Genomic DNA, 72,089 nt, shown 5'->3' with positions numbered 1-72,089 from the left:
TACCCATCTCACTTTCTTTAAAGCATCAAAACAATTGCCTTCCTTGCCCCAATCAGACCTCTGCAGAAACTGTGCCTCATCCCCGAGCCCAAATTTGCCTTTCCCATTTTTTCAACAAAACCCTAAAAAGACAAAATCAAGTCCCTGCACTTAATACGTAGCCTAAGATCAGTTTCAAATTTATTTATCTCGAGCCTCATTGATTACCTTTTGTCAAGATTGACCAGGAGAGAGCCCTCTCCTGTCCTCGTAGGGCTAGCTACGAGGCTGAGCGTGGTTTGATGTGGACCTAGAACGTTGTCTTTTCAGCCTGAGACAAATCTAGGTGCTAACATAGTGGCGACCGTACTGGGGAAGCAAATGGTTTGCTTGTTGATGTCATTTGTTTTATAAGCTACAGACAGAGCCTGAAGCTATGCCAGGTAGCCTTCGAAACGCTTTTGCTTTGCATTAGCGCAAGTAGATAAACACTGCTTCAGTCAATCTCTAGTCTAGCTTGTAAACGTGACATCTAACTTGTTAATTGCCACAGTGCATGTATCAAGTTGTTCATATCTGATTGTTGATGGTGGACAACGATCAGGCATAAGAAGGCTGAAATCATTCACCTGGCGACTTCATTCACTGAAAAAACCAGAGATCAATGCTTCATGGTGACTCCACTGCAGAAAGATTAGTAGCTTTGAGCTTTTCAAGATGGATCGGGTTGCAAGAAGATATGATCCCATGAGTCGAGATCACATTCCAGGCTTTTCAAATAAAATTCCAAAGGTAGATTGGTCTAGGAATTTGCCTACATTTAAAGATGATGGTAGGAAAGATGTTGCTCTACATCTGGTTAGATTTCACATGCATATTCGCAAGTTGAAAGTTGATTTTCCTGAAGATTGCTTGATGAAGATATTCTTGGCCACTCTGGAAGGTAAAGCCCAATCTTGGTATGAAAGTTTGCCGCCTTCTTGTATTTACTATTTAAAGGACTTTCATGCCATGTTCATTTAAAGATATAAGGACTCTTATCCATCATTAAATTTAGTTCAAGATTGTTGCAAGCATGCTTATAGTTTTATTGAAAGCCTTGAGAAGTATTATGAAGATGATAATTTCATGGATGAAGAGATCATTGAAGCCCTGTATGAAAATCTGTTTCAGCAGCACACAGAAATCTTAGAGGATACTTGTCAAGATCAGTAGGCTAAAGATTTCCATATGGTTGAAAGTGATGTTCCAATCTCAAAAAGTGATGATGCTAAATCAGATCGAGAGATAAATTGTGATGAGGAAAAACATGTTGTTTCGGATCTCATAAAAGAGAGTTGTATTGTCGTGGGTGCCTCAAATGAAGAAAATAGAGTTGCAAACCTAATTACTCTCATCTCACCAGCATTAAATCTTCATGAGGAGGTAGTTCATGTCCTCTATGAAAAACAAGACAAGATCTTCGTTCAAGTAAGTGAAAAGGTTTCTTTGGATGAATCTATGGTAGCTGATAGAAATGTTAGTGTTGGGTTTCAAAAAACATCTGAAATTTCTTTTCTCATGATTGATGAATGTAATGAGAATTTGGCTGTCATATCATATGAGGATGAACTACTATATATTCAGACTACAAAAGATCAGACCATTCAGGATTCCATTTCAGATTCTTCCTCATATGTCTCATGTTTTGAAATGTTTTTGAAAAGGAAATCTTCTCATCTACTTGTTCAGAATTTTTTGAGGACCAGGAACACACTTTTACTGAAGTACATAGGAAGATCAGAATCAAGGGAGAAAGACACCTTTATCTTTCCGCAGGAGGAAAGACTTCATGCTTTTCAGGATCCAATGGCAGATCTGTTGCAGTCAGCAGTGAAGGTGATTATTGCAGTATTCAGTGATGAAGGAGATTATGGTCGACTATATTTTTGGATGCCGAGTTACAAGTATCAATTGTTGACTAGAAGATTTGATCAGAAGAATCAGTCAAGAAGCCATATGCTTGATTGGTTGCATTGGCATTCTAATATAGTTTGATGGTATATTGTCTTGTAAGAAACATGGGTGGTCATGTACTGCCCTCAAGCTTTAAGTTTTAAGTTCAGGTCTTAGTATTTTGAGTTATTTTGTTAGAGTCAAGTTTTTTAGTCATTTCAGTATTGCATCGAGTTAGTTTGAGTCAGGTTTCAGTCAATAAATGAGCCAAAGCCTTGTGTTGTTTGTCTAGATAATGACTCCATAACCCAATGGACGAAGGCATTGGTCTGCTCTCCCAAAGATCTACCATTCTTGGCACCTCCAAGGAGCTACCATCCCCATTGGAGCCAATGTTAGTGTCAGTATTTGCAGCCTTCCTCCAATGATCAAATATGCTCTTACAAAGTGAGTTTAAGGTGTCAAGGTCAAATTTTGTCATTTCAGTGAGTCTTCAAGCAAAATTTGGTCACTAGGCATTAGGTCTAGGGTTTGCTCTTACTTTTATCAAAGTTTTCCAAATTTCGATTCATGTCACCACTTAGATGAGTGTGCAATCATTAAAAGGGTTGTCATCATCATGTCAGGTTCCAATGGATCATTTTACACCTTCTTCATGCTTCAGTTGCGCCTAGGTAAGGTCATTTCCCTCTCCTAGGGTTTTGACAGCAATTTCTCTTGGATGGTCAAATCAGTGGCAAAACTTGTATCCTGATGTTCATACACCTCCCCTATCCTTAATGTACCTTATTAAACACTTCCCATCACTAAAATCCATCAAATTCCTCATTTTCATACAAACCCTAGTTTCTTGATACAACTTGACAATTTCCTAGGTTCGGCCTGTGTTTCTCCCTTTTGGACCCCTTCCCCTCACTCAATTTCAGCGATTATAGTTTCCCCTACTTCCTAACATCCCTCCATACTTCCCAAAATTTCCTCAAGAATTTAGAAGCTCCCTATCCCCTTCATTTCACTTCATTTCGACAAATCCCTTGTTCCACACATCGGGGTAGGTTTTACTCAAATGATGTTTCTGAGAAATAAAAGATGAATTTGGAAAAACTGAGAGATGTTTTTGTCCAAAATGGGCCAAATAAGAAAAACCTCCTTCACTTTTTACACAAGTGTCATGGTTTTATAAAAATGTCAAAACTACAATTGCCTCGGGAGAATTGATGCACCTCTAAAGTGACCTTGGAAAAATCAAGTTTTCTCCTAGTTTGGATGGCCAAATGACTTTTCTGATGAGTCAAATGATATCTAGACACAAATATCTTTCCAATGAGCTATCATGAGCTCAATTTTGATTTGAGGAAGGCATTCAAAAGTTGACTGTAATAGCACTCTGCCTTGAGGAAACCTCATTTGGCACATTTTGACCAGTCTTGGGCGATTTGTTTTTTGATAAGGAAAATGAACTCAAAATTGAAAAATTATAGTTGGGTTGGAAATTAGACTCAAATACCTTTCCAACGATCTATCCTGCACCCAATTTGGACACCGAGAAGGCCTCCAAAAGTCACCTGGAGAAAGGCGTGGCGCACTCGGAGAAAATTTCTAGTGTAAATTTACACTGGCGCGACACACTGGGAAGGCGCGACACATAGAGCCGCAAAGGCTGATTTTTTTTTTAAATTTGCTCCAATATTGTCCCAAAATGCATGGATTGCCATTGCTACAAGTAGGATGAACTTCTCTCCTGGTTTTTCATCCAAGATTGATGGTTGTTGATGGTGTTTGATGAATGGTGAAGTGTGTTAAGGAAAGGAAACCCTATCTCTTCAAAATTTTCCAAGGAGATTGCTGCTAGGGTTTTGTGTTGTAAATAAGTATCCCCTCACCTCATCACTCCCTAATTCCATACTCTCCTTACTTCCCTTACTCCCCAAGTTAACATACCCCCAAAATTCACTAAGCCCATCCTCCCAATTCCCAAATCACTTATTCCTAAGTTCTATTATCCCTATCTCCTTCTATCATTTCACTTGTAAAATCCTCAAACCCCAATTCCCAAACATAGTCAAATGACTGTCCTCACCTTCACTTGATTGAACCACATTTTTCCCACACTCCACTATACCCACTGTCCCTATTCATCACAGTCCCTTCCTACTTGGCACATATTTGGAATTGAAATAACGAGTACCAAATTCTCTTTTTCAACAAGTTGCTAAACATACACCTTGCATGGAAATTATGGAGACAGATACTGAAACATCATATGAACAACACAGTGATTTCCACCACTGAACAGCATGCACCAAGAAGGCATCAAAAAGGCAAAAGAGGCAAAGGGAGCTTGATCGTCTTTAGATATTGGTCAAAGCCTCTTTAGCCCAACATAACACTTAATAAGGAAGCTCCAGCCGAAATTTTAATAAATTTTGGGCATTTTTGGTATTTTTGGAAAATTTTGTGCAAAAAACAGGGTTTTTCTCCCTGTGCGTCATGCCACGTGGCTCGCGCTTATGATTGGAGGCTCCAAATGAAAAAACCTTTATGGTTTTGGATTTTTCATGAAAAATCACGACTGTTGGTGTGTGGCCAAGAATTTTGGGCAAGTTTTGAGTCCTCGGGAGGTCAAAAACACCCTAAAAATGACCTCTTTGCCCCTAATTTCACACACAGGAAGCAGTCTTGGGAGATTGAGGTTTTGGAGGGGCAAATCATCACCAAATTCAGAAATTCTACTTGGGTTGGAAATTAGACAAGTAGGGCTTTCAAAAAAGCACACTTGGACTCAATTTGAACTTCAGAAAGTGCCTCAGAATCAGCATCAATGTGCCGTGACGTATACAGAAATTGGCGCGGCGCACAGAGGTTTTTTGACCAATTTTTCACCTTCTAGCTCAGAAATTCAGCCAGTTTGACTAGTTTTTCTTTGTGATGTTATTTTTGGTATATCTTGATGTAATTTTGTAAACATGATGTAATTTTGGCACTTAGTTACTTGTTCTATAGGATTCATTCACCAAAAATTGAAAATTTAATGAATGAATCAATTTCCTACCTTATAGAGGCAAGTTGTTTTGATTGCCTCGATTTTAGTGCTTTGTTTAGAATTGGTTGAAACAGCTCCTAGAATGAAGAGCTTAACCCCTAGAGGCAAGGGAATGGGTTGGGCTAGTCTATATTATGTATTTTCTAAGTCATTTTCAGGGTTGGACTCTTGGGAAAAGCTTGGCACTCTATTGTACATTCTATCTCTGCATTTTTTGCTAAGGAAAGACCAGGGTTTTGCAGCACTGTTTGGGATCCATGTGGCTTTATGTTTTGATGTTGTACTTCTCTGAGTAATTCTAAGTTTATCTAGTGTTATGTGTATCATTTTCATGCTTTTTCTTCTGAATTTGAAAAAATGAGTGATTAAGGTGGAATCCATAACTGTTATGCTCTGCCTTTGAATTTGTTTAAATTTTCATGTTTTCTTTAGTTTAAGGAGAATTATTGAGACTCTCTTGCTCTCCTTAGCCTCTCACCTACCTGATCTACCCATCTCGCTTGCTTTAAAGCATCAAAATGATTGCCTTCCTTGCCCCAATCACACCTCTGCAGAAACTGTACCTCATCCCAGAGCCCAAATTTGCCTTTCCCATTTTTTCAACAAAACCCTAAAAAAACGAAATCAAACCCCCGCACTTAATACCTAGCCTAATATTAGTTGCAAATTTAGTTATCTCGAGCCTCATTGATTACCTTTTGCCGAGATTGACCCGGAGAGAGCCCTCTCCTGTCCTCGTAGGTCTTGCTATGAGGCTGAGCGTGGTTTGATGTGGACCTAGAACCTTTTCTTTTCAGCTTGAGACAAATCTAGGCTCTAACAGCTAGGACTAAAACCATTAGAATATTTTCAACATTTTCTTGTTTTTGAAATTTTAAAGTCTATCAAATGGATGTCAAATCAAGTTATAGACTATAATGAGTTTCTATTTGCACACTTCTGAGATTGCTGCCTCATTAAGGTTGTGGCTTACTACAACTATCAGCTTGCATATTTTTAGGGTTGGTACCTCTAGTAGCTAAGTGCCTAAAAATATATGTCATGAATTGAGGAAGAAGAATTGTGATTTTCTCCTGTATGGGTTTACACATTCTGTCTCTTTTTTTTATATGGTGCATTATTATTGATGTGATGATAACTTGATGATACATTAAATTGTTTGTTGATATGTTGCAAATAGTTATGATTCATTGGTACATAATTGTTCGTTGATGAAACATTGTGGAATAGTTAAATTTCTATCATATTATTTCACCCCTATCCCCTAAGAGTGATCCATGGTCGAACAAGTGGTAGAAAGAGTAGGTCATATTCAGGAACAATTAGCTACTAGAATGTGCCTCCAAGGAATCATGGAAACATGGATTGAGAGGAAAACTCTATTATGGTATTGAAACATGAGTTTGAAGAGTCTAAAAGAAAATGTGAAACACTGACAAAAAAATTAATTAATTTAATAAGAATTTTGGTGAAACAGAAAAATAGCTAAAAGAGAGGAATGACATAACCACCCATATTAAAGAACAATATTTGAGACAAACCAATCAACCAAGGTAATTTAGGAATATTTGAGAGCCAAGATAAGTAGCAAGAAGCAATACCCTAGGTACTACACACCCTTTTATTGTTTTGTATGTCATACACTTTTTCATAAGGAAATTACTTGTAATCATTCTCTATGGCATTATTTTAAGCGCAAGGTCATGAATGGTAAAGTCACTCAAGAAGAGGAGAGTTGTCCATCTAAGATATGGAAAGAGAAAGAAGAAAATTGTGGCCTCATATTGTATGCTCAAAAGAAAAAACATAAGTGGTATATTGATAGTGGCTACTCAAGGCAGATGTAAAGGGATCAACGCAAGTATATAAGCATCAAATAGATATATGGAGGTAAAGTAAATTTTGGAAAAAGTGGAATTTTCAATAATCATTAGAAAAGTCACTATTAGCAATAAAAATGGAAGAACTAAATCCCATGATGTCTTGTATATAGAAGGATTAAATTAAAAAAAAAATGAGTGCTAGTCTAATATGTTATTAAGGTTTTGATGTCATATTCAACTCCAAATGGTGTGAGATCTGAAATTTAGATATAGGTAAATTGGTATAAAAAACTCTCAAGACTGATAAGACACACACACACCACACATATGTATATACATACTTGATGAAAAAAATGGAAAGAAGTTGCAATGGAAAGATGAAAGGAGTTAATATTATCTCTCACTTTTTTGAAGTGGGCAATACCACTATGGGTACTAATGAAGAAGAAGCCAATTTGTCTGAAACTTAAAAAAGGAATCAACAAGTTCAGAGGTAAGATTCCTTTCAAGTTCTTTGAATATGGAAGGATAGGTCGTTATGCATCTAGATGTCCTTATGCTAAGATTAATGATAGTGATGATGAGTTGAGATTAAAGTCCACAAATAAAAGTAAGAAGCAAGATACTAAGAAGAAGAACTTATATCCAAGAGAAAAGTGACAGTGAAATTAATGAAAGATTGATCGATGAATAATGGGATGGAATATTATTGATTTTTAAGACTGAAGAACCTGAAGTAGAAATAGACTATTAGGGATAACTTAGAAGGGTATTAAAAGAAATAAAGATCCATATAAGGAGGGAAAGTAAACTAATGCTGCAGCTTCAAGAAAAGAACCTAAATGAAGGCATTATTATTTCCCTCAAAGTTGAACTGGAAGAAATAAAATGTGTGAAGGAATTTATGTTCTAACAACTAATTGAGAAGGAAGAAATTTGTGAAAGACTAGAGGAAGAGATTCTCCTCTTAAGAGAATAATGGGATAAGCTCGAATAAATGTTTAATAAATGGACTAAATATCTTGATCACATTCTCAACACACAGAGGTTTCTTCTCATTAAAACAGGTCTCGAAAATTTTGAGGCACCCAAGAACAATGGTCCCTAAAGATCATCAAATGATGATCACTCCATGAGGACTGATCATAGATTCATAAAATCTAGACACAAATCTCTTGCATATGCAAAGCAAGTGATGAACCAGGGAAAACATACCCATTTCGATGAATCTCATGATATGTCTAGGAAGGAGCAGAGTACAAGAAATCATAACAAAGAGAAATAGTATCTCATGACAAGGAGTATCCACAAAGGATCCACAAGCATAAATGAAGCAGGTGTCGAAAATAAACAAATGAATATGACTCCTCACAAAGCATCCAAAACAAACATTGAAACAAGTATTGGAAATCAAAAAATGAATATTTCTCCTCCAAGGAATGACTTTAGAAGGTCAATATTCCTCTCTACAGCAAGGCACCAAAATAGATTTTTTGGTTATTGTTTCTCATGAACAAATTTTGGCCACAAATCACATAATTGCAAGGCCTATGGTGTTGTTATATACATAGGAATTGATCAAGTATGTTTATGGAGGCATGTGGATCAAGTCAGGAGATTACCTCATCGATTGCTGCAAATATTGAAGTGAAATTTTGAATGCTATATATGTCACAACAAATATCATATAGCATGATATTGTAGGCTCAAGATGGTATTATAGAGGGAATTCCTATGAACACAATATGGAGAAGAGGTCAAGAAATACATCACTTAAATCAGTCTCCTTATATCTAAATCCTTGGTGAAAGCTTCTTTAACACTATCATTTGAATCAAAACTTGAAGAAGAAACTATATGCAAGTGGAAGGAGAACTTTGAGAAAAACATATGAACAAGTAATAAGAAAACATCTGGTGAAAAGTAAGGTTGATAATAGGCAGGTTCTAAACAGGTCGATATTTCATCACATCCACAAGTCCACCTATAGACAACACTGACAAGAACATATGAATGAAGGAAATTTGAGGTCCATAGGACAATTTAGGGTCAATTACAGAATGCATATATGACAATTTCCTATTGATCAAGGAAGCATGGTCTTAGGGGGAGACTTTGAAGGTGTAGTAATAGTTATGAGTAGCATTGGTAGTCAGAGACTTAAATCACGTCAACAATAAATCATATCATCTTAGGGGGAGACCCTATCCACATGGTAGTGTGATTATGTGGTAGAAAAAGGAAACACCGTTCTTACAGGTCCAAAAGATCATACAAGAACATGAAAATTTCAAAAAGATTTGGCAACATGCTTATAGAGACCTTATTCCATACATGGATAGTTTTTGGATTTTTGATAAATACTTAGAAGACGTAGACATTATGGCAGAAAGTGGGCCACCATAAGATAAAGTTTGCAGATGAATATGGTATACATTAACAGTCCTTTTCCACTCATGTCAAAGGGGGAGAGATTGTAGACATTGATACCAACATTAACTTTGAGAACATGAAGACTAGAGAAAGAATGCATGCATTGATAAAAGAAGAATATTTACAAGAGGATATTTTAGCACTATGTTAAGGGGAATTTTGGTGGATATCTAGGTTTTATTGACATCAATGGCCATCAATTTCTGATGGTGTTTCCATCAAGGAAAAAGCATGAGATGGGTGCACATTGTGTTTTCATTGATGAAAAAAACTATCATTGAGGTCAAAGGGAATGTATGAGACAAAAGATATATCACTTATGAGGTAAACTAAGTAGTCTATCACATGGATACGTTATGTACCTTAATTAAATGATTAAAAGGAGTTTTAATTTTATTGAGTTTTCGACAACTTTATTGTGTCCTAATGATTATATAAATAACATGGTTACATAGGTCTCATACATACATTTATGACGATATATCCCACTCTAAGAAAATCTTCCTGGATTAGAATTTATGCCCATTTGATGTTCAACAATCATTAAGGACCTAAAGACTATATAACAAAACCAAAAACATTAATAAATTAATTTGTGTGCACATTTTGATAGAACTATGGTTTAGTGGCCCAAATAAACGATGAAAATTAGGAATATATGCATAATTTTTAATAGCGTTAAACAACGTGAAACATTTTATTGATCGAATGCATACAACAAGTATACAATGGATTGATTGGTATTAAGTCTGACAATCTACATGATAATTAACAATCTCCATCCTACCATAGTGGCCCCATGGATTGACACATGGCAAGCATGAAGTGGCTCATGTTGGTGACTGAAAAGACACATGGTAAGAATCGAGTGACTCGTTTTGGTGATAGGGTAGACACATGGTGAGACCATTTTGGCTTATCTTTAAGATTAGGCAGACATGTGGCAGACTTGAAATGGCTCATTTTTGTGACTTGGAAAATTGACATGTAGTACATGCTGATTGGATTGACGTGATGATTTCGAAGCCCAAACACATGGAAAAATATTATGGGTTACCTATACATGTGGTATGACACATCATATGACGACATCATTAAGTTGACATGGCATCACCAGGAGTTTCCATATGGCAGGGATAAATGACACATTTTGGTTGGCGGAAATTTAAAAAATTAGTGACACATGGCACCCCTCATGGGATTTGAGAGGGCATGGTGATGTCATGCTGACATCATCATGTGGATGACTAGGGATCTCTAGGGACCTGGTCATAGAGCTTGGTCACACGGAACCAAACTGCTAAGTTTAAGGAGCAAAGTTGAGTGTTAGGAAGAGTATGGTCACATGGTAAGGGACAACCCATAGTTATATGGTTAGAGAAAGAAATTAAATAAAATTAATATCACATGGAAAAGAACAACCCTCGAGTATACAACAAAAGTAAGAAATTAAATAAACTTATATTCACATGATATGACCTAGTTCTTGGTCACATGGCATAATTATTGATGTGACTTGGATCTATTTCATAAGAAATATTTATGGGTCTATGTTTGGTCCTCCATAAGCTCATGACTATAGACCATTATAAATACATTCCCAGCTACTTAATTTGAAGGAAAGTGATTAAGCAAAGCATTTGTATCTCAAGCCAAGTCTTAGTCTCGGTGGAGAGAATTGGTTTCTTCTAATGATAACAATGGTGATGATTCTGCGATGAGACACGGATTGGAGCTTTGTATGGTTGTGGAATACAATGAAAAAATTTGTTGATCCTATTTCTTGTTGTATAGTATTAAGTGGTTTTGAATATGGTGTGATCTCATACCTTTGACCCTATTTCAATATGAAACTGTGATATGGCCAAGGTGTAATATATATCAAAGTTTGATCAATGTTAATTTCCATGAAGGATTTCATGTTGTCGTCCTTCAATAGACCTCTATGGTATGTGGTGGAATGAAACCCCCAACACGTCAAACCTAAGGACTAACACGTTTTAAAATTATTTCCATGCAACGTGGGTCCATACCTTCACTGAAATTATGAGTCACATTCGTCACAATGTCATATGTATTAGTTTATAAGGATCTTATGTAGTTCATTTGATTGGGTGCTAATAGTGGATTGGAAAATACCCTGGCTCCAAGTGTTAATCAGGTCATATTTTTATTTATTTATTGAGAATAATTAAGTCAAATGTTTAACCAATCAGTTACACATGTTTTGTAGTGTCAATGCTGAATTATTACCAATTTGTCTAATGCACCTAGAAAAGTGAATGTTATATAATAGTTAATTAATTATATAGTTTTTAAATGGTTATTTTGAGTTTTTGATATCATTATTTAGCGAAATTGAAATCCGAAAGTTGAAAAGTGATCAATGTTTAGAGGTGAATGCATCCAAAGGGCTTGTTGACATGTATTTGAAATTTAGAATCTGCATTTCATGTTTTGGGGTTTTATAGGCATGATAAAGTGGTTTTGGATATATGGAAATAATATTTTCATAGATGATTCATATGTCATGAGGTTGATGAAAAAAATGAAGCAGATCCATGAAAGGGTATGGTCAAGTGAGGAAGGTAGTGTGATAACTAGTGACATTGGTTTATGTCACAGTTTGTGGTAGTGGTTTTACATTGTGACATTGAATTGTAATGACAGTGGTTTTAGGTATTATAGCCATAGAGATTACATATTGTAACAATTTTTATAGTGAAAAAGCTTAAATATTCTGATTGCATATTATGCCATTGCTTATGATTTAGAGATTGATGATGACAATGGAACTAGTTTGAAACATTTTGAAAAGAGATCCACAATGATTTGAAGGAGGTGAGCACCCCCACTAGGATTGGAGTCTTAATTAGGTTGGAGTGTAGAATAGGTTAGAGCTTGCTCATCATCGAGGTTGGTTACTCAATTAGAATGGAGCCTAGAGTAGGTTGGATATTTCACACTATCGAGGCTGGTGCCTGAATCAATTTGTCGACTATAGTGATTTGTTTCTTGCACACTTTCGAGGTTGTTGTTTTAATTGGGTTAGCTTACCGCATGTAGCAACATGCATATTTTGGGGGTGGGTGCCTCTAGTAGGTTGGTGCTTGCAAATCCATGTAATTAATTGAAGAATAAGAATAAGAAGAATGTATGGTTTTGTCCTACATGGTTTTCCAAATAAAAGCTTGTGTCTCTTTCTACTTATGTGATGGATTCTTACTAATGTGATGATAATGTCATGATGCATTTCTTTTTTTATTGATACTTTTAAAATGGTTATGAAGCATTTGTAAATAATTGTTCATTGATGAAAGGTTGTGAAATGGTTAATTTCTCTCACATTGATTCACCCCCCTCTCAATGTGATCTATGGTCCAACAAAAGAAACCTCTGAGGGCTTTGTACTCAAGACTTGACAATTATTTACAACATCAATGATTCAAAAGAGGAAAAACAAATAACAATATTTATATCAATATAGATAATGAAAAATTATTATTTATTTTGGTATATGTAGATAATATCATCTTTTGAAGTGATGTTGATCTAAGGAGTCCAAAGTTTTCAACATAAATGAAAAAGTATATTGACATGTCCATGCTAGGATAATTCCAATTTTTCCTAGCATTGTAGGTTACTCAATCTAAGAAAGGTATATTAATTTATCAAATAACGTATTTAACGCAAATGATAAATAAATTCGGCATGGAAACTTTTTCACCCATCAACACTTCTATGGCCATAAGATGCAAGTTGAGAAAAGATAATTAATCCCATGATGCAAATAAAATTTTGTGTAGGTCAATGATTACAAGCTTATTATATTTGAAAACATCGAGACCAGATATTATGTAAGACAAAGGATTGGTTGTAGGATTTCAAAGTGCACCAAAGGAGACTCACATGCAAGTAGTTAATAGAATATTGATATATTTGAAGGGCACTCTAGAATTTGTCCTATGGTATTCATGAAGAAATACTTACTTTAACAATGTATATAGATGAAAATTGGGCAGTTAGTGTAAATGATAGAAAAGGTATAAGTGGAGGAGCATTCTATTTGGTAAATTATCAAATGTCATGGTTAAGTAAGAAAGAAACCTAAATATCCCTATCCACAAGCAAAGTTGAATACATTGCAACAACAACATGTACTCAACTTATTTGGATGAAGCATAATTTGAAGGATATCATAGTAGAATATGATTAGAAGATATCAATTTTCTATGATAATACATGTGTAGTAAACATTTCAAAAAATGATGTGATGCATTTAATGGAAAAACAAATTGCCATAAAGTATCAATTTTTGAGAGAGTAGGTAGTTGAATAAAATGTTAAGCTACAATACAATGCTACTGAAGAGCATGTTGCAAGTATATTTACCAAACCTCTATTGATGGAAGCTTTTGAATATATAATAAAAAACTTGGGAGTAATATATCTCTCATCTCATTATTAACAAATAATTAAGAGACTATAATACCTCAGGCCACATTAAGAATATGATAAATTTTAAGAGTGAGATGTAGGAGAAGAATGGTGAAATGGAAATGTTGTAGGAGAAGCATTAGTTGAGGGGGAGCATCCCTTTGTAGGAAAATAGGAAAGTTGCAGCCAAAAGAATTATATTGTATAAAAAAGGATGCATATGCCTAGGGGGATTAGTCCAAAGGAAAATGTACAGGAAAGGGGTATAAAAAGAATATTTATAGATAAGGATAAGCACAATCTCTGGCGGGAAAATGTGTTCCATTGATGTCAAAGGGGGAGAATTTGTAGGCACGAGGAGAATTGTAGACAACATAAGTTCTTTAGTATTATTGTAGAATTGTCTAAGGGTTGATATCAATGAAAAAAGGGGAGGTTGTTCGAAATAATTTTTTCATTGATAAAAAATATAGTGGATACTACATATGTTGAAGATAAATATTCAAGTATGAAAATGTTGGAGATAACGTTTTTGGACTTTCAATGCACCATTTAGATACCCTATATTTGGAGGAATTTTTTCTCTAATTTCATAGCTCAAATTGGAGCATAGGATATATCCTCAAAAAATGTTACCTTGATACCTTTCCAATGTATACGGTACTCCCACAAACTCCATAGGAATGAGGGGATATGGAAATTTTTATTAATATGACACAACCAAAGTACAAGGCCAACCTAACTAGTCCTACAATTTGGCCCTATAAGTGAATGTAGAAACACTAATAATAAATGATATGCGACTTCATTTAATGTGTATCCAAGAAATAAGTGATTAGAGGTGCACAAGAGGAGTTGAGGAATATTTTCCAGGTGATTTTTGGAGTTTAAAGTTGGAAGAACAAATTTGATTTATAGGGTGAACACATCATCTTTGATTTTCACTATTAATTTTTCTTTTGGGATTTTTTATACTATAAAACTTGTAGGATATATAAATACTATCTTCATGTACATGTGGTTAAAATTTATTCCAAACATATGCTCTCAAGAAGTTAGACTTCTTCAAACAGGCCAGCTCAGTATTTTTTCTATGAATTTATTTCTATGGTATTCTAGTAGGTTGAATATGGAGGGGATAGAGAATATATTTTTAGGTACATATGGTATAAGTTTCACACATTTTTTCACTATAGATTTGGATATATACTCTAAGGAAGTTAGGATTCAAGAATTCTCCTTAAACATGCTTCAAACATGGTAGCTTGGAATTTTTGTTATAACCTCCTTTCTGAGTCTTTTCAAACTATTAAACACAAAGGAGATAAGAGAGATGACAAGGTACCTATCTTGTAACTTTCTCAATGTAATTTTGGATATATGATCTAAGGAAGTTATTGTTCCTAAATGCTTCCGAAACATGCTTTAAATAGGTTAGCATGGTATTTTCTCTATGAATTTATTTATGTGGTATTTTAGTTTTCAAAATAAAGGGGAGATAGAGAATACATATCAAGGTATATGCAATCAAAATTTTAGTGCTTTTTTCACTATAATTTTGAAGATATGCAATAAGGAATTTAGGATTCCTAAATTCTCTTGAAATTTGCTTCAAACAAGCGAGCTTGGAATTTTTTCTATACATTTCCTTTTGAGATATTTCAAACTGTGAAATATAGAGAAAAAAAAAAGAATATATGTCAAGGTACTTGTGGTAGAAATTTCGTATCTTGCTTTAGTTTAATTTTAAAGATAGTGTCTGAACAAGTGTTCTTGAATGATATAGAAGCATGCTTCAAACATGTCAACTTGGTATTTTTCCTATATCTTTCTTTCAATGATATATTAGACTTTGAAATTTGGAGAAGGAAAGAAGAGATATGAAGGTACCTATGATAGAAATTTCAAATATTTTTTCACTACAATTTCAATGACAGGAATTGAGGAAAATAGGGTTCCTGAATACTCCTAAAGCATGTCTCAAACATGTCAAATTAGTATTTCCACTATAAATTAATTCTATTATATATTATACTATGAAATGGGGAGGATACAAAGAAGAGATATCTAGGTATTTGTTGTATAAATTTCAAAACTGTATTTGAAAAATTCAATTTGTGCCATTTTTACAAGTTTTTTCTTGGAAGAAGCCAAAAGAAACAAGTTTTTGGAGAAGTTGACCTGGTGAAGGAAGAAGTCACAAGTTCAGCTAGTGGAGGTAGAAGAAGCTAAAAGTTTTCATGGAGGAAGAAAAAAAAGGAAGACTTGGTGAAAGGAGAAGCAGTAAAAGGGATTGGTGTCTATGTTTGTTCCTATAAAGAAATAAAGCGGAGTTGTGCCACCAATACTTTGGTGCCTACAAAGTATGAAAGGGGAATTATATCTTGTATCAGTTGATGCCTACAAAGTAGTAGAGGGGATTGGTGTCTCCTTTAGGTTGATGCCTAAAATATATTTCATATAAATAAGTAAAAATTTTCATTATATTGGTTCACGCCCATTTTAGTACAATTATGAATCTAACATGGGATTATGCCAACATGAAGGTAATACAGATTGATTTATGCACATATTTCATACATATGTATACATGTGTTTTGAATCCTCCTTCTTATATATATATATATGTGTGTGTGTGTGTGTGTGTGTGTGAAGGAGGATTCCTAACCTTTTTTCCATCCTTAGTGAATAAAGAATCTAGAATTCAAGGAGATAGTTAAGGAAAAAATGTAGTAATTTCTATTTATAACCTTTATTAGTCCCATTTCCTATAGATAATTGGTCTCCCCTCTCATCATTGTCCGTAAGAAAAATGGTAAATGGATAATATATATTTAATATAGAGAACTTAACAATGAAAATTATATATTCCACTTCCTTTTACCTTTTATTAACTAAGTCTTATAATACATTAGTGGGATAGAAATAATTTTCCATACTTGATGGATTCAATGGCTATAATTAAATTCATATTTCTCCTAAGGACCAAGAAAAAAACACCTTTTCCATCCCATGGTGGACATTTTCATATTAGGTGTTACCACTTAGAATTTACAATACCTTAGACATTTTTTACTAACAAAATTCCTAGCGTAGTTTTTTATATGATTAATGACTATTTAAAAGTATATATATATATATATATATATATATATATATATATATATATATATATATATATATATATATATATATATATATATATATATATATATATATATATATATATATATATATATATATATATATATATATATATATATATGCATATACATATACATACACACACACACAACAACTGGATCGCCTAGAGAAAGTACTCAAAAGATGTGAGGAATCCAATATAGCTCTTAGTAATGAAAAGTGTGCCATTATGCTAATGGTAGTTATTTTCATAGGGAACCATATATTTCCTATAGGTATACAGGTTGATTAAACAAAAATAGAGGTAATAGTCACAACCCCAAAAAAATGTAGAAAGAGGTAAAAATGTTTCAAGGGAAGGATAGATATTAAAGGTGTTTCATTGAAAAATTTACAAATATTTCACGTCCATTATTTTTATTACTCAGAAAGAATGTGGAATTTATTTGGAATGATAGGTGCAAACTCACTTGTGAAGAACCAAGAAAGAAATTAACCATATAACCTATCTTGACGGGACGAGACTAGTCCCTACCAATTCACATATCTAGACATTCCTTAGACACCACCACTAGGGAAATACTTAGAAGACAAGAAGAATATAATCATTATGTTATATATTTCATCAATACTAATATCGCCCCTACTAAGTTAAACTATGCTATAATTGAAAATAAGTTTCTCATTTTCCATGCCACAAACAAATTCCAACATTACACAACTAGGTATTATGTAATTATACATACTAATCACTTCTCCATGTGATATTTAATGAATAATACTATTAATGATGGTAGGTAAACCAAATTCTTAATTTTGTTACAATATTTTAGCATCAACATCATTTAAAAATCTCAGAGATATAGCAGCATTGTTGATATTTTCTTAGTATCTACAAACACACCCTTTTGTATATATATCAACAACTATTTTCTATAAGGGAGATTCCAACACATTTCTCACCCAAATAATGGCACAATATCATCAGGAAAAGTAAAAAGTATTCTTCGATTGAGAGTTATCATTTATAGATAGGGCCAAGCCTCCTTATTTGGTTCATTGTTAGAGAGGAAAATATCAATGACATTCTAAAGGCTTGTGATGATGTACCATGCGGTGAAACCTATTCCAATAGAAGAAATACCTATAAAGTACTCCATCTTGGATATTATTTGCCTACCATATTTCATGATGCCCACAAATATGTGAATATATGTGATAGTTGTTAGAGATTGGGATGCCTACTTATATTTAATGAGATGCTTCTACAAATATAAATTTTGGTGGATCCAACATGAACACAGGCACTTGATTTTGTGGGGTTGACTCATCCTCCATCTTAATAGAACTATTACATCCTTATCTATGCTAACTATGTCACCAGGTAGGTAGAATAAAAATATCTTTTGGTACATACAACAAGAATGGTTGTAAATTTTATCTGTAAATAAATTTTCATATGATATTCTTGTAAATTCGATGTGAAACCACCTTGCAAACTTGTTCTATATATGTCTAATAGACTTGCTATGGGAACCATCCCATATACTTGAGGTAGAGCCATATTTTAGATTTTATGAGGGATAAAATGTAGATTTCTTATAGGATCTCACTTAGGCTGGATGTATCACAATAAAATTATAGATATAGGACCTCAAGAATTAGGCCACAATTTCTCTCTATTTGGCCCTACCCCCTATATTTTCCCTTCAAGCATGTGATATTTTGGGATGAAGGAATTATTTATTCCAATTTTTCTTATGAATCAAGGTTTTAGTGGTTCCCAAGAAATAGATAAGGCCTTGTAATAAGGAATAGAATTATTTCAACACTCTTGCTTCATTAGTTTTGGGGGATTTTAGCGACTTAGAAACATATTCTAGATGTGCCATTGAAGCATCATAAGGAATTTTCACAACATATTTATCTAACCAAAATAATTTAGTAATTTTGGAAACTCTTTCATATTTTTGTTATCATAACCATGTCATTGTCACAACACCATTCCAACTTCTCCTTATGAGCATAAACTTTCCCAAATCACCATCGTCATTTTTTTACAACCTTCATTCAGGAAGAAACCATATCCTTTACTTCATTCCCTACCATCCACGTTCATAACATAAGCAATTTTTATAGGATGCCATAAATAATTTAAAGAGTTAGTCAATTTTAGTTACTCATGACATAAATTTAGAACCTCACAAAATTGGTAGAGTTGTTGACATTATGTTAATAGTAAGGCTATCAATATCTACTATTTTCACTAATATAGTTACAAATATGATAATACCTAACTAATAATACCATGCCAATATTAAAAATGTCAAATGACCTCATTTTAGGTTATACAAAACCCTTGGTTTGAGGGGGTGGTTACTTCTATATTTGTGCATCGTAAATTTGGAAGTTTGTCCAAAATCTAGTAAGCATTTTCAAATATTTGTAGCACAATGTACCATAAGAAGTAATTATGTGAATCTGTTACTATCACTACTCATGTTAATTTCCAAAATTATGAATATCATTACCATAACACTACCTTAATAACATCACCATAGTGGTTCTTTATGCCCACAAGCTCTTTGTTCATTAATACTACGATAAAGTTATCCATGTAAAGCATACCATAAGCATTGTTAGTAAAACTCTACCCTCTATGGTTGATTTAATAATTGTAATGATAATTATAGTGGGGGAACCTTATAAGATCAATAAATTATATTGCATAGGGATCATCACCTAAAACCCTAAAGTGGTTAGGATTCTTGAAGAAGTTGAACGGATGGTTGACCTTGTAAATATTATAAAAGGAGATAGATGGATCATCATTGAATTCACACATCCATATGAAATTAAATAAAAAAATATTAAGGGGGATGTGGGTGTAGGTTAATGAGGAGAAAAAAGGTAAGCCATGTAGTCTACGATAGATTGGTGATTATTTCTTTGAAAGAAGAGCAATAGAAAAGAAATTCCAAGAGGAAGCTTGGGAGAAGTATAAGTTGTGAATGTTAGGATATTCCGACACATAGGATATAGTTAAGTTCAACTTGGTCTAGTATAGAGTTAGGTTAGAGTTAGGTAAAGTGTGTTTCTTTACCGTTGTACATTTTGTAACTTACAATCCGACGGTCACGATATGTAGTGATCCGACGGTTCACTCTCACCTCGGTATTACCGACACTTGATCCGTGGCTTGACACCCGATTGGTCCATGAGTTCTATTTAAAGCGCATGGAGGGTCATTGTTCGGGTAATCCGTGCATGAGAGAAGCTTATGTAAATTTTCATTCTTTGATTAATAAATTGTCTATACCCACGTTGGGACAGGCCGTGGACTGTTTCCCTCCTTGCACTCTGAGGGTTTTAACCACGTCAAAAATACTGGTGTATTGATTTGAGATCTGGTTGTGAGCGGTGTCCTTTTGGTATTCTTTCTGAGGAACTTACCCTGTAAATTCCTACATGGTATCAGAGCTATTTGAGGGCCGCGTCCGTTGGTGATCCAAATCTGAAGCCGGTAGAACTGCATGCGGCTGTCGTTTCCTAGATCTACTGTTTCTGACTGCTTTCGGGCCGAGAGGACTGCTCTGTTGCGTTCGGAGCATCTGTTTCAGTGAGGAACCCCTTTCGTTTCACGCGAAAAGGTTTCCGGTAGCCCTAGCTGCGTCATTTTTCAGATCGGGAGGTATACAGTGTTTTTTTTTTGCAGTTTACTGTCATTTTCTCTCTGCTTATTTCGGTTTCGGTTTATTTAGCCTTTTTTTTTTCCCGGATCTATACCTTTCATTTCTGCGTATGCTCTTTGCCCTGCGACTCTGTGCGATCTGGGCAAATCAGAAACAGAAAGAAAGGATTTTTCTCATGCGTATGCTCTTTTCCCTGCACCTTAGTGTGATCTTGGAAAATCAGAAACATTGAGAAAAATATTTAGTTTTTCGGTTAAAAGCTAACTTTGAGATTTTTTTTAAAAATTCTAGTTTTTTGGCTAAAGCTAACTTTGAGCCGTAAGGTTCGTTTTTCTTTGCATATTCGTGTTGGGTTTTGTGTTTTGTGTTTTGTAGGGGAAAAGAGCCTTCCCAAGGCAAGCACGCAAATCGAGGCCCCCCCCCCCCCCCCTCTCTCTCTCTCTCTCTCTCTCTCTCTCTCTCTCTCAAATATTTTGTATAGATCAATTGGTTCAAAGACTTTTTAAGAGAGTAGAGGTCTTGGGTTCAAGTCTCCATTTTGTGGGGGCGGATTTTTTCATTCCCGCACATTCGCGCACTTTGCCGGCAACGTCAACAATTTTTTTTCAAAAAGCCATAACTTCTTCATCCGGAAGCCTTTTTCAGAGCCGTTTTTTTTAAAACCGCCTATTTTTTCGAGATCTATCCATTGGACCACTTACTTTCAGCATCTTCAGCTTCAGTTTTTTTCAAAAAATGGAAAGTCCATGCCAAGTCATTCTTGACAGCACTAACTACTTCCAATGGGTAGCCTACATGGGAGATTTACTTAGAAGTAAAGGTCTCTTCAGAATAGCCACAGACCAAGAGAAGAAACCCAAAGATGAAGACAAGGCCGAAAAATGGGAAAATAGACAAGATCAAGCACGTGGTTTGATAGGAATGTCTGTTTCTCCTGATCTTAGATTCCACATTGCAGAAATTGAAACTCCTCATGAAGCATTAGAAAAACTTGCTAAAGTTTTTGGGATTAAAAATGAAATTAGAGCCCATCAACTTGAGAATGAGTTGCTTACTTTGGATCCTAATAATTTTTCTTGCATTGAAGATTTCTTGTCCAAATTCAAGACCCTTAGATATCTCTTGGAAGGTGTTAAAGTTAAGAAAGAAGATGGTAACCTTATTTATTCCATCCTTACTAAGTTGGGACCAGCCTACTCTGTATTTGTTTCCACTTTCCATTCTACAAGGGAAGCTTTCATTTGTCAAGGCAAAGACTACACACCCCCTTCCTTTGACTCCTTTTGTGATTCCTTAATAAGAGAACAAGAAAAACTCTTACACCTTGGTCTTCTTAATCTTGGAAACTCTTCCTCGAAAGCGTTAGCCGCCCAGCAGCAACCAAATTCAAAGAATCCTAAGAAGTCTTATCCTCAAAGGAATGGTCCTAAACCAACTCAGCCTCAAGATGAAAGATCATTTCAGCAAAATGACAAGACCAATAAAAACAAATGGAAGAAGACTGACAGACATTGTAACTTTTGTAATCGAGATGGCCACTTAGAATCTAAATGCTTTAAGAAGATGGAAGCCTTGGAAGCCGCAATGAAGAAACATAACATCCATCTGGAGCCTACTTCAACTTCAACTTCCGGAACGGCACTTTCTGCATGTCATCGTCAATCATCTCAGTCTGGTTATGCATTAAATGTATCTTCTTCTTCTTCTCATTCTCATGAGTGGCTCATTGATTCTGGAGCCTCTTGTCACATGGCCAAAAACCAAGCCATGTTTTCTTCTTTAAATGATTGTAACACCAAAAATATATATGTTGGTGATGATAGATCTCTTAATGTTGTAGGGACTGGAACTGTTCATCTAGACAATGGTCAGTTCAATGATGTATTATGTGTTCCAAACTTATCCTGCAACCTTCTATCTGTCTATCAGATAACTCATTCAGGTGAAGGTAAAATTGTTGAATTTTCACCTCATGATGTTGTAATCAAGGATCTAAAAGATCCTAAACAGATTCTAGCTACTGGTCTTGCTGATGATTCCAAAAGGTTGTATAAGTTTCACAACTTTGGGTCATCCCATCTTCCCTCAGTATTTGTTGCTCATAATGATGAAGTGAGCAAACTTTGGCATGAGCGGTTTGGTCACTTAAACTATCGCTCCCTTCAGCATCTATGTAAAGAAAATATGGTGACAGGTCTTCCTATGGTATCTTGCAAAGATGGTGTTTGTTCCGGATGTGTACTCGGAAAACATCATCGGGACAGTTTTGACAAACGTGCCTCTTGGCACGCCTCAGCCCCTTTACAGCTTGTGCACAGTGATTTATGTGGTCCTCTTCCTGTTGCTTCATTCTCTGGCTGCAAGTACTTCTTAACTTTCATTGATGATTTCTCCAGACGCACTTGGGTATACTTCTTAAAACTCAAGAGCGAAGTATTTAGCACCTTTTTGGGCTTCAAAGCATTTGTTGAAAAACAATCTGGACATCAAATTCTTAAGCTAAGAACTGATAATGGTGGAGAATATGTTAAAAACGCATTCATCAACTTTTGCACCGAAAATGGAATTCAAATGCAACATACTGTTCCATACACTCCACAACAAAATGGTGTAGCTGAAAGGAAAAATCGCACCTTAAAGGAAATGGCTAATTGTATGCTGCAATCTAAAGGACTCAGTCTTAGTTTTTGGGCCGAAGCAATTAATTGTGCAAATTATATAATCAATCGCACTCCTACTAAGGTTCTAGAGAATATCACTCCAGAAGAAGCTTGGAGTTCCATTAAACCAGATGTAAGTCACTTTCGTGTGTTTGGAAGTGAAGCATGGGCCCATATTCCAGATGAAAAGCATAAAGCTTTAGAACCTAAGAGTGAGAAATGTACTTTTGTTGGATATTCTGAAGATGTAAAAGGTTATAGACTTATTCCATTTAAGTCCAAAAATGTTATCATTAGAAGAGATGTAAAATTTGATGAAAATAAATCGGCCTGCGAGCCTAGTCCGGCGGATGTGCCACCTCTTCCTATCTCTTCTATCTTTGAAAACATTTCTTCTTCTGATGATGAAAGCGAGGATGATAATCCTCCCCCACCTTCTCAGGATCCTCAACTTCCAAGATGGGTCCGTGCTACTCGGGATGCAGCAGGTGATCTTGCCGGTGATCCTACAGATCAGCGACGTACACGTTCTCAGTTTGAAAGAGCCTCTTCTTTACTGGCTCAAGCTCCAGTAAATCATGATCCTGACACTTTTGCAGAAGCTTCAGGCCATCCACATTGGGAAGCAGCTATGAATGAAGAATATCATTCATTGATGACAAATGATACATGGGATCTTGTTCCTCTACCAAAGGGACGCAAACTTGTTAGATGCAAATGGGTTTACAGAACCAAGTATGGACCAGATGGGAAAGTTGATAAACATAAGGCTCGTCTAGTTGCTAAGGGCTTTTCACAGGTTGAAGGCATTGACTACACTAAAACCTTCTCTCCAGTTGCCAAAATGAACTCTATCCGCCTTGTTCTTTCCCTTGCTGCCTCTTTAAAATGGGAAGTCCATCAAATGGATGTTAAATCTGCCTTCTTGCATGGGGACTTGCAGGAAGAAATCTATATGGAACAACCCATTGGCTTCATACAAACAGACTCCAGCCTCGTTTGTCGACTTAAGAAATCCCTTTATGGCCTCAAGCAAGCTCCTCGGGCTTGGTATGCCAAAATGGATAGCTTTCTTTTAGAATCTGGCTTTTCTAGGTGTCATTCTGACAATACTGTCTACACCAAGAAAGTGGGCAACTCTCTTATCATCCTTGTTCTTTATGTTGATGATCTTATTCTTACTGGTAGTGATCCCAACCTTATAAACCATGTGAAGTCCAGCCTTAAAAAGAAATTTGAAATGACAGACTTAGGACACTTACACTATTTTCTCGGTCTTCAAGTCTTGCAATCCCAAGAAGGTATTTTCCTTTCCCAGTCCAAGTATGCTTGTGATATTCTTCGTCATTTTCACATGGAAGACTGTAAGCCAGCCCCTTCTCCCTTTCAGTCTGGAGTCAAACTTTCAGTCTCTTGTACTTCTCCTGAAGTTGATGCTACTTTATACCGTCAACTTGTCGGAAAACTCTTGTATTTAACCCATACTCGTCCTGATCTTTCCTTTGCTGTTGGCCTTGTTGCTCGTTTTATGCAAAACCCCCGTGAAAGTCATTGGAAAGCAGCTAAAAGAATACTTCGTTATGTTCGAGGTACAGTACAGTTTGGGATTCATTACAGTGCCAAAGCAGCTCCTCTGTTAGTTGGTTTCACTGATTCTGATTGGGCTGGTGACCTTGATGATCGGAAGTCTACTGCCGGTTATGTCTTCACTCTTGGTTCAGGACCTATTACATGGGCTTGTAAGAAACAGGCTACCATTTCTCTTTCGTCAGCAGAAGCAGAGTATCGTGGTGCCGTGGAAGCTAGTAAGGAAGCCTTGTGGCTTCGTCAGATCCTATCAGAATTTGGCTTTGAGCAGCAGCATCCAACCACACTTTGGTGTGATAATCAAAGTGCCATTCAGCTATGCAAAGATCCAGTCCAGCATCAGCGCAGCAAACACATTGAACTACACATGCACTTCATCAGAAAGCTCATTCATGACCATGTTCTTGAAGTGCAATATTGTCCAACGGATGATCAGGTTGCAGACATCTTCACAAAGGCTCTCACAGAGGCGAAGTTCACTAAACTTCGATATATGCTTGGAGTTCAGGAAGTTGTCACTAAGGGGGGATAGGCTCTAGTGCCTCCTTCCTTCTCCTATTGTGTCATATTTGTAAATCCTTCAATCCTATCCCAAGTTGTTCTTAAGGGGGGATGTTAGGATATTCCGACACATAGGATATAGTTAAGTTCAACTTGGTCTAGTATAGAGTTAGGTTAGAGTTAGGTAAAGTGTGTTTCTTTACCGTTGTACATTTTGTAACTTACAATCCGACGGTCACGATATGTAGTGATCCGACGGTTCACTCTCACCTCGGTATTACCGACACTTGATCCGTGGCTTGACACCCGATTGGTCCATGAGTTCTATTTAAAGCGCATGGAGGGTCATTGTTCGGGTAATCCGTGCATGAGAGAAGCTTATGTAAATTTTCATTCTCTGATTAATAAATTGTCTGTACCCACGTTGGGACAGGCCGTGGACTGTTTCCCTCCTTGCACTCTGAGGGTTTTAACCACGTCAAAAATACTGGTGTATTGATTTGAGATCTGGTTGTGAGCGGTGTCCTTTTGGTATTCTTTCTGAGGAACTTACCCTGTAAATTCCTACAGTGAAAGGAAGTTATAAGGGTACATAAAGGTCACCCTTACTTTTACCATTGATATAAGTTTCCTTGGGTTTATAAAAAATCATTACACATGAAGAAAAACATAGTTTGAGTGCCATTTAAAATTAATAAGCAATCTACAACATTATCATCTCATTAACCTACGATATTGTGAGAACCCTTTAATTTCCTGAAGTTTTCTAATGTAATTAAGAATATATAATGTTGGGTTGTCAATATTGATACTATGATTTCAAACTCTATTATACAATGTATTGCTTAGTTTTAATAATAAAAACAATTGAGCTGAATATAGGGGAACACAACCAAATTATGATGCATTGGGGAGGGGAAAACTTTACTTTAGATAAAAATGCATACGTTGAATTAATAGTTTCCTAAATGTGATGATTAGCAAGATGAAGCATATTATTTTTTTTATAAAAATGAAAGAGAAAAGGAATTGATAATATTTTTCTTTTTTCCTTTTAGTTTTTAGCATTACTCCATTGTTATTCTCATACACTCATATTTTCTCTCTCCCAATTAGAAATTTGAATTGATGTGAGAAATGATGACAACTTGTGTAACATGAATTGATTGAGTTGTAGTGATTTTTTTTGGACTAGATGGATTAGAGGACTCAGAGTTGTCCTATTTGTTTGTGACACAAAGAGCATTGAATAAGGGAGGGCTGAGGAACTAAGAAGATCAGATAAGGACTCCCTTGGGTTGTGTAGACGTGCATTGTCATCTTTTAATGTCTATGTGACTAGTCAAGGAATGTAAAGGTTGAACATTACGATTTTGTACTATGTGTGGATGATAGTGTCGTTCACTTTTTATGTTAAATCTAGTCTGAAAAATATGTGTTAAATCTATAAGTTTAAATTTTCCCTGAAATCATCAAGATCTAGCTCAAAGGTGGTCAACTGTGAGAAAGAGTGCAACATAGTTGAGTGTATGATATGGTGGAGAGTGTCTCACCCTTATTCAGTTCCATATTACAAAATATTTCACCCAAGATAAGTATCTCTTATATATGATTATTTAATTTCTCTTTTCAACAAGTTTATATGTACATGAATTTCCCCTTCAAAAAATTTATTGTGAGTTTACTTTCTATATTATTTGGTTGTATATTTTTATATGTATTAAATTTTGTAACGACACTAGTTGAGGAAGATATGCTTCCTAAATTCTTCTTTAAATGGACCTTGTTGGTATTTCGTATATAACTTTTCTTCTAGGAGGTTGTAGAAGCTAAAACTTGGATTAGAGTGATGGGAAATATTGTTAACCTTTTGATCCATTTTTTAGATCTTGGGCGACAATTTTTTTAGAAATATGTTCATATGAAGTTGGGATTTCTAAATTCATATTTAATCAAGTCATATTGGAATTTCCACAATGATTTTTTTAAATGTTCCAAAAGTTGAAACTTAGACCATAGTGACAGGAAACCCATTGTTCATATGGTACAAATTTTATAACTTGAGTTACAACATTTTAGGAAGTATGGTCAGAGAAATTCAATATTCTTTGGTTCTCCCAAAATTACATTTCAAAGTGTCCATGCTGGAATTTGTGCTATAATGTTTCCTGTGGGTGCCTCCATAAGATAAAACTTGGTTAGTGAGGGGAAATCCAGTTGATCATATAGTACAACTTTTAGTTCTTAGGCCATGATATTTTAGGATATATGGTCATTGGAAGTTGAGTTTCCTATATGTTCCAAAAATCATGCACGAAATAACTCACATTGGAAATTATATTATAACTTTTCACTTGGGAAGTTTGAGAAGCTAAAACTTGGACCATAGTAGGGAAATACCATTGATCAACATACTAATTTCTCAAACATGGAGTACTAAAACTTAGGAGATATGCCCTGAGTAATTTTCTATATTATTTTACATCCAAAGGGTTTGAAGAAATTCCTAAATGGTTTTATGATTCATTGCATACAAACTATTTGATAAAATTCCATAATGAAAATGGTGTTTAATGAATGGGGATATGTTAGGTCCCTATACTACTAGTGTAACCCCTTATTGTTATTAGTACAACCCCCTTATTATATTTTTGTGCCCATGTAGTCCCCATATTGTAATTTTTGTGCCCCACAGAAGCCCATTATTGTTATTATTGTGCCCTTAGATTATTATTGTTATGTCAACTCTAATTATATTATGACCCCTTAGACTCGTATATATAGAAAGGAGGTCTTGTCATTTGAAGTATCCAAGAATTGTTCATTTGTGTAATGTAAAGGAGGTTCCCCCCTTGAAGAGGCTTATTTCTAAGGCGTTGATCTATCTTTTCTATCTTTTAGTGAGCTTGTTTCATAACATTTGGTATCAAAGCTTTGGATTCTAGAGTTTCGCTACTCCAAACAGGTCATCGTGGCATTTTCGCTATGACTATTTTTCTGCGACATTTCAAAAGATAAAAAAATAATAATTGAGACGAAATCTCACTAAAAATTGGGTTCGAATTTCAGATCTTGTCTCGCTATATTTTAGGATATATGATCTGAGGAAGTTAGAGTTTTCGCAAGCTCCATAATTTCATCTAAAACAGGTCATCGTGGAATTTTCGCTATAACTGTTTCGCTACAAAGTTCATAACCTAAACAAAATACCCATTTGAGAAGAAATCAGTATGAACCTCGGGTTTGAATTTCAGATCTTGTCTCACTATATTTTCGGATATATGATCTGAGGAATTTATGGTTTTTGCAGACTCTCGAATTACATCCCAAACTACAGGTGACCTTGGGAAAATCATCATAACTTTCTCTCTGAGCATCATATTGAAATTTCGTAAGAAGTTACAGAAAGAGGATGGACTATGTTTTGTTTGGTTATAATTTTCAGAACCTAAGGTGGAAACAATGACATGTGACATGTCATACAATTTCACTCTACTAAACTATTCTATAATTAGGTCATCATGGGAGATTGAGACTAAATCATTCTTAAGGAATCCAATTGTGATCAGATTTTGTTAATTTTAGGTATGTTCTATGCTTAGAGCAATTTATTTCAATTTTCATAGTTAGCTCAATATCTTTTCTAGATTAGCAATCACATCAGAATTAAAGTAGACTACAGATAGAAGATAAACATAAATTGCAGAAGACAAGCCAAGACAAGAGGGCACAAGATGTCTCACTAGCCAAGGACAAACCCCAATGTGGGGAAACGCTTGATCAATTCTTCTTATATGTTATTCAATAGTTCAGTAGAAAGAGAGATAGTAAGTTTACAATAGAAGTCAACACTTTGACTTATATAGATATGAGCATAGATCATCTCTAAGAAGATGATACATGAGATCAGTTGAAGACATGTTTCTTCAACTAATTCTCCAAGGTGACTCCTTCAGCTATCGTTGTGCTACATTTTTTCATCATGCTGCACTTTACCAAGTTGCACCATGCTGCACCCATCATTACTATGCTGCATCTTATCACGCTTCATTAATCATGACTGTACCCATTATTGTACTGCATTATGTGCCATTGCTACACCATGTTGCCATCCTGAACGATGTGTTGGCCACACCTCGCTTGCTTGTTGTCCCTTGCTTGCTTGTTGTCCCTAACATGCTTCTTGTCCTTAGCATGCTTGTTGTTGCGTGGTAGTTTTCCGTTGCATGATAGTTATAACATTGCATGCTTGGTGTATTTGCTGCAAAGTACCATAAAATTGTCCCAATGTTAGTTAGCTATCCCTTGCATGTTGCTCTCTTTCGGTGATAGATGCTCCGGATGTTTCAACAATTCCTGGTAGTTCTAGTAGTTTTGGCTGTTCTTGGTAGTCCCAACAGTTCCAATTGTTCCCGACAGTTCCGACAGTGGAGTCAATCCCGGCAGTTCCGAATCATTTGGCAGTTCTGGCTTTTCAGGATTTTCTGGCTTTTCTAGTAGTTCCAGCTTTTCTGGAATTTCTAGCCTTTCCCGTAGTTCTGGCTTTTCCAGCTTTCTAGAAGTTCCAACTTTTTTGGCTTTTCCGATAGTTTCGTCTTTTACTACAGTTCCGACTTTTTTGGCAGTTCCGGCTTTTCTAGTAGTTCTGGCTTTTTTGGCTTTTTTGCAGTTCTAGATTTTCTGTCATTTCCACCTTTATAGGCAGTTCCATCTTTTCTGGCAGTTCCGGCTCTTCCGAATTTTCTTGCAGTTCTAGCTTTTTTGGCATTTCTAGCTTTTCCGATAGTTCCGGCTTTTCCAACAGTTTTGACTTTTCCACCAGTTTCAGCTTTTCTGGTTTTTCCGACAGTTCCAAATTTTCTGGCTTTTCTGTCAGTTCTAGATTTTCCACTAGTTCTTGCTTTTCTGGCTTTTCCGGTAGTTCCAGCTTTTCCGGCTTTTCCAAAAGTTCAGGATTTTTCAGCAATTCTAACTTTCTACCCTCTGGATCAGGGCAAATTTATTCCTTAGGATCTCTCCTCCTACTAAAACCAAAAGACAAGTATAGAGAGGAAGAGATCCCAAGTTTGTTGAAATGACTTGAAGGTCACCTCTATTTATACTAAAACGTTGAGCACATGTGGGGTTTATTTGGTTGTTGGCCGACCTTGACAAATTGTCTTATAACGTAAATAAATTCATAACTCCATGAATGCTTATCGGAATCGGATTATCTTTAGATCAATCCTACACCTATTGATGAGGGGGATCTAAGAAAAATATCAGCTGCCATAAATAAGATGACCCACATGGACTTTGGCCCTAGTTGCCAATTTTAACATTCCCTCTCAATTAGAGAGAACTCCATCTGTTGATCCATATGTCTGACTATAGTATCTTTGCCATCAGTGCCCTACACCGCTTTGCTCTGATCTGCTGAGCTCTGGTCTACTCAGCTCTACTCTGCTTTGATCTATTGACCTCTGCTTTACTGAGATCTACTGAGCTCTGTTAAGCTTTGCTTTGCTCTACTCTGCTGAACCATGAAGAAGAAGAATTGGTCGAGAATGTCTCATACCATTCTCTACTGACTTGAAGTCAGTTTCATCTGAAGAGAGTGTGTCACATCACTCTTACTGACCTGAAGTTAGTTTTATTGATCCCAGATCAATATCACAAGAGAGTGTCTCAAACCACTCATGCTGATCCCGGATCAATGTCACAAGAGAGTGTCTCAAACCACTCATACTGATCCCAGATCAGTTTCATTGATCCCAGATCAATGGAGGTCATCCTAGCATAGGGAGTATAGTAGATACAACGATGTGTCCATCGATAGTACTACTATGGTCCCTATCGTCATTTCCGTGCTCATTGATCAGATCAAAGGTACTTCCCATGAGTCCGAGACTGGTAAGGTTCCTCGATAGGAGAAACAATCATCATATCCGCAGGATAACGAATCATCCTATCAGTGGATGCCATAGAGAACTAGTCATCTTGGCCCACAAGAGAACTAATTATCATGTTCCATAGTCACCACAGAGAACAAATCATCCTGGCCCATAGGAGAACTAATAATCCTATTCCATAGTCACCACGAAGGACAAATCATCCTAGTCCACAAGAGAACTAATCATGTTGTTCCATAGTTTCCATGGGAGAACTAATCATCACAGCCCACAGAAGAACTAATCATCCTGTTCATAGCACACCACCAGGGGAGGGTGAGTTGCCCTGTGGTCGTATGTTGCTCCAGTAAGTACCCCAAGCCACTTAGAGCTCCCAGAGCTCAATGCATGCAACATGCAGGACCCTTATAAGAAGGTCTCTCAATGACTCCAATTCATTTGGGAAAGTCACAGATTTGACCTTTCCTCAAGGCTTTGACAAAATGTCTTCGACTTGTACATCAGTCTCAATGCAATGGAGCCTCCTCACTCATCGAATTACCATATCATAGATAATACAGTATCTAATGTCTATCTACTGGAGAAGTCATCGAATACAGGATTCCTCAATAATCTAATCCCCCCTCTAGTTGTCACAGAGAATCACAGTGGTATTCATCATGTGTACAAATTTCTCACTTAAGATCTTCTACAACCATGCAACATCACACGAGATCATACTCATAGCTATGTATTCAGTGTCGGCGGTGCTTATAGCAACCAAATTTTGCTTCCTGCTCATCCATGATATCGAAGGAAAATCCAAAGAGAACCAGCACTAATAAGTGCTCTAGTGATCCTCCACACCGCCTACCCAGTCAACATTCGAATAATCATGCAGTTTCATATTTCTGGCAGTGTAACTCAATCCATGAGAGATTGTGCCCCGAAGATATCTCAGAAGATTCTTGGCACCAATCTAGTGAGGCTCAACCAAATATGAGCTCACCATGTTAACTGCAAAAGATATGTCCTGACGGAAGTTCACTAATAACATCAACACGAATTAGTTTATGAAACTCAGAGGCATTTCCTAAATCTAGTTCAACATCACTACCATATAACTTCTGAAAGTCAAGATCCTCGAGGTATTCACAGGCATGTAGTTTATCATTCCACATCCAGAATCCAACTTTCTCTTACTTCTACAAATGAGAGGGTCTACACCTGTTAGAAATAGGTAGTCCTCATAAGGTGTCAGTATGAGAGGTTTATCATCCACAACCTTCGGGTAATGGTTTGGATTGGTTTCACACCTAGTGAATCTCAACTTCATCAGACAACTATCAATCCTCTCATACTACGTCTGGGGTGTTTTGCTTCAAGCCATAGAGGGTTTTCTTCCACCTATATACATGAGATTCCCAATCACGAATCTCAAACTTCTCGGGTTTTTCCAAACCTGTGGACCTGCTGCATGAGGGGAATGGTTCCCTTATAAGGTTTTCCTTCGGTACATCTCAGACATGTACCTTCATGCTCTACTTGAATTCAGACATCCCTATCACCATTTGGCTCACATCACATAGAGCCCCATAGGTAGACCACTGGTGTTATAGATGCGATATGTCAATTGACATGATCCCTAATGGACCATCCTACAACTTGATACAAATTACCAACCTTGAACCCATGAGAAAAAGCATCTTTGAAAATTCTATTTTTTAACACATACCTTTCCATCGATGAATGCCACCCTGAAACCTTTGACTTCCATTTCCAAGATGGACACCAGGTTCTTCTAGTGATGAGGTACATAAAAGGTAATCTTGTAAATGAATAGAGCTACCCTCATTCAATTCAGTGGTAATATTCCCTACACCCTTTCCGGGATAGGTGGCATTGACTCCAAGTATAATCGCATGGTCATTTCCATTTCGACCAAATTCGAGAGAGCACCCTTCTATCCAATGAGGGGCCTTGAAGCACTATGATCAATAAGCCAGATTCCCAAAGAATATGAAGGAGAGGGCCAATACAAGATAACGCTTCTTTATCTTATCAAAAACAACATTTTATTCTTCATACCTGGGGTTACTTGCTTTCTTTGAAGATTCAGCCATTTCCTTGATGATCTGCATTACCTGTCATTCCTCTGATCATTTAAGATGTCCTTGGAATGATTGTTATCTTCATCAAGAGATGTGTCTCTACCATTCAGACACTCCTTCACATAATGGCTGAACTTATTGCAACCAAGGCATCTGCCTTTCCTTCCACCCTTAGATCTGGACTTCCTAATGAAGTGATATTTAGGTAGGCCATCAGAAACTTCTATTGCACCATTCTGATAATATTCTTTGCTTTGACTTCACCCTCGGTGAATTTGAAGAGGGATGAGGAATCCACTAATCCTTTTGTCCTTTCCCAACTTTCTTCGATGATTTCTATTTCACTCTTTCTTGGGAATTGTCTTCACCTCAGCTCTGATACCATGTTAATTTTAGGTATGTTCTATGCTTAGAGCAATTTATTTCAATTTTCACAGTTAGCTCAATATCTTTTCTAGATTAGCAATCGCACTAGCATTAAAGTAAACTACAGATAGAAAATAAACATAAATCGCAGAAGACAAGCCAAGACAAGAGGACACAAGATGTCACACAAGCAAGGGACAAACCCCAATGTGGGGAAACCCTTGATCAATTCTTCTTATATGTTCTTCAATTTTTTAGCAGATAGGGAGAGAGATAGTACTTTTACAATAGAAGTCAATGATTTGACTTATCTATATAAGAGCATAGATCATCTCTAAGAAGATGATACATGAGATTAGTTGAAGACATGCTGCTTCAACTAATTCTCCAAGGTGACTCCTTCACCTATTGTTGTGCTGCATTTTGTCATCATGCTACACCTCACCATGCTGCACCATGCTCCACCCATCATCACTATGCTGCATCTCATCACGCTTCATTAATCATGATTGTACCCACCACTATATTGCATTATGTGCCATTGTTGCATCATGTTGCCATCCTGACCTATGTGTCGGCTGCACCTTGCTTGTTGCATCCTGACCTATGTGTTGGCTGCACCTTGCTTACACCATGCTACACCTTGCTTGCTTGAGAGGCTGAAAAATATCTCGATGAGAGGGATCCAAGAAAAATATCAGCTGCCATAAATAAGATGACCCACATGGAGTTTGGACATAGTTTCCAATTTTAACAGACTTGCGGAGTTAGAAAGAGGACTTCGAGGGATATTACAGACCAAAATTTCAGAACTTAAAGATCTGAAAGTATAGAATTACAGTTTTTTTAAGATTGAGCTCCTAAAATCATGAAAAAGCGATGTGAGGAAGTTTGATGGCAAGGATCTAGTAAATTGGATACTATACATGGAGAAATATTTTGATCTACATGGTGTACCACTATTACAAAAGGTACATATTGCATCTAATTATTTAGAAACGAATCAACTTTTATGGTATAAAGGGCTTTGCTCTTGTAAACCACTTGTCATGTGGTCAATTTTAGCGAAGGAAATGATAGCACATTATGAGGATACAAAGAGAAACACCTTCTTTGGCCAACTGATAAATCTCAAACAAAAGGGTTCAATGGTAGAGCGCATTGAGGACTTCCAAAAATTGAATATAAGGGTAAATGATATTTTAGAGAAGAAAATGGTTGATGTCTTCATAGGGAATTTAAAGGATAACATTCCACACGAGTTTCGTCTATGGGAACTTGATTCATTGGAGAAGGCATTTAGGTTGGTAAGAAAAATTGAAAGTGAAATTATGGAAACAAGGAATCCCACCACTCACAATTATAATTATAGAAGTGGTTTTCCTCATAGACTTCTCCAACCTACAAGGCTTACACCACAACAATTGGAAGAAAAAAGAGAAAAGGGGCTTTGTTACAATTGTGATAGAAAATACACTAAAGTTCATAAGTGTGCTAAGAATAAATTATTTTACATAGATTATGAAGAGGAGGAAGAAAAGGATCAAGAAACATCAAAAGAAGAGGATATAAACTATGAACCCACCCTAGAGAAAGAATAAATGTATCCGACCATATATTTTAAAGCATTGGAAAGAATTACCACTCCTCAAACTCTCAAGATAGAAGGACATATCAAGAAGAAGAAGGTTCAAGAAGTGAAAGATCACATCAAGAAAGAAGAAATGAATCTGACCATATCTTGTAATGCATTGGGCGGAATTACCACTCCTCAAAGTATCAATATAGAAGGACATATCAAGAAGAAAAATGTTCAAGAAGTGAAAGATCACATTGAGCATCAAGAAATGAATCTGACCATATCTTTTAATGCATTTGAAGAAATTACCAATCCTCAAACTATCAAGATAGAAGGACATATCAAGAAGAAAAAGGTAATAATGTTCATTGATTCGCACAGTACCCATAATTTTATTCATTGTAAGATAGCCAAGGAATTGAATTGCTTCCTATATCTAGCAACAGAATGTCAAGTGATGGTTACAAGTGGAGGAACCATAAATTGCTCTAGAAAGTGCCATAATATCAAGCTATCCATGGGAGAATATGTATTGAATAGCCCAATGCTTTCATTTCCAATGGGTGTTGCTAATGTTTTACTAGGAGTCCAATGGCTACAATCTTTGGGTACGTTAGCTTTTAATTTTCAAGAACTTTTCTTGAAATTATTTTGGGAAGGAAAGGCAGTTGAATTGAGGGGTATCGAAGGGAAATCGGGAAAGATAATCAACTCTAACAGCATGACAAAGCTTCTAAATAAAGAAAAATGGGGCGTAATTGCACAATTATGTTAACTAGAGGATCCCACATCGAAATCATGTATTTCTCTAGATCTCCAAAACGTTTTGGACAATCAGTCCAAGGTATTTGAGACTCCCAAATGCTTCCCACCTATTCATGATCATGATCATGCTATTCATTTGATTCCAAGAAGTGTCCCTCCAAACATCAAACCTTACAGATATCCATATGCCCAAAGGAGTGGGAACTCATTCAAGAGTTGTAGAAGATCCCAGTTCAAACAGTATTGCGAGAATTTGACAAGGAAGGAAAAATCATATTGGAACCTAAAGCAGTCACAGAACTGAGAAATTGAAAGCTACAAAATTGATCAATTTCAGAGTATCTGATCAAGTGGAAGAACTTACTTGCTGAAGATTCCTCATGGGAGGACAAGAATTTTATACAAAAGCATCAAGAACTACTCAAGAGTTGAGGACAACATTTTTTTATGGAGAAGGGCATGTTAGGTCCCTATACTACTAGTGTAACACCTTATTGTTATTAGTACAACCCCCTTATTATATTATTGTGCCCATGTAGTCCCCATATTATAATTATTGTTCCCCATAAAAGCTAACTATTGTTATTATTGTGCCCTTACATTATTATTATTATGTCGACTTTGATTATATTATGACCCCTTAGACTCGTATATATAGAAAGGAGGTCTTGTCATTTGAATCACCCAAGAATTGTTCATTTGTGTAATGTAAAGGAGGTTTCCCCCTCGAAGAGGCTTATTTCTAAGGCATTGATCTATCATTCCTATATTTTTGTGAGATATTTTCATAACAGGATAGTATTGTTGTATGTTAGAATTATTTTATGATAATATTGTTGTAGTTGATGTATACATGTTTGCATGCAAAGCATTTGAAGAAGTGTGTTAAAGTTGTTTTATTACAATTTGCATACCAACTATTTGATAAAATACCTTGAAGGAATAAAACAAAAGTTCCATCATTGAGTGGTATTTTTCAAGTAGTATGTTACAAGTGGAGTCAAAGAAATGTTTCTTATTTGATTTCATATAAAATTCTTGAAAAAATGTCAACAAGAAAATGACTACTTAATTGGTCATATATAAAGCATTTGATGAAAGGTTTACTTGTAAAGAGTTTGACAAAATGTGTGAAATATGAGAATCAATTTTTTGCAAGTGTAGTTACTTTCATGCTAATAATAAGAAAAATAAAAATTTGCGTACCCCATAACCTCTGTAAGTCACTGAGGGAATTGGACATCTGATAAAGTGGTGTAAGAGAATGGTTCAACATTGATCCCAGATGCACTAAAAAAAAGATGAAATGGATCTTTGACACTATGAGAAAAGTGGTATCAAAGCATGGTCTAACCTTGAACCCAGATGGGTTCAATAAAAAATCAAATGGGATCTCTAATACTATGTTACAAAATTGTATCAGAGCTAAGGCTCAACATTGAACCTAGATGGGCTCAATTATAGGAAATAGTTTAAGTTTTAAATTAATATATATGCATGAATTTGTATCTATGTGTAATTATTTTGTTGTATATATGAATACACTAATGTAACTTGAATACTAACCTGAGTTTGTTTAAAAAATATAAACATGCAGGATGTTGACTAGATTCCCTAGAGTATCCCAACATAATTACAAAATTTTATGGTTGGGTGATGTAGCAATAACTATGAGAGGGAACCTATTAACTTATCTCATGTTAGTTTTAATACTTTTATCTAATGTTTTTAGAAATTGGCATATGCTAATGAATAATATCATAGGAACCATAACAATGCAAGGGATGAAAATGTTCAAAAATGCATGTCTAAAGAAAAGGTATTAAATAATGATATGTTAGATGCATGAAGATATGGCAGTTGCATGTAGTAATGGACATGCCTGCATAAATACTTGGATTATTATACTAAATCATGACATTATTTAGATGACTAGTAGTGGATAATGGTGGACATGCAACTAGGAATAGGTTAGCACCATGATTGGGAAGCCAATGAAGGTGTTGCAAGTAGTCTTTTGGAATCAAGGTTGTAGAAGATAACCTACTAAAGAGAGAATGGTACAAGTGGTGCCCATGAATGTTGATATGAAGGTGGTGATGATATTGTGAGTGCACTTCTACATGTGTTTCCTTGTCGAATACTAGAGTTGTGAAGAGAGGATTGTAGTGGCAAGTGTTTTTGGGGTGTAGAGAGTACCTAGAGTCGCAGAGGTAGGTGAAACTGCCATAAGCCATAGGGCTGTAATACATACTTAGAAAACCCAAGTTGGAGACCCTAGAAGGATAGTGGGAAAACTTTAGGATCTATTGTGATGAGAGAAAGGGGTGCACTACCTCTTGTTGACTGAGCTACTGGGGGCAGATGTTAGACTGTTGGTTGGAGGCTATTAGAGTTGGTACCTTGAATTTTTTTGTGTTCACACTTAGTAAGCCCTTTTCTTTGCGAGTTCATGGCCCAACATGAGAATGATTTATTTTTAAACAAAAGAGGAGAAGAAGAATCCATGGTTAAAATAAAATAAGAGGCTTGTTGACATAAAATGGTTTTACGTAGATAAGTGTTCTAATAATTATTGATAATGGCTCTTGAATTTTGTGGAAACTTAAAACATTGTTTGAATGACTAATTAAGTGCATGGTATGATTATTTGCTCATGATATTACATGAACTAATTATCATTCTCTAAGACAATTATATTGATATAATGTGTGTTGATACAACTTATATGGATAGGTATGCAAATAGGAAGGACCCTATAGCTATTATGATGAAGAAATTTGGGTTGCAAGCCTACTAAGAGTTTGTCAAAATTTATTTATTTGTTTAATAAAATTGCTATTTCTATTAATGTGAAGAAATTCTTAATGGTCCTCAAATATTTCCTTGTATAATTACTTTAGAGGGAAGACATGAATAAATAAATACTCAAGGAGGGCTTAACTGGGTCAATATGAACTATATGGACAATAAAGTCATAGCTATGAAAGTGACTTAAGAAGGGAATTTAGCTTAATTTGAAATTGTTATTGGTTGATATATTTTATTGATGAAAATAATATGAATGCGTTAATGTTAAGAAAATAGAAAACTAGTACTTTCTATGTTTTGGGTAATCTAATAATGTTACATAATAATTTTCATCTCACATGGAATGTTCATATTGCAGGTGAAAAAGAGTGATATTTTGTTGTTAACTACAACATGAAATAAAGTAGTGTGATTATGCTTACGCTAATGAGACTTGTTGTGTGAATGATTGAAGACAAGGGAGATGGAAAAATAAATTTAGAAATAAATGTGTATGAATAACATGGAATATGTGTAGGTATGGCATATACATGACAAGATGTATATGAATATGTTTGGGTGCATGGTTTAAGGCATTGCTTGAATTTGTAAATTTGATATATAGTGAAAATTCCCTTTATGAGTATTCATTGGAACTTGTGTGTAAGGAGATGAAATGATAGATTTGTAACTAATATGTGAGTTTGAGATCATTTTATGGGTTGTTAATTGTTGCAACATCAAGTATGCTAAGAAGCCAAATGAACTCCTTGAAAAGAGCATAGCTAAGAATGCATGTGATGGTAGCCAAGTAGGTAAGGCAAGTAGTAAGAAAATGTAAAAAGGTAAAGGAATTAGTGAAGAACTCCTTTCAATTGAATTTCATATATTTTATTTTTCAAATTAATGAATGTATTGCATGAATTCCCAAGAAGGGGTATCGTTAAGGCAAAAACAATTTGCACAAAAAATATAGTAAAATGTTAATAATGTGTCCATGCATTGATTTTCCATGTTGAAGAAAGATTAATTGAATGAATAATACAATATTGAGATAAAATATGTTTGGTAATGCATTGATAGAATGCATGCAATAGTGGGATGTATGAGGCAAATATAGGGACTCCAATTATATTCATCAGTCCATACGTATTGGCCCAATAGTTTTTAAACATGAGACAAATGATTCTATCATATAATGTTGAGTTTATGGGTAAGAAACATGTAATTGAAGGATCTGTTTTTCCTAATTATTGTGAAAATTGTATGTAATTATTGATAGGGAAATTTTAAGGATGGGAATTTGTCTTAAAGATTAAAAACCTCAATGAATCTTGCTAATCTCTAATATGAAAAATATAAAACATTTGGTGATATATTTGTAAGAAAATTAAAATTTATTATTTTTTTTCTAAATACTTTCTATATAATTTTGGTGATATTTAAGGTAAAATAATTTTATATTCTAAAACTTGGGCAAATTATTTTTAGAAAAAAAGGAAATTGGCAAATCTTTTTTTTGGAAAATCCATGGAAATTAGCCCACCTACGAATATTAACCCCTACATTTTCCCATGTTTTTGATATTTCAAAGAAAGTTTTCATTAATACTAAGTGTGTTATGACAAAGGCAAGAAGAATTTAGTGTGTAAAGATTAATAGAATCATTGGGATGCACCCATGAGCTGCTATGGCATGATTTGGTCATGACACTCATACTATGAATCAAGATGTTACATATGCATGGTGCATTGAGTGCATGGATGCTTGTATGATACAATCAATTGCATGATTGAATGACATGAAAGGAAATAACTTCTAATAATTTTGACAAATTGTTGAGTATTGTAATGAGAAACATTAATCCCTCATCCTGAAAGGCAAAGTGGAAGCTATGTCCTCATGGATTTAGAGATATGTATATTTCATTTTTTACTATTTAGTTTTTGTAATAAATTTTTGAATGGATTATGTGATTCTTGGAATGACTGTAATGAAAATAAATAATTTAATGATAGATTCATTTCAACTTATTTTTAAATCAATTGAAAGTGACTGAATTATTTTATGTATAATAATTTTGAGATGACTTCACGGGATGTTATAAATATTTCAATGAAAAGATTTTATGTATGAACACTTACCACTGTTTGGATAATTGGAATTATAAATCTCAGCTGAAATGGAATGGGTTATCATAATGAAGGATGAGTAATACCATATTCAAGATTCAAACATTATGAGAAGAATCTCACATTTTTGGAATATGATTCCTATATGAATAAAATTTGGAAAAGAAAAGAGAAAGGAAGAATGTTTGATTTAATTTACTATGATGAAGCTCATTGAAAATATGTGCTTGTGATCCAGATTAGATGATGATATATCCAAGAAGGATAGTTGATGGTTTTGTAGTTGAAAATCCCAGGGACAATGCCATTGTTTTGACATTGTAACCCTATGACATACATTGATCACCATGAATTATATTATGAAAAATGTGTTGTGCTATTTAGATCAAGACAACGAGATTCCTTGGCTATAAGACTCCATGAGTCTTGACACTCTTCCTGTGTGAGGAATCCTTACCAAGGAATGGATCACCCTAAGGACTGTGGAGGAAGAGAAGGAGATGCCTGAAATTGGAAAGTGTGCAACTACAAGGAAGGGGAGACTTGAATTAATTTGTTTTCAAATATTCATGTACAAACTCATTATGATCACAAAAGCATTGGGTGTGTCCAATAAAAAATGAACTAATGTGTTTCCCTTGGGAGCCTTCTGAAGTAATGGAAAACCATGCAGAAATGTGTTGGAATTATAGGAGTTCTAGAGGTAATTAGACCATAAAAAATGAATGTCAATGCTAAAAGTAGAAAATAAGGACATGGAAAATTTTGTTGATACGATAGTGGAATATCCATTTTTCTACTTAGATTAGCTCTACATATAGTAGAACATAGAGGATGATTTTCCTTTTAGGGGGCGCAAATCATGACACCCTTTTCACTACCCCAACTTTTGTAATGTAATTAAGAACATATAATGTTGGGGCGACAAAATTGATGTTATGATCTCAAACTCTATTATATGACAGGATGTATAGTTTTAATAATAAATATTCTAGAGCTAAATAAAGAGGACAGTTAAAAAATTATGATGCCTTGGAGAGGGGGAAACATGACTTGAGATGAAAACGCATATCTTGAATCAATAATTCCCTTAATGTGATGTTTAGGAAGATGAAAAATATAGGCATGTTTATAAAAATGAAAGAGAAAATGCATCGGTGAGTTTTTTCCTTTTTTCTTTTTGTTATGAGCATTACTCCATTATTCTACTCATACACTTTTTTTCTCCCTCTCTCACAAAAATATATAAATTTCCATGAGAATTGGTGACAACTTGTGTAGTAGGAATTGAATGTGTTGTAGTTATTTTTCCATGGACTAGATGGCTTTGAGGATTGGTAGTTCTCATGTTTGTGTGTGCCATAGATAACATTGAAGAAGGGAGGGTTATGAGACTACAGAGATCAGAGAACGACGTTGTTGTGCTATACAAATATGCATTGTCATTTGTAAATGTATATGGTCCTGGTCAAAAATGGAAAGGCTAAACACCAAGATTAGTTTATGTTTGTGGAGGAGAGTGGCCTTCACATTTTGTGTTAGATATCTTATAAAAATTTTGTGATAAATCCTTGATTTTAGTTTTTCCCTAAAGGCATTGATATTTGGCTTAGGAGTGGAAAGCTATGAGAAACACCATAACATAACTAATACTATGGTTGGGTGAAGAGTGACTCACCATTCTTCAGTTCCATACTGTAGAAAGTTTGAATCAAGATAAGTCCCTCTTATGCATGATTATTTTATTTCTATTTTTAGAAAGTTTATATGTACATGTAATTTCCCTTCAACAAATCTATCATGGTTGTACTTTCTATGCTATTTTTCTTTATATTTTTATATGTATTAAATTTTGTAACATAGGTTGAGGAAGACAGGCTTCCTTAATTCTTATTTAAACAAGTCATGTTGGAATTTCTACTATAACATTTCTTATAGAAGGTGCCATATGTTGAAACTTGGACCATTGTGAGGGGAAGTCTCACTAATTCTCTGGTCCAACTTTTAGATGGGGGTTATGAAATTTTAGGAAATATAATCAGAGGAATTTTGGGCTTCTGTTGTGCTATTCAATAATGCGCCCCCCCCCCCCCCCCCCCCCCCGCCCTCCCCCCATTTATTAATATAATAGCTAATATTCTATCAATAAATGGTGACCCTTAAAAAATCCTTCCAAAAAAGAAATTTAGCATTTAGACACCTTCTTTTAAATTTTTGGAATAAACCAAGAGATCAAGTCAAAACCCTTTGAAATCTTGCGATACTCGCCTTTTCGCATGTCACTAGATTGAGTGTTTCAAAAGCCTTATTAACAAGCAAAAAATGTGAAATGCAATCTAAAGGAATCACCACACTTAACCTAGATATCATTAGGTTTTTCATTAAAAACTAGGTCCTAAGACAATTCCTCTTGAAATAAAGCCTGTATCACATATCACAATGCACAAAGGGTGCACTCTCATGAAGCATGTTGAAACACCCAAAATGAAATATTTTGATGAGGTGGTCAACCTCATCGCATCACGTCAGAAATACTTAAGAAAAGTTTGAAATGTTAGAAGCCACACAATGTTGCAAAATGTGATGAAAGCTTGGACCTGATTGAAACCTACGTTAGAAAGAAACACTTAAGTCTGCTACACAAATGAAAAATGCTTTATAAGATAAATCTCATTAAACAAGATACACTTTAAAAAACAATAAAGAAAGTCGCACATCTTGCATCCCGCAGAAACCAAAGGAAATTTAGAGAAAGCACACAATCAATATGCGATAATGCGATTTGAAATATTGCATCGCAATCGCAAAATAATAATTTTCAAAAATCAAAGCTCATAACCTTAAAAAAATTTCTTCCCATTTTACGATGTGGAACATTAAAGAGCAATAAAGGTAGCGATAACAAATCATTAGTCATGGGTTAATGGAATTTATGTTTGAAAAGCGGCACGATGTGATATGATATCTTTTCATTTGTGTTTAATTAAAACTCATTTCTTGTCACCTTTTCAAGGTTATCTGTATCATTCATTCTTATTTTCATTCTCACTTGTGTCTATCCGATAGCTTCTGCTTTGATCCATTTCAGGAAAAATCAGCAACAAGAGTCGTTAGGAGCAATGGCCAAGAAGGGCAAGGTAGCCTCGTCTGAAAAATAAAAAATGATCCCTCTATTCTCTGATACTACTTGTCGTAGAGATAGAGGAAATTCAACATGGGAAGCTATGTATGATTTGTTATAAGAAGAGAAACCAAGGACTCTAGTAGCAAAGGCCACAGTCGATGCTCAAGTTTCCTCCGACACCTCCTACTTTGAGACAGTGTGCTCGTTTCTACACCGCATAGCTGCAAGGACGAAGATAATCCCATACACAGATATGGTAAAGTGGATAATTGATGTGGTGGAAGTCTTTGAAAGAGAGTTCAAGAATAGAAGGCAAGAGGTTATGGGATCTTTTTCAGTAGATAGTCTACGACTTATGTACATTCTACCAGAGCCACAAAAGATCTACAACAAATAGTTCCTAGAGAAATTTGCTAAGGACAACGAAGACCAAACACACGTTACATTGGCCTAGATAGAAAAAGAAAGAAAGATCAAGCGGGATAAGTTGGGTATGTATTCTATGGCATCTATCTTTCCCCCTTATAGTTTTGCAACAACCATGCTATTTAGATTGTTTGGTAAACTCGAAAGTACCGAATTTTTCCTGGAATATCTGCCATTAATAGAAGAAATTGTGAACACAACAATAATGAATTGGGCTCAAATTTTGTCTGATAATTTGGTGAAATCCATTATGAAGTATAGGAGAAAGAGGAGTCCCTCTTTAAGGGTTTATCCCCCATTTTTCATCAGTTCCCTTATAATGGATGCAATCTATTTTAGCTCTAAATTTCCTATTATGGGATGGAAGTGGACTATGCAAGACCCAGTTCCTATGCATGTGTAACATAAGAATTTGTGGGAGTCTCATTTTCACCCACATTTTTACAAGTTTTTCTAAGGAGTTATGCTACCCATCCATAAACAAGTCTACAGTGCAATTGCCCCTTCTCACAAAGTTGTTGTTAAGAGACATAGGAAGAAGAGGAAGATAGATGTTGCAACTATTATGACTCTCGGTAGTGAACCAATGTACATTGTATGGAAAGACTCGGCCATGGACCTAGTTTGTGGATAGCAGCAATGACTGGCATGGCAAACCACAAGGCCTTGGAAGAGAGTCTCGTACAACTGGAATAACTTGAGGAAGAACAGTTTCTAGCAGGATTCCATCAGCAGGTACAAAAACAGCGTGAGAAAGCTTAGCATGATCACCATATCAAGTTTTGCACGTTCAAAGTAAACTATTTAGTATTGTTGTATGATAGCAAGTTCAAGAAATTCCCTAGAAAACTCTGAATGCATTGGTTGGGACCATATGTAGTGAAATAGGTCATAGATGGAGGCACAGTCCAGCTCAAAAAAATTAATGGAGAGCCCTTCCCAGGAAGAGTAAATGGAATTCCCTTGAAGCTCTACTGTTATAGCTCCAAATCTCACTCTTGGGGTTTGTGATGCTGCACTCATGGCCCAGGGCAACCCCTCCTTCCATACCTTGTCCAAAATTTAAAAAACAATGTTTTATTCCCTATACACGACATTGCTCTGAGCTAAATGCATGTATACGCGGGTCTGCGTATACCCAACCCGCGTATGTGTCTTAAAACACTTAAAAAAAATTAATCTCCTTAATTTCGAGCAGAGATCGCGGGTTTTACCTGCTGAACACCTGTTAGTGCCCATGGCCCAACTGTTCCCAATGAATTCCCAACTAAAAAAATACTTTGGGAGAAGTATAAAAAGGCTTCAATGAGAAGGCCTAAAGAAGGAGAGAAGAGAGAGAAAGGTTATTATGCTGAGATTTCCCTAACCCGGTCTGAAGATCCTAGTGCCTCCTACACTTCCCCCATTTACAAGAAACCCTTGTTTCCTTGTGTGATGATGTTCATCTACTACTTGAGATATCATGGAGTAAGTCATGAAAGAAAACCTGCCAAAAACTGAGAGGGACTTCACCAGAGTTCAGCTTGCCAAGCCACAAAAGGAGATCAGAAAGAAACACTGTCTGAGGCGGGCATACCCATGCTCAGAAAAAGTAAAGCATGTCCGCATATCAAGTACAAGCGGATCCACTAAGTATACAAGTATAAATAACTAGAAAAAACATAATGGATCATCTGATCATGATCGAATAAGTACATGTCTGCATATCACATATAAGAATGTCAATGACGTTGAAGGATGAACCAGATCATTGATATCACAAAAGGTACCAACTGAACATGATGGTACTACACTGTAAACTCAGGGGCCAACATATAGAAAGTCACCATGAATGACTGTAACATATAACATGAGGTGGTATCAACTAGCAGCAACAAGAGCAACTGTCAAGTGAACCAATGAATGCTGATGAAACTTGAGGTCTTCACCGACCGCCGTGGTACATTTCTACACCATGGGAATAAATGATCTGAAGTCGACCATGTGAGAAATCATTTGATTACTGGTCATTGATGTATATCGTTAACAAACACGAGACTACTCACTGATAATGAAAATGAGCGTCAAGGTACCCAGTACAATCTAATAAGTGTGAATAGATGAGCTAGAGTCGAACACCTGTAAGAATCTATCGAGCAGGAGATAATGATGTTTTCCCACTCTCGATAGTGAAGGATCTGCCACTAACGACTGCAAACCCCAAGGTACTGCCAAATGGACTCTAGATCTTTGCCCCAGAGCAATGAGTCGAAGTCGATAAGGAAAGATCCACAAGAAGGAAGGTATTAAGGCATCCTTCATCAATCTAGCACGAGTGTAACCCGTAGGCCAATAATGTGGAAGGAATCGGATGAAAGAGATGTAGTAACCCAACTGAAGTACGTTTCCAGTGTACACAAGATGTGGCTAGCGCATGACAGAAACCCTCTGAACCAATCAATAATGAGTGTTGACACAGAGGCAAGGCATCCACCAATATGGTCAAATGGAAACCAAGGTACTACACAAATCCCAATGTGTGATAATGTAAGCTCATGTCGAACACAAGGGAAACTACTCAGTCAAATACCCATGATACTGATCGATGCTGAGCACAAGGTGACCATATCAATAATGAAAATAGGGCCAGGGTGCAGCTCTAGGCCTATCCTCAGAGCAAGATGTCGTCTTCGATAAGGACAAGACCCACCAGCAAGAAGTCAATGGGGACCTTCTCAAACTGACACGAGTAAAGGACCAATATAGCTGATGTGATAATAGACATGATACTGACAACCAGGGATGGCCAACTGAAAAATGAGTCAAGAGACACCGCAGAGAGGCCGACTCAGGCTAACTTCCCTTGAATAAAAGCACGACTCAATGTGACTATGTGGCAGCATATGATGACTTTGTATAAGTTCATCATGCAGGAGGCACAAATGAACCCTCCATATGATTGGAAGAGATAACAAATTGGGGGAGAACTGACTCAATAACAAGGTTAAGGCGTACGTAAGTCAAACTAAATCCTGCCCAAATGGAGGAGACTCTACTTTTGAGTGCTTTGTTCAAGGGTGACATGACTGACTGTAGCTACCAATAATAAATGGAAATATTCTCTCGTTCCCACTCTTTTTTTGGAATATATAATCTTTTTTTCTTTTTCTTTTAAGATGGAAAAAGAATAAAAGAATGTTATAGTATAGTGGAAGGAATGAGTGTCAGTGAAACAAACGATCTAGTTCATGGGATTGGAACATTCCTATGTGCAAATGCAGGGAGGTAAAAATTGGTCAATGACACTCAAAGGTGTGTTCCTTCCACGGATCAAGGTGTGTCAAGTTGCAGAAGTTAAAGGTATGCAAGTTTGATTTTGCAGTCATCATGGTCAAAATTTGGCTTAAACACGAGTCCAAGTGAAGCCAGCTAAAGGCTAAAAGGTGCAATGCAGTAGTACAACTCAACACAAAGGAGCCTCTAGGGTATAAGGCTAGAATATCAGCGAAGAAGCAAAGAGGGATGAGTCTTCATCGCATAATTCATGGTGGGACTACAGAGGACTCCCGAGCCTACTCAGATTGGAGTAGCATGGGCAAAAAATGTTAGTGAGGTGCTAACTACGATGCCCATGTAAAGGATGGCTTCTGCCATCGTGTCATGATTTAAGAAATCGGCGAGTGAAGATGGCGTATGAACCATAACACGATGGGATCGACCGTATGGCAAATGTATCGACAGATGGAGGCTAGTATGCATAATGCAATGGAAAAATGGCTTCCCTAACCTATATGCCAGTGAGAAAACGATACCTGCCATGACAGGTCAACAGTCATGGACCCATCTTGAAACTGTCGAAAGGCGTCCAAAATGTCCTGAAAATCAAACCATTCTCGACATTCCAAGCTCCCAAGTTAAAAGTTACATGAGGGAAAACAAAATAAAATTTTGAAAAAAAAATTCATTTTCAAAATCTAAAAGAGTTTTTGGACTCACCATTTTCACCATTTTAGTTTGAGAGCAGAGAAGTGGAGCAAAAGAAGCAAGTTTTCCATATGCCAAATTCAACCGTTCAGATTCTTCCAAAATCCCAGGTAACTATTATACTTGACTTGCAATAAATTGTGACTAGTTTTAGAATTTTTAATTTATGTTTTACCGTTGGATTCTTTGTCAAAAATTTCACCATGGCATATACGTGGGATGGAAATATGAAACCCGCATACACGTGAGCCCTACACGCGAATGCATGCAAAGGGACCTGCATATACACCGTGAACATTTTAAACAAAAAAAAAAATAACGGTTGAAAATCATTTTTCTTCAGGATGCCAGTCACTTGGTGAGAAAGAGATCATACCACAGTCGATGATGAGGTCATGAACGATCCTAATGCTTTGGATGCCCTACGGGGATGTGGTTTGCTAAAATTCTTCAAATTGCCAAATATGAAAGCAAACACATGTCTACTTGAGATGCTTATTGATTACTGGAGTATCTATGATGATGCATTCATGATTGACTAGATGCCACTCAAGATGGAAGTGGATGACATTTACTTCATCACAGGCCTTTCCCAGGGGGGAGAGGTAGTACATTCCAAGTGTAGGACACAAGGCAGTCTCTCGATTGAGGACTACGTACATATCTATTGCCCGAGACATCCAAAAAAGGTTGGAAGTCAGATTTCCATCACACATGTGGAGAGTCTATCGCTGAGGATAATCCTGTTCACCATAGCTAGAGTGAGCGGATCAGCTTCTCTGCACTAGGCATCACGGCTAACCATGAGCTTGGTGGTGGACTGTCTCACCACCATATTTGACTGGTGTACTCATCTTCTGGCCAGCTTGAAAAGTAAACTTACTTCCATCAAGAGAGGATAGACCAAAAAATTTGGATATGGGACTATTTTGTGTTCTTTCCTTTTTGAGAGGGTCCCTGCGCTCCGCCCTAGGGTAGCAGTTTCCATCAGCACCCCACGAGATCCATGCATGGGTAGGTGGGCTGACCTGATGAAATGTCTAGGGGGTGGGGACGTCCCACGGACTGCATTTGACAATGACTTCTTTTCCTGGTGGGATCAATAGATCATCGCCATAGATGACTACCCTTATGTTGGGTTGGATTTCCGAGGAGATCCCGATCTAGCATTACCACCAACCGCAACATGGGGCGACATTGGTAAGTATTTTTTGATTTTATGATTTTTTGGATTTTTCAAATATAATAATGACATTTGAAAATTGTTTTTGATAGGATTCAAATTACTAATATGGTGATCATGTTCCAGATATTGGGTTAGTATGACCAGATGATTTCCCATGGCACAGACGTCACGGCCGAGGGGCCAAAGAGGCAGCTGCAGACACAGAGCGACTACTTCACACCATCCAGTGGCACTTGGTGAGACTCACTCATGGAGTACCGATGGTGGCGGTAGAGGATCTTCCTGAGGATATGCAGCGTCATGTGGTTGGCATGCCACGTGACTAGGTCCGCACTTTTCGGCGTGTGGCCAATGCAATAGCTACCTACTTAGCCGCTCATCTTGAGCCGGGGCACTAGATGTACTAGACATGATTTTGGGCATTTGCGTCCCAATTTTGTATATTTTTTGGACAAACTTATGTACACTCAAGATGTTTTATGATATATATATATATATATATATATAGTTCGACTTTTTGATGCTTGATTTTATTGTGATGAATGATTAATGTGCTAGTCTAATGCTTGATTAGAAATAGAATCAGCTAACCGATTATGAGATCTTGGAATGTGAAAATAATTAATATAAGTAAATGATCTTTGCAACAACCTCACCCTTAAATACTGGCGATATAAACATGGATCCCTTACTCGATAAATGTTATTTAATTGCGACACTATCAATTGTGAATCAAGATAAACTACCAACGAGTCGATTCCATAAGAAATTGCCTTAGATAGTAAATTAATGACAGTAGTATACTCAGCCATATTATTTGAAGTGGGACCAATGCATATGCCCCTTGATACCATCAATTGACTAGTTGGATAGTAGAGAACCCAAGCTGCGGAAGCGAGATTCTGAGTGTGCCAACTAGCACCATCAGCGAATCCAAAATAGACCAAGTCGTCCATCAACACTTGCAACAGCAGACCAAAAAGTGTTGATATCAAAAACTCTCAATGAGATATGTAAAAATATACATAATGTACAAAGAATCCATTGCCTGATTACTACTTAAGCAAAGTACTTCTTGAGGTAGAGCCCATTTTGGGGCTCCGCCAACTTGTTTCCCTCAAAATTGATTAACTCATATGACCCTTTTTCTCAAACTCATTTAATAATGAAGGGACCATACCACATAGGCTTAAACTTGCCTACCCCCAAGGTGTCCTTATCTTAGTCATAGACCAAGACAAGGTCACTTTCAGAAAAGACTCGAGGACAGACAGCTTTATCATACTGCGTTTTAACCCTTTTCTTATGAGCCTCATTCATCGTGGTAGCATCTCGACGCTGCTCATCGAGATGTTCCAAATGAAGGAGGCACTCTATGAGACTTGAAGTCTCTGGAAGGAGCTAAACAAATAACTTAAGAGATGGAATTTCACATTCAATAGGAAAGATAGATTCTATCCCATAAACTAGCTGAAAAGGTGTAAAACTAGTAGCAGTCTTCATGGAGGTTCGGTATGCCCAAAGAGCTGGATACAACATAAGATGCCAATTGGACCGATTTTTGTCGATTGTCCATTGCAGGATCATCTTAAAAGTTTTTTTGACTGCCTCTACCTATCCATTGGCTTGAGGATAATAAGGAGACGAATTCTCCTATCGGAAACCCAATTTGAGAGCCAATTCAGACATCAGTTGGTTCTGGAAATGACTGCCATGGTCAGTGAAAATCTCTCTCGGGATACCAAATCATGAGATAATCTGATTAAAAAGGAACAATGTTGTCGTGTCACTATCATTTTTATAAGTGGGCATGGCCTCGGCCCACTTTGTAAAGTAGTCTACAGCCATGATAATGTACCTGCGATTCACTGCTGAAGGCGGATTACAAGTTGTAAAATCGATACCCCACTTAGTAAAAGGATCGATAGTGACAACGGGAAAAAGAGGAGCTGGATGTGCATGCATCTTTCAAGTATAGATTTGACGGGGCTGACAACGTTTGTCCGCTTCAACATAGTCTTTAAAGAGCAAAGGCCAAAAATAGTCGGCACGCAAGATGCGCTGGGCTATAGCAAGCCCTAACAGATGACCACCACCAGCTCCACTGTGGCAGTCATTTAGCACCAAATTTGCTTCCTCCAAGGTTAAATAGTGTCGAAGTTGTTAGCCTCCTATACCAATAGGGTTTCATTTTTCATGATTGACAGTGGAAGTGCCAAAAATGTTCATCTTTGATGATACAAAGGTTCCATATTTTGTGAAAGTAACAGACAGTTAAAAAATGTAAAGAGGCTATGCCATAAAAGAATAATCAAAAGGCAAGAAAATGAATTGGTCAGAAAAAAATAATTGAAATGAACCCCAAAGAAAGACCAGGAAAGTGGCCAACCAAAATGCCACTGCTATCTTGATGGATGACCCAACAGTTCAAGCTCGGCCATGCCATGTTTTAAATTGCTTGTTCTAGATTAGAGAATGAATATCTGTTCAAACGATTCAAGCTTGGAAGATGAGTAGCTGGATAGAGAAAGGAAGGAGCCCAATTGCTTAATTTTGGCCCTTGGAAGACATAAGGGTAGATTTAGATAGGAGGGCAGCAAAAAGAAAAGAGGATAATCAGGGTTTGCAAGGCTAAGTGTACCCATCTAAAAGAAGAAAAAATGTTAGGTCTATTAGGCAGGGTAGGCAGTTGGAGGTTGCAGGAGCAAGGTGTGATCACATGATATGTTGAAAATCATATCTTATCTCATCAATAAGAGAAGGGAAAGAAAAATGGTCCATATGGCAAACTATCAAACCATCTCTAACTTCCCTCATTCCCTTCAAAAATTTTCTTATTAACATCCCCTTGAGGACTTTAGGATCTGCCTAAACAATCCTCCTTGCATTTCTCCCTTGAAAAAGTCATGACAAGTTGTGACCTTCTTCTTCAAAAAGAAGCCACATTTCTTGTGTAAAACCCTCACTTCATATTTCATCTATCTCTGGTTTCCCACTTCACCTCACATACCCATATTAACTTCTAACCCTATTATATAGCTCCCTAGTACATCCCCACCCCTATTTCTTACAAAAAACTATAGAAAATTCCCAAAAAATATATTAAATATCCCCCCCCCCCCCCCCCCCCCCCCCCTTAGCATTATAGCTAAGTAACATGGTTATGGGAGACATTAGTCCATCTGGGGCTATAGTCAACCCTTCGGTGTCCTTACCCTGGAATTAGTCTAACCCCTGGTTAAGACTAATAGCCTACACCTAAACCCTTGCAAAAATTGCCCCCTCAGTTGAAATCCAATGTTTAAATGGTAAAAGGTTTAAATACTTTGTATTAAACCTTGTGGCGCCATGACCTGCATTAATTCGAACCCCAAAACCCACCAGAACTAAAGTTTTCAATCCGAGCTACAAAATATTATTTAAATAATGGGCGGGTCCCACTCTGAAACCTGCACGCCACGCCGGAGGCCCCGCCAGCCGTTGATCTCCCACCATGCCCGATCCAACGATGGGCGGGTGATCTGAGCCGCTAACATGCCGGTCTTTAACGTCCAAGGAATGGGCGGTTTTCCCGCCGTAACCCCGCCACGTGTCGACAGCCCGGGGTGTTCGGAGGCCTCCCCCCCGAAACCGCTTCCCCCCAAAGGTGGTGCGAGGAAACCGAAAACCGCTGACCAGAAATTGGCCATCCCCCATTACGTCAGTGCTCTCGTCACTGTGATGTCACGTCTGGGCCCCCACCTCTGTCCCACGTCGCCCGCCACACTGTCTTTGCACCCCCACATTCTGCCACCGTGTCCCGCCACTCTATCATCCAAGTCAGCATCCACGTCACCTGTCCGTACCCAGGGCCCGCTGATGACGTCATGCTGATGTCATCGCGGGAAAGCGCCAAAAGCGCCTATGCGCCAAATTTATCGTTAAAAAGGCCGAAAGTGACCGTTTTCGGTCATTTTCATTGTACAATTGCGGCTGCGCTGTTCTGCTGGTCACCTCCAACTGCCTCCAGATTTCAAAATTCACTACTTTGGATGCCATCACCCGCAAATTCGACGACAGTCTTCGTCCTCCAATCAACTCGACCACCCTCGGCGTTGGCTAATCCAGGTATTTTCCAAATTCAACCCATTTGCCCGTGTTCTTCCCATTCTCTGCAAATTTTTCCACTAAAGTGCCTACAAAACTCCTTAATTTAATGGTACTGTCTTGCAAATGTTGGCTTAAATATTCTAAAGCACCCCTTGTTTAAGATAGCCGAGCACTATACATAAATTTCACTGTCACAGAATCATTTTCGGGCTTGAATTTTCCACATACTCTCAAACCTGCCCGGCATTGTTCCCTTTTGCCGTGTTTCGATTCAAGCTCTCAATATATTAAGCTGCAACCCTTTTCTCCTCTACATTTACCCTCACTACCTCTAAATTCTGAAAGTTCACCAGAAGAAACCAAAGCTCAAATCAAACTCTTCAAGTTGTTCTTTTCAAAAGGCAACTTTGGCTCCAGCTACACTCATTCTGCCACTCCTCTTCAAATCCTGATAAGCTATCATCTTCAACCTGTTATACTCAAAAACTTCATTCTAAAGATAACACCTGAAAGTTCTACAATGGCTACACCATCAGCTCTCAGTGTCACTCCTATGAATCCACCAAACAAGGAGCTTGAAGCCATGCCTCTTACTGATAGAGATTACCTTATCCAAGATCTTGTTGGTGACAGAAACCACTTACAGACCTTCTGCCAGTTGAGAAACAACTATCTAAGCAACAATGACACATATGGTATATGGGAGTCCAATCTGCCTTATTATTTCCTCCCATCTGTCAATATCTTTCCAGAGCTCATCCGCTTATGTGCTGAGAACTATGATCCAACTCAGAGAACTGTTAAGTCTCCATCTGGGAGCATACTTTTTCACATTAATCCTGAATCCATCAACCAAATGCTCAATTTCAAGCAGACTCAGCTGTTGTTTCCCTTCTCCATGAACTATTTGCTGGATGCAGGCGCCAAACTCTCTAGTGCTGACATTGAAAAGATCACCAAGACATTCATGAGGGCAGACCGCCAGCCTACAGGGCCACCTCCTTTCTTATATGTCCATTTCAATGAGGTAGGCAAGCTCCTAGTTGATATGATCTCCTATGTGTTGGGCTTCAAAACCAGTGAGCACATTGATGAGACAGTGTTGGTATTATTAGCTGCATATAGTCCAGGCCAGCCCCCTACTTACAAGTATAACTTTGCCAAGTTTATAGCCAATAAAATACATGACCAGCTATTGAAAGTGTATAGGGAGGGAGTATTTAAATATTTATCATATATCTACCACTTATTCATGTATTATCAGTTTGAAATCTTCCAATGCCCCATCAAGAAATTGGATTCTAGGGGTGAAAAGAGGTTTGTCATCTTCTGGTCATCAGTTTTCCACCAAGTTCAAGACTCTCCATATTCTTACTATGAGTTTGTTGACCAATTTTTTTACCCAGTCTCTTGCCTCTTAATGAGATCCCCTCCTCCCAGACTGTCATTTGAGATTCAGAATACCTTGCAGTTGTCCAAGAGTTATAAAATAGGTGATTGGTACCTATATCAAAACCATACGGTCATCAGAATCTATGGCTGTGAGCTCTCTCCTTACAAGCTCCCAAGGTATCTATCGATGATATTGTTTGCCTTGGAATACTATAGACAACTCATTAGTTCTGACCTCACCCACTTTCATAGTGCCAAATAGAAAGCCCACCTCAAATTTAAAGACCATCTGGGCCCCTTCATCATGAACAAGAAAGAAGGTTGGTAAGATGCTGATCAAATTCTCAGGGATAAATATAAACTAAAGACGAGCTTCTGGTGGGTCCCTTATGACCCAGAAGGCTTTATCAGTGCTAGAAGAGTCAAATACAGGCTGCTAGGTTATGATCACTATAAATATCCACAAATTGAGCAGTATGCCAATCAAGATGAATGGTTGCAAGGCACATTAGTTGAGGAATTAACTCAAGAGGAAATAATGGAGAAAAATGTCAAGGATTTAGAAAAAACTCTTGACTTGGATTTTCTGCAGCAGGTAACTTTCAAACAACCACATCAAATTAGGGAAGGTACATCCACTACTGCAATTGCACCAGCCACCCAGGGGCCATCTACATCAGCAACAGGTACAGAAAAGGGCAAGGGGATAATGGGTGTAGAAAAAGAAGTGGTCATAGAGCAACCTGCCTCTTCAATTGGGTCGCAGCAAGAACAAAATCCTCCACAACAAACAGAGGCACCAATAGTCCCTGCCTTGCAAACTCCTGCACATGAGGAAAGAGGCAACAAAAGAGACCGAGAGGAGTCCACACCTGCTAGTGGATCCACTCAGCAACCTAAAGCCAAAAGGCAAAAGGTTGATTCTCCAGTTATAGAAGAAATTAGTGAAGAGATCCTTGGAAGCCCAAGGAAAGATAAAGAAGATAGTCAACAAACAGCCACAAGCTCTTTTCAACAAGAGCAGGAAAGACAGCATGGCATGGAGGTGTCCTCCTCCACTCAGCAAAGCAAGAAGCCATCTAGCACCAAGGCCACCTTCAAAGAAATTAAGGCACAAAATGAGCTGATAAGAGTGCAGTTATATGACCAATTTCTCAAAGCAACACCGGTCAAACAAGAAAGGCTGATGGCAGCATATGACATCAAAGAGGAAAAGATGATCCTCAGCCATTTTAAACCCAAAATACAGCAGCCTCACTCAGCTGCAGATTATGTTAGAACAAAGTTGGAGGTCATGGCAAAAGACATTCACCCCATGGATCAGATAGAACTGCATAAGCAAACTGGGGAAATGGTCTATCCCACACTGGAAGACAAGGCCACAGTGGCACATGAATTAAAGGAATCTCTGAAAAACACTAACACTCAGCTTGATTTAGAAAGAATGTCCTCCACAGCCAAAGACAACAGAATCAAAACATTGGAGGACATTATTGTGGACTTAGGACATGATCCTAAGGATCCTAAGGGTGTGAGGGCCCTTATGAAAAATAAGGATGATGATAACGCTACATTGAAGAAGAGATTGAGATTGCTTCCTACTGAGCACCCTCAAATAGGAGAATTGCAGAAGGAAAAGGAAGCTGAGGATCAATTGGATCTAATGATGAAACTGAACCAAAGAGTAATTGATCTGGAAGGGGAGTTGGAGAGAGCACTGCAAGAAAAACAGGGAGAATCAACCTCCCAGCCTCCTCAAACTGCCCCAACTACTGTAGCAACTACAGAAGCAGTAGTGACCCCTCCAATGGCTACAACAACTATAGATGCTGCAGCAGCAACAACAATAGCTCCTGAGGCTAGCATAAGCATGGATGATCTGACCAAAGCTATCAAAGAGCTGGAGCTTCAGGCAACAGAGATCAAACAACCCAAAGAAAAATTGGCTGAGCTGGAAACAAAATATGACAAATCCAAAATGACAGTAGCAGAGCAGACTAGAGAGATTAAGGCCCTAAAGGACAAAATAAAGACCTTGGATAAGGAACTAAATTTAGAGAAAACTCTGGTGGAGATAAAGAAGATTTTGTGGACCCGGATTGACCACTCTATTACCAAACAGTGGAAGTCAATCAAAACAGTGCATGATTAGATGGAGTTAATAGGCCAAGCACAAGTTGAAAGCTAGAAGGCCAGAGCAGCACTAGGAAATATGCCTGAGCAGGCTAGCAGGATGATACATTTCCTCAACACTCACACCAAGGAGGAGTTGGAAGCCCTAAACATCAGCAGCAGAACAGATGATGTTCTAACAGTTAAAAAAGTGCTGACCCTCAGAAATTTTGTGCAAACTTTGGAGAGGAAATGCCAGGAAATGCAGGCTGACGTAGATGACTACAAGCTTAGAATGGGTGCATTGCAAGACAAAGGATTGCCCAGCCTATTGACCGGCGCAGGAAGACTGCTCACCCGTGAGCAATATGCCACTAGGATGACCAATTTTATTGCAAATCAGATCACAACATCCACCAGCACTTCTGAAGAAGTAGGACCTCCATCAGGGCAGAGACTCTATAACAAGCTAGAAAATTTATTCTACATTGAGCATGAAATTAATCACCTGTTTGAGGTCCCACAAAATTTTTACAGGTACACAGAGGCAGATGAAACTCTAACAAAAATACGAAGACACCAACTACCTAAGGAGGGTTGGTGGCAGGCAATGCTGTAAATTTTTCCCCAATAATCTCAGTTCGGTCTCTTCTAATCAGCTTCAAGTCAACAAAAGTTAAATGCAGCATGAAGACAGCAGGCAGGGCGGGTGAGGATAATGACTCAACCAAGTACTGGGACAGCAAGCCAAATAAAGGAAACGTGCAAATTCTCCACAGCACGGCTCCAACCGACTCAATGGGTCACAAAAGTCAAAGCTTTCTGACAATTTTGGACAGCTAATGCACTAAATAGTTATTATAGCATTTACTCTCTCAGTTGTAATTCCTCAGGGGTTGGCATAGAATTTATGAGCCATTAACTCATCAGCTAGATATTTTGTCTCTAAATTTTGTATATATACCTCCCCATACAAGGTATTTGGGGTTGGTGATTTTCTCTCTGAGACTGTTGTGTATATTTTCATACTATCTAATATAAATGGCTGGAAAAGTTCATGATATCTGCGCTGTCTGATGTTAAAGTGATGATCTGGGTTCTGCTACAGAATTCCTGTGTTGTCTAATGGAACAATAAGTTATCCTAAACTATGTTTTGTCTTTCTATGTTTGCTTAACTCAAATATATGTGTCATTAGCTTAGCAATAGAGAAAAAGAATAGTACAGGAATTGTTTAAATACACCCTATGCTCAATCTCTGTTGTTAAAAAATGTTTTCTTCAGAACTAATCATAAGCATGAATTCTTAACTGCTCATGTTTGTATTCGTTCTATCATTATGAATGTTATTAAAGAATTCTTAAATGCTCCTAAATAATGTTCCCACTATTCCCTCTATCAGTTTAGTGAAAGATCCTTAGTTGCCTTTCACTCCCTGATCTCATCCCATCATATTACAGATTTGAAAAATTGTTCCATAGATGCTTCTCTGGCTCTGTAGCATAACCTTTTCCTCAAAAAGATATTTCCAGCAGTTCACCACCATCAACTCCATGCCCAATGGTCTAGATTATTCTGCAAAAACATACCTGTTCTGACTGAAATCATCATCCCAACAAATTCAAAACAAAATCCTGTGCACCATAACTAGCCTAAAATTCACACCAAAACAATGCTAAATCAGAAAGAGGGAGCCCTCTCTGGTTATAGGTAGGCTAGGACCTGTGGCCAAAAGATTGGTTAGTGGTTACCTCGGCCGTATTCCCTTCGGAGTCAAAGGGAACAACCTGAGTGATAACATGATGATTCAAAATGAGGGACAGAATGAATTTTTCAACTGTTATCTACTTTTTAAAAACCACAGATGAAGCCTGAATGTCAGCCAGGAAGCCTTTGAAACTGTTCTTGCTTTGCATTTACAGGACTAGATAAAAGCTGCTTCAGTCAAACTTCATGTTAGTTTTAGATTCTAGATAGCTATTCCAAAATTTGAGCAGTTCCTTGTTAGTTCTGAAAACATTCTCAAAAATACCAAAAACAAATTCGGAAGCTGGCTCCTAAAAAGAAAACTAGGTATACCAGTTCAAATCCTGACCCAAATCCTCCAGCTGCTTTTGAAAATCCTAATTTAATTCCTAAGATTCTTAGGAAGCAAGAGGAACAAGAAGAGCTTGTTGATTCTAGCCCTGAGGCAGTTTAGCAAAGTTATATCCCAACCCCTGCTAAACCATCAGTTCGTCCTCACATAACCCCGTCTTCTCCCTCTTCCTCATCCACTTCTCAAAACACATTCTTCATACCTCCATTCACTACACAAACTGCCGTTGTTGTCCCTGTTGTTCCAATCGTTCCCCTCCTTCCTGTTGTCCCATTGATATCTATAAATATGGCAAATCGTTATGCCCCTCTACAGCTACCTGGTAATCCTGGGGCTATGCCTCAGGACTACCAAAGTAAGATCACTTATTTTGATGGTACCAGCACATATACTGCCTTACAGCATACTAGAAAATGCAAGATTACTTTGAAAATTATGAAATAGACGATGATGACGTGAGAATGAAAATTTTTGTCCAATGTTTAACAAGTGAAGTAAGAACTTGGTTCAGAGCACTTGCTGCAAATTCCATAGCCAATTCGGGTGCTCTTTATCAATCCTTCCTGAACAGATGGGAAAAGAAAAAATACCCACTACATATTTTATCTCAGTATGACACCATAAGGAGAGGCCCACAAGAAACTGTCCTAGATTATTGTGCCAGATTCAACAATGTTTATCATGCCATCCCTCAAAACCTTAGACCTCCACCTGATTTAGCCTTAATTAAATTCCCTGATGGGTTTGATGCTGATATGGCATACCAACTAAGGGAAAGAGCCCCTGCAACCTTGGCAGACATGCAAAACATAGCTGTGAGTGTAGAGGCAAATCTTATTGCCAAAAGAAATCGGGCAAGTGCTGAAAGAAGAACCACTTTTAAGGAAGAACCCTCAGCATTTCAACAAAAGCTAGATGCAATCATCAAAGGCATGGACAGACTTGGGGACAGGGTAGAAACCATAGAAAGAAAATCATCATGGGAAGGTCAACCAAGTACTGCTAGAAACCCAAATTTTAGAAAAAATCAAAATCCAAATCTTGGAAGGACTGATCCTGACCAGCACATTAGACCCCCTTTTCAAGAAAATTATGCCGAGGCCTCAACATCTAGTGAACCTACTGAGGATCCTCACATCAACCTAATGGGTCTGGACAGTGAACATCAGGTCTTTCTAACACAAGAAGATCAAGAGGCCTATAATTGTAATCAATTTCAAACCAAATCAGGAGAGTCTTTTGACTTTAGGGAAGGCTATGATGCAGCAGTATATGAGGTACATAAACAGTATAAACTAAGGAGTAGAACCATAGAAGTGCCTGAAACTTTCAAACCAAAAGACAGTAAGCAGCCAAAAAAGACCAAGGATAAAACTGTTCTTCCAGAATCCGCTGATAAAACAAACCCCCATCCCACAGAAGTCACTGTGGAGGATATATCAGATCAACAACCCTCTGGAAACCAGCCATCCCCATCCCATCCTTCAAAAGCAAGTTCAAACAGCATCCCTGAAAATAAATTTGGTACCGATTTCATTCAAAATCATACCAATCATGAAGAAAGGATTACTGAAAATCCAGCTGAAAAGGAAAAATCTGCTACACTTAATGCCAAGACTCAAATGGAAAAGCCCTTTAACTTAGAAACAGAAATAAGCAAGCTAAAGATAGTTGTCCCTCTTTCTGAATTGGCCAAACTTCAAGTGTATAAACAGTAGATTAATAGGTCACTCCAAGTATCAGACAATAAGGATGTTGTGAATGTTCGAGATGATCAACTTGAGTTACTGTTTGGTCCTGAGGTTAACGGAAAGACAACAAATGGAGGGGTTCCACCCTTATATGTCAGTTTAAACATTCATGACAAGGTTTTACACAATGCAATGTTTGATTCTGGGGCCTCACACAACTTAATGCCCAAATCTGTAATGGAAAAACTAGTCCTAGATATCACAAGACCTTACAAAGATCTTTTCTGATTTGATTCGAGCCAAGTCAGGTGCTTAGGCTTAATTAAAGATTTGTGTGTCTCCCTGGTCCAATACCCAACCAAAACAATTTTGATGGATGTGGTGGTAGCTGACATTCCACCTAAGTACGACATGCTCTTATCCAGATCTTGGGGGGCTAAACTCCAAGGATCTTTGCAATTAGACATGTCCTACGCCACCATTTCAGTCTTTGGACAGCCAAAGAGATTATACCGTGAAACATTGATGAAATATGTGGTGAGAAGTCAAGAGAAGCCTCAAAACTTCCCTATATATTCAATACATTCTAACATGGATTCATTTATTCTGTATAATGCTGACATGTGCAGCAAAGCTTATTCTAAACTATTAGTGGCAGCACAGACAGAGGGATTGAATGAACAATTTGCCTCTCAAGACCAAAAGACTTTTGATATAATTGATATAACAAAGGAGAATGATGCATCAAATGACTTGCAAGAAACCAATCTGCCCATGATCCAACTTTCTAAGAGTCTCAATACAAACCTTGACCATGAAACCCTATGGTATTTAGAATTTGATGGCTCTGTAAACAAGTTGGGAGCTAGGGCAGGAGTCTGGATTCACAATATGCAGAATGACCAAGCTAAAGGTCATGCATATAGGTTAAACTTTCGATGCACAAACAATATGGCTGAGTACGAAGCCCTTTTGTTAGGTCTCAAACTCATAAAAAATTTAGGTGCAACCAAAGTTTCAATCTTAGGAGATTCAGATCTGATCATACAACAGATGAAAGGAAACTTTATCACAAATGATCTAAGGTTAAGAGCTTATAAGGGAGCAGCTATCCAAGTACTTGATACCTTCTCAGAATCTCAGCTAACTAAAATTTCCAGAAAGCTCAATTTACATGCTCATCGCCTGGCAACCTTTGCCAGCACTTGCAAGTTACCTTTCAAACCCAATCACACGTTCATTGCTGAAATCAAACATAGGCCTGCAGTCCCAGATAACATCAATAATTGGCAAGTCTTTGAGAGTGAAACACAAATAAAAAACTTCCTTACTCTAAAAGAAGAATTTTCCGGCATTAACATTGATACTAGCACTGTGCATGATCAACAGCAGGTATACACAATCAAGCAGAATATATCAGCTGAAACAGCAAATCTGGTTTTGCACCCTACTACCTTTAATAACGAAAATATACAGGAGCTGAAGCAAACAGATTTAGATGAAATAGCTGAGACAGAAGCCGAAGTAATTGATCTAAAAGACAATTTTCTGCCCATAGGTTTAACCCCTTTGGAGGATTTGTTTGATTCAAATGATATCTCAAGAAAACCAAAAATGCAACCGCTGAATGCTGAAATTGAAGACTGTAACATTGGAACCACAGAAAATCCCAAAATGATAAAATTATCTAAGGCATTACCAGCTGATCAAAAGTTGAAATACATTGAATTGTTCAAAGAGTTTCAAGATATCTTTGCCTGGAGTTATGAGGACCTAAAGTCCTATGATACCTCAGTCATCCAACACACCATACCTTTAAAAGAAAACCAAAAACCTTTTAAACAAAAGCTTAGGAGAGTCAACCTTGTCCTCCTTCCCCTCATTGAAAAATAAGTTAAACGTATGTATGAAGCAAGAATCATTGCTCCAATCAGGTTTTCAGAGTGGATTTCAAACCTAGTGCCTACTAGGAAGAAAACGAGAGAGATTAGACTATGTGTTGACTTAAGGAATTTGAACAAAGTCTCTCTCAAAGACCATTACCCCTTACCAAAAATGGATCATATCCTGCAAAGGGTAGTGGGAGCCTCTAGGATCTCATTATTAGATGGATTCTCTGGATTCAATCAGATTTTAGTACACCCGGATGATCAAGACAAAACTGCCTTCACAACACCTTGGGGAACTTTCAAATATGTCAAAATGCCTTTTGGGCTTAAGAATGCAGGGGCCACGTTCCAAAGAGCAATGGATATAGCCTTCACCAAAGAAATCTATGATTTTCTGGTGGTCTACCTGGATGATCTTACTGCCTTTTCAAAATCAGACCAAGAACACTTAGAACACTTAGAACATTTGAGACAAGTTTTCTTAATTTGCAGAAAATATGGCATATCTTTGAATCCAAAGAAATCACTGTTTGGCCTAGAGGAAGGTAAACTCCTAGGGCATATAATCTCAAAAGATGGTATTAGGATTGATCCGGACAGAATTCAAGCTATCCTTCAGGTCCCTCATCCAAGAAACATCAAAGAATTACAAGGTTTTTTAGGTAAGATTAACTTCTTGAGAAGATTCATTCCTAATTTGGCCGAGCTCATAAGATTGTTAAATAATATGTTGAAGAAGGATTCCAAGGTCAAATGGACCATGGAAGCTAAACAAGCCTTTAAGGACATCAAAAGGGCATTGACAAACACACCAGTTCTAACAAGTCCTAGGTTTGATACAGACTTCATCATTTTTTCCTTTGCATCTAAGCATACAATTGCTGCAGTCCTGTTACAAAAATATGACCAAGGCTGTGAAAAACCCATTGCATTTTTTAGCAGATCCCTTAGAGATGCCCCCTTAAAATATCATATTATGGAAAAGCAAGCCTATGCATTGGTAAAGGCCATTAAAGACTTTACAATATATATTTTGTACTCTCATATAATTGCCTATGTCCCAAATGCAGTGGTTAAGGACATTTTAACTCAAGAACGAATTGAAGGCAAAAGGGGCAAATGGATTGCCAATATCTTAGAATATGACATTGAAATCAAGCCTACCAAACTCATAAAAGGACAAGGTCTAGCCAAGCTAATGACTGAAACCAATTTCCAAGCCCTTGACATTAATGAACTGGACAACGAACAGGAGATGGCGACTCCACAGATCAACCAAGCCTTTTTGCAATCTCCCTGGTATGCTGATATATGTTTTGTATTGTTAAACCTGCAAGCTCCTCCAGGGTTGTCCAGAACTAAGAAAAGGTTCTTAAAAATGAAAGCATCAAAATTTTGTATCATAGATAATGTTTTGTTTTGGAGAAATCATGAAGGAATCTTACTTAAATGCCTAACATTCGATGAAACTGACAATGTCCTCAAGGAATTTCATGCAGGTGATTGTGGAGGACACTTATACTGGAAATCCACAGCTGATAAAATTAAGGGCTGGGTTTTATTGGCCTTCCCTATTTACTAATATGGGAAAATTTATAATGTCTTGTCACAAATGCCAAATTTTTGAAGGCAAAAGAAAGCTATTTCCTTTACCACTCAAACGTATCTCAACTGAGAGACCATTCCAGCAATGGGGTTTAGACTTCATTGGTGAAATCCACCCTTCATCCTCTGGTCAGCATAGGTGGATTTTGACTGCTACAGACTATTTTACCAAATGGATAGAAGCCATCCCTTGTAGGCAAGCCAATGACTCCATCATTATACAATTCCTGGAAACCAACATCTTGTCCAGGTTTGGCTGTCCAGATAAAATTATTACAGACAATGCTGCTGCTTTCAAGTCCAAAAAAATGATCAACTTTTGCCATAAATATCACATGACCTTGGGTCATTCCACAGCTTATTATCGTCAAGGAAATGGCCTAGCTAAGTCTTCCAATAAAATCCTCATCAACATCATCAAGAAGGTTTTGGAGGAGAACAAAACGAATTGGCATAAGAAGTTGGTAAATGCACTATGGGCAGACAGGTTGACCACTAAGAGATCCATTGGCACAAGCCCATATGAACTAGTTTATGGAATGGAAGCAAGATTTCCTTCATCTTTGGGGATCCCTATAATCAAGCTACTGCAGGAGATACAAGCTGAGCCAAATGACATTCAAAGAAGGATCAATCAGACAATTCACCTACAGCAAATGAGAGAGGAAGTCTATCAGAGAACCCAAGTACTACAAGATAAGATCAAGAGAATATTTGACAAAAGAACCAAAGCTGAAGACTTCTTCATAGGAAGTAAAGTGTTGAGATGGGATTCCAGGAGAGAGGATAAAGGAAAACATGGCAAGTTTGATTTCTTGTGGAAGGGACCTTATGTCATTTATGATGTACAAGGTAATAACACTTATTTTCTGAAAAGTGTGGATGGCTCAAACACTGAGGAAGGCCCAGTCAATGGGAGGATGCTCAAGCATTATTTTGACCCCCTTTGATCAAGCACTACATAGTTGTATATTGTACATAAATATTTGTATTTTCAGTATTTTTCATTTACAGCAGATAGATAAAGGACCAAGTGGAGCTGATTTTGAGAAAGATCGGGGTACTGCACCATTTTTGATACATGTTTTGATCCAATCATTGGAAAGCAAGGGAAAGCACTTGGGAACTATCAAGGTGATGAGGAACACTCAGAGAAACAAGTAAAAAACAGAGCTATAATTTCACAGCAAATCAGCTTGCAGGGTATTTCATACAAGTTTCTAAAGATTCAGATGAATGGTCTTTAACAAAAGGAGAATTCAGGCTGCAGCAAGATTAGAAAAAATAAGGTGATCTGACCTGTTGTTCTTGACTTTTCATCTGGAAAAGCCATCCCCAAGTGGAGCCACTGTTAGTCTCCTACACCAATAGGGTTTCATTTTTCATGATTGACAGTGAAAGTGCCAAAAATGTTCATCTTTGATGATACAAAGGTTCAATCGTTTGTGAAAGTAACAGACAGTTAAAAAATGTAAAGAGGGTATGCCTTAAAAGAATAATCAAAAGGCAAGAAAATGAATTGGTCAGAAAAAAATCATTGAAATGAACCCCAAAGAAAGACCAGGAAAGTGGCCAACCAAAATGCCACTGCTATCTTGATGGATGACCCAACAGTTCAAGCTGGGCCATGCCATGTTTTAAATTGCCTGTTCTAGATTAGAGAATGCATATATGTTCAAACAATTCAAGCTTGGAAGATGAGTAGCTGGATAGAGAAAGGAAGGAGCCCAATTGCTTAAGCTGGGCCCTTGGAAGACATAAGGGTAGATTTAGATAGGAGGGCAGCAAAAAGAAAAGAGGATAATCAAGGTTTGCAAGGCTAAGTGCACCCATCCAAAAGAAGAAAAAATGTTAGGTCTATTAGGCAGGGTAGGCAGTTGGAGGTTGCAGAAGCAAGGTCTGATCACATGATATGTTGAAAATCATATCCTATCTCATCAATAAGAGAAGGGCAAGAACAATGGTCCATATGGCAAACTATCAAACTATCTCTAACTTCCCTCATTCCCTTGAAAATGTTTCTTACTAACATTCCCTTGAGGACTTTAGGATCTGCCTAAACAATCCTCCTTGCATTTCTCCCTTGAGAAAGTCAGGACAAGTTGTGACCTTCTTCTTCAAAAAGAAGCCACATTTCTTGTGTAAAGCCCTCACTTCATACTTCATCTATCTCTAGTTTCCCACTTCACCTCACATACCCATATTAACTTCTAACCCTATTATATAGCTCCCTAGTACATCCCCACCCCTATTTCTTATAGAAAACTATAGAAAATTCCCAAAAAATATATTAAATATCCCCCCCCTTAGCATTATAGCTAAGTAACATGGTTATGGGAGACATTAGTCCATCTGGGGCTATAGTCAACCCTTTAGCATCCTTACCCCGGAATTAGTCTAACCCCTGGTTAAGACTAATAGCACACACCTAAACCCTTGCAAAAATTGCTCCCTCAGTTGAAATCCAATGTTTAAATGGTAAAAGGTTTAAATATTTTGTATTAAACCTTGTGGCGCCATGACCTGCATTAATTCGAAACCCAAAACCCACCAGAACTAAAGTTTTAAACCCGTGCCACAAAATATTATTTAAATAATGGGTGGGTCCCACTCTGAAACCTGCACGCCGTGGCGGAGGCCCCGCCATCCGTTGATCTCCCACCACACCCGATCCAACGATGGGCGGGTGATCTGAGCCGCCAACATGTCGATCTTTAACGTACGGGGGATGGGCGGTTTTGCCGTCGTACCCCCGCCACGTGTCTTCAGCCCGGGGTGTTCGGAGTCCTCCCCCCCGAATTCGCTTCTCCCAAAGGCGGTGCAGGGAAATCGAAAACCGCTGACCAGAAACCGGCCATCCCCCATTACGTCAGCGCTCTCGTCACTGTGACATCACCCCCGGGACCCTGCCTCTATCCCACGTCGCCCGCCACGTTGTCTTTGCACCCCGACATTCTGCCACCATGTCCTGCCACGCTGTCATCCCAGTCAGCATCCACGTCACCCGTCCGTACCCGGGGCCCGCTGATGACGTCATCGCGGGAAAGCGCCTATGCGACAAATTTATTGTTAAAAAGGCCGAAAGTGACCATTTTCGGTCATTTTCATTGTACAATTGGGGTTGCGTTGTTCTGCTAGTCACCTCCAACTGCCTCCAAATTATAAAATTCACTTTGGACGCCATCACTCGCAAATTCGACGACAGTCTTCGTCCTCCAATCAATTCGACCACCCTCGGCGTTGGCTAATCCAGTTATTTTCCAAATTGAACCCGTTTGCCCATGTTCTTCCCATTCTCTACAAATTTTTCCACTAAAGTGCCTACAAAACTCCTTAATTTAATGGTACTGTCTTGCAAATGTTGGCCTAAATAATCTAAAGCACACCCTGTTTAAGATAGTCGAGCACTATACATAAATTTCATTGTCACAGAATCATTTTCGGGCTTGAATTTTTGACATACTCTCACACCTGCCCAACATTGTTCCCTTTTGCCGTGTTTCGATTCAAGCTCTCAGTATATTAAGCTGAAATCCTTTTCTCCTCTGCATTTACCCTCACTGCCTCTAAATTCTGAAAGTTCACCAGAAGAAACTAAAGCTCAAATCAAACTCTTCAAGTTGTTCTTTTCAAAAGGCAACTTTGGCTCCAGCTACACTCATTCTGCCACTCCTCTTCAAATCCTCATAAGCTATCATCTTCAGCCTGTTATACTCAAAAACTTCATTCTAAAGATAACACCTGAAAGTTCTACAATGGCTGCACCATCAGCTCTCAATGTCACTCCTATGAATCCACCAAACAAGGAGCTTGAAGCCATGCCTCTTGCTGATAGAGATTACCTTATCCAAGATCTTGTTGGTGACAGAAACCACTTACAGACCTTCTGCCAGTTGAGAAACAACTATCTAAGCAACAATGACACATATGGTATATGGGAGTCCAATCTGCCTTATTATTTCCTCCCATCTGTCAATATCTTTCTGAAGCTCATCCGCTTATGTGCTGGGAAGTATGATCCAACTCAGAGAATTGTTAAGTCTCCATCTGGGAGCATACTTTTTCACATTAATCCTGAATCCATCAACCAAATGCTCAATTTCAAGCAGACTCAGCTGTTGTTTCCCTTCTCCATGAACTATTTGCTAGATGCAAGCGCGAAACTCTCCACTGCTAAAATTGAAAAGATCACCAAGACATTCATGAGGGCAGACCGCCAGCCTACAGGGCCACCTCCTTTCTTATATGTCCATTTCAATGAGGTAGGCTTGATTTAGAAAGAATGTACTCCACAGCCAAAGACAACAGAATCAAAACATTGGAGGATATTATTGTGGACTTAGGAAATGATCCTAAGGATCATAAGGGTGTGAGGGCCCTTATGAAAAAGAAGGATGATGATATTGCTGCATTGAACAAGAGATTGAGATTGCTTCCTACTGAGCACCCTCAAACAGGAGAATTGCAGAAAGAAAATGAAGCTGAGGATAAATTGGATCTAATGATGAAACTGAACCAAAGAGTAATTGATCTAGAAGGGGAGTTGGAGAGAGCATTGCAAGACAAACAGGGAGAATCAACCTCCCAGCCTCCTCAAACTGCCCCAACTACTACAGCAACTACAGAAGCAGCAGTGACCCCTCCAACGGCTACAACAACTACAGATGCTACAGCGGCAACAACAACAGCTCCTGAGGCTAGCATAAGCATGGGCTATTTGACCAAAGTTGTCAAAGAGCTAGAGCTTCAGGCAATAGAGATCAAACAAGCCAAAGAAAAATTGGCTGCGCTAGAAACAAAATATGACAAATCCAAAATGACAGTAGCAGAGCATACTAGAGAGATTAAGGCCCTAAAGGACAAAATAAAGACCTTGGAAAAGGAACTAAATTTAGAGAAAACTCTGGCGGAGATAAAGAAGATTTTGTGGACCCAGATTAACCACTCTATTACCAAACAGTGGAAGTCAATCAAAACAGTGCATGAGAAGATGGAGTTAATAGGCCAAGCACAAGTTGAAAGCCAGAAGGCCAGAGCAACACTAGGAAATATGCCTGAGCAGGCGAACAGGATGATACGTTTCCTCAACACTCACACCAAGGAGGAGTTGGCAGCCCTAAACATCAACAGCAGAACAGATGTTGTTCTAACAGTTAAAAAAGTGCTGACCCTCAGAAATTTTGTGAAAACTTTGGAGAGGAAATGCCAGGAAATGCAGGCTGAGGTAGATGACTACAAGCTTAGAATGGGTGCATTGCAAGACAAAGGATTGCCCAGCCTATTGACCGGCGCAGGAAGACTGCTCACCCGTGAGAAATATGCCACTAGGATGACCAATTTTATTGCAAATCAGATCACAGCATCCACCGGCACTTCTGAAGAAGCAGGACCTCCATCAGGGTAGGGCCTCTATAACAAGCTAGAAAATTTATTCTACATTGAGCATGAAATTAATCACCTGTTTGAGGTCCCACCAAATTTTTACAGGTACACAGAGGCAGATGAAACTCTAACAAAAATACGAAGACACCAACTGCCTAAGGAGGATTGGTGGCAGGCAATGCTGCAAATTTTGCCCCAATAATCTTAGTTCGGTCTCTTCTAATCAGCTTCAGGTCAACAAAAGTTAAATGCAGCATGAAGACAGCAGGCAGGGCGGGTGAGAATAATGACTCAGCCAAGTACTGGGACAGCAAGCCAAAGAAAGGAAACGCGCAAATTTTGGACAGCACGGCTCCAGCCGACTCAATGGGTCACAAAAGTCAAAGCTTTCTGACAATTTTGGATAGCTAATGCACTAAATAGTTATTACAGCATTTACTCTCTCAGCTGTAATTCCTCAGGGGTTGGCATAGAACTTATGAGCCATTAACTCATTAGCTAGATATTTTGTATATAAATTTTGTATATATACCTCCCCATACAAGGTATTTGGGGTTGGCGAATTTCTCTCTGAGACACTGTTGTGTATATTTTCAGACTATCTAATACAAATGGCCGGAAAAGTTCATGATCTCTGCGTTGTCTGATGTTAAAGTGATGATTTGCATTCTGCTACATAATTCTCGTGTTGTCTAATGGAACAATAAGTTATCCTAAACTATGTTTTGTCTTTCTATGTTTTCTTAACTCAAATATATGTGTCATTAGCTTAGCAATAGAGAAAAGGAATAGTACAGGAATTGTTTAAATACACCCTATGCTCAATCTCTGTTGTTAAAAAATGTTTTCTGCAGAACTAATCATAAGCATGAATTCTTAATTGCTCATGTTTGTATTCATTCTATCATTATGAATGTTATTAAAGAATTCTTAAATGCTCCTAAATAATGTTACCACTATTCCCTCTATCAGTTTAGTGAAAGATCCTTATTTGCCTTTCACTCCCTGATCTCATCCCATCATATTACAAATTTGAAAAATTGTTCCATAGATGCTTCTCTGGCTCTGTAGCATAACCTTTTCCTCAAAAAGTTATTTCCAGCAGTTCACCACCATCAACTCCATGCCCAATGGTCTAGATTATTCTGCAAAAACATACATGTTCTGACTGAAATCATCATCCCAACAAATTCAAAACAAAATCCTGTGCACCATAACTAGCCTAAAATTCACACCAAAACAACACTAAATCAGAAAGAGAGAGCCCTCTCTGGTTATAGGTAAGCTAGGACCTGTGGCCAAAAGATTGGTTAGTGGTTACCTCGACCGTATTCCCTTCGGAGTCAAAGGGAACAACCTGAGTGATAACAGAAGGATTGAATCAACCCCTTGACGATATAACGTGTCACCTATGATAACATATTTCTTTGCTAGGTGACGTAATTTCCGATGTTCATCCTTAGAGAAGGTACAGGGAAACTTCGAAGTCTGGAGATAGACAATGATATCTCCATACCAAGGGTCGAGTGAAGAGATGAGGAATAAATATTCGTCAGGAAAACTTTCCTCATAAATAGTATCCTCTCCACAAGGCAGCTTAGAAATTAGTTCGGCGAAAACCATGGATTTCTTAGACTTGGCAGACAAGAACTCAAGATCAAATTCTTGCAAAATGACTATCCATCGATTATATTTGCCCCCAATCACTCACCTACTGAGAACAAATTAAAATGGATTGACCACCGCTAAGACAAAATTTTTGCGTATCAAGATATAATGATGGAGTCACTGGATAGCATGGACAGCTACCAAAGCCAACTTCTCGACTGGAGAATAGCGAAGTTCAGGACCTATTAAGCCTCGGGTCAAGTAATAAATCACATGCTCTGTGACAACATCATCTCCCTGAACGAAAACCATACCAATGGTTGATTCTACTGCAGTGAGATATAAAAGGAAGTCCCTACCATAATCCGGTGGACTCAAAAGCGGGGCAGAGACTAATGCCTTTTTCAAAGCATCGAACAAACGCTATGCAAAGTCATCCCATATGAATGGAACTCCTTTGCGTAGCAAATACATAAACCCTTTAGTGATCTCAGCATAGTTTGCTATAAACCATCTTAGGAAATTAGCCTTCCCTTGAAGACTTTGAGGTTTTCGAATTGAGGACAAGGGAGGCAACTAAATTATTGCCTCAACCTTGAAGGGATCAACCCGAATCCCTTCATTTGACACGATGAACCCTAATAACCGACCAGATGTAACCATGAAAACGCACTTGT

Source organism: Pinus tabuliformis, chromosome 2_1 (assembly GCF_031772625.1).
Source record: "Pinus tabuliformis cultivar Carrire ecotype Pingquan chromosome 2_1, CPIR1, whole genome shotgun sequence".
In the NCBI taxonomy this organism is placed as follows: Eukaryota; Viridiplantae; Streptophyta; class Pinopsida; order Pinales; family Pinaceae; genus Pinus; species Pinus tabuliformis.
This window is presented reverse-complemented; position numbering follows the sequence as displayed.